The following is a 52,915-nucleotide window of genomic DNA, read 5'->3' on the forward strand; positions in this document are numbered from 1 at the left end:
TCACCAGGACTTTCACCTAACTTCACTCACTAGGGTTTTCCATCTGCCTAGCTTCAATCACCAGGACTTTCACCTAGCTTCACTCACAAGGGTTTTCAATCTGCCTAGCTTCACTCACTAGGACTTTCCTTCTGCCTGGCTTCACTCACCAGGACTTCCATTCTACCTAACATCCCAGTTAGGACTTCCCAGTCAAGTATTCGGTCAACCTTGACCTACTTGACTCTTCTTCAATCAATTTCTTATTGTCAAACATCTAAACTCAAACCAAGACTCAGCTTGGTCAACCATGTCAACCTTGACCTGAGGGATGTTGCACCAACAATCTCCCCCTTTTTGATGTTTGACAATACCACACTACCACGTGCAATACCACATGTAAGTTAGGCTAATCCTATAGCCTCAATCTTCATGCCACTAGGTAATGAACACATAAATTAAGCTCTTCATTCTCCCCCTAAGAGGGCACACTCCCTCTAGGTAATGAAAGCCTAACTTACACCCATTCACAGGTCCTTTCATTCTCCCCCTATTGGCACACATCAACTCATCTTTGGGCACACATCAACCCATGCCCCAATTTTGGGTACACATCAACAAATCCATTTGTTGACGACTCTCCCTCTGAAGAGTTGCTCATCGTTGTTCACAACATCACTTGTTGTGATCAACACGATAATGAAGGTCCCATACCCTTCATTTATCCTTAACTTCTCCCTCAATGTAGACAAATACCCAACCTTGAGTATTTTCTAACCACTTGAGTTCTCACTTGAAATAATGAGGATATCCACTCCCCATTTCAAGTTCAAAAGCTCATACATGAGCATTTTCTTTAAAGAAGGTTAACCACCTTCCAAGGTTCATGAAAAATAATTTTTCATGCCTTTAAAGAGTCCCTCCCCCTAAAGACATGGTGGTAACTTCTGTCATTGCACCAACAATGACTTGGAATCCCTAAACCTTTAGGAAACTCAAATTTAGAAGTTTTGAGGTTCAAATACTCAAAATTTGAAACAAACCTCAACCTAAACTTCAATTAAGTCTTCCTTAACCAATCCATCCTTGTTTTCACATGAAAACACCCTTTGTATGTATACAAATGTATTTTAGGGGTTTGGAATGGTTACCTAGACTCAAAGAGGTTCAAAGATGCTGAAATCAGGCCTTCCCAGCCAAAATCAGCAACTTGGATCGATTGGAGTTGGGTTCCAATCGATTGAGCCTTTCTGAATCGATCCACTGATCGATTCAGACTACCTGGATCGATCGGCTGATCGATCCAGCGAGCTTCTGCTCGCGGGGGACTTGCCTTCTGAATCGATCCATGGATCGATTCAGGAACTCCAATCGATCCATGGATCGATCGGAGCTCTGATAGTTGCTGAAATTCCTTTTCAGTCAACTTCAGAAACCCCTAGAAAATTCTACAAAAATCCAAAAATCATGAAATTTCGTGTAGACATTATTTAGGGCATACTTAATCATGGAAAAATAGTTTTCTATGAAAATACATCATATTTTCAAAGATTGACACAAGCTTGAAAACTTGCTAAAACTTTAGCGTTTTCTTCAAGTTTGTGTCTAACTATTTAATGGTGATTACTATCAAAAGATAGCCTTCACCATGGTTTTCCAAAAGCATTTTAAAAACATTTTCAAAACCAATATCCCATCATGTTCCTTGGGCATAATGCACATGACTTGTACATTAGCTTTCCCAATGATGGGAAAACACATAACTATTGTGTTTTGATGAACCTAAAAACTCAAAAGAATGCACTAAATCAACATCTTGAGCTTTGTTCATCATCCTAACATCTCACTTGTATCTAATGTGCACTAAAGCACATACAAGTCACCTTATAGTCTTTGTGAGATGTAGATTTTGGTTTTGCCCTAATCTAGGGATCATGCATATCTATCTAGGCATTTTAAAGATATTAGACATCCACCTAGGATGTCACTTGTTAATAAGTGTTGTTAAATGCCATTTGTCCTTAATTACAAGGAATTAAACTTAATGCATGATACTGTTATGGTATACATCAAAAAGAAATAATTTTCAAAAGAAAATATCCTATAACTACATGATGTATGAATGTCATGACATGGTATTTTTGGATTTTTCATAATAAAACATGAATGCAAAAATAGACATGATGTCATGGCATATGATGGGCAAACAATCATGGCAAGATTTAGCATAAATAAAATATACCTAGATTAACTATCTAAGTATCCTTAAAACCTTAGCTAAACTTACAACTTAAACCTAGATTGCCCTAAAGTGCTTCAAGAAAATACCAAAGCCTAAATTGGCATTTCTAATTCCCTTGATTAATTTATGCCAGTCGAAATTAAGCATATCCTCAAATGTTGGCATATTTCATTTTTCACAAAAGTAGCACTTTTAAATTAAGGCCTGGATTGCCTTAAATTTCCTAAGAACATACCAAAATCCCAACTTGGTAGTTCTTATGAATTTCCCAATATGTGCCATTTAAGATTAAAATCAATTCTTCCACCATTAGGCACATTTTACTCTTTCAAGGAGTAAATAATAATTCCATTTCATTTTCAAAGGTTAACAAAACCTTGAAAATGCTCCTTGAGTGTCAATTTCCTCAAAGTTGGGTTAACTACCCTTCTAATCGGAGTTGACACTCTCTAACCCATTTATGGGGTAGAGAAAATGCTCCTAGGAACCCAACATCTATTTGTGCTCCTTGGATGCTCTAGGTACTCACTAGGGATAACTTCCCTAGATACCTTCCTAGTGACCTTGTTGAGCTTCTTAGAAGCCTTGGTCACATTTTCTAGGTCAACTCTAGGGATAGCCTCCCTTGTGACCTTGTTAGTGACTTTCTTAGACTTCTTAGAAGTCTTAGTCACTTTGGTTGCAAAGATACTTCTAGGGATATCTTCTCTTATATCTTTGACTTGACCTCTAGACTTAGGGTTTGTTCCATAGCTATATGGAACCCTATGATAACTAGGCACATCCTTTTTTGCTTTGGGTTTGTATCCCAAACCTCTATGGCCATTGGATGACTTTTGTACCCCTAAACCTAGGTTATGCTCATTTTGCCCTTTTAGGATATTTTCCATCCTTTTTAGGGTCTTTTCCATTTTATCAAGTCTTGATATCAAGACTTGATTTTCTATCATTAAATCCTTAGATTTTGATTTTTCATTACACCCATGAGCATTTTTATTTTTGGGCTTGTATCTATTATCCTTAGTGTTCTTTCCCAAGTGTCCATCTACCTTCCTAACCTTAGGTTGGGTAGTTTTGGCATGTAGGGCCACATGCTTTTCCTTAAAGCCCTCATGCTTCCTATTCTTATGGTAAATCGCATTAAAATGATAAAAATTAGAACTATCATGCTTTTTACCATAATGTAAAGGGGTAGGCTCAATAAAAGATACCTTCTTCTTTACCTTGGAGGCTCCCCCTTGACTAATGCCTCCTTGAGCCTTGACCATCTTCTTCCCCTTGGGGCATTGACTTCGGTAATGCCCCTTTTGATTGCAAGAGAAGCATATAATATGCTCCTTGCTTTTCTTTGTGTTTGGGATGTTCTCCTTGGGCTTCACCTTGCCCTTTTGTGCCACTTGGCCCTTCTTCTTGGCCAATTTAGGGCACTTGCTCTTGTAGTGCTCATGTTCCCTACACTCAAAGCATATAATATGATTTTTATTATTAATTGAAATATTTATACCTTTGCTTGTAGGGGTGACATCTTTTCCTTTGGATCCGGAGGTAGAAGCTTCCTCTTGATCGGACCTTGATTCTCCTTCATTTGATTTTTCTTGACTTGTGGAGGTAGAATCTTCTTCCTCCTCTTCGTCTCTTGACCCGGATGTAAAAGCTTCTCCTTCTTCTTGATCCGGCGTCACCAAGGATTGCTCCCCCTCAATCCTAGAAGTGGAGGCTTCATCATCTTGAATATGAAACAAGGAGTATGCTCCCTCCTTGTTCCCTTCGTTGCATTCCCTTGAGGATGAAGCTTCTTGGATTTCCTCTTCTTCGGAGGTTGAGCATCTCTCAACCTCGGAGTCCTCCTCTTGGTCTTGCTCCAAAGAGTCACCCTCTCTGGATTCTTCATGAGCTTGTGCAGTGGAGGGGATCTCTTCATGAAGCTTGGCCAATTTGCTCCATAATTCCTTTGCATCTTCAAATTCTCCAATTTTGCAAAGGATGGTGCTTGGCAATAAATTGACCAAAAGCTTGGTCACTTTGTCATTTGCCTCGCACCTTTGGACTTGCTCCGGGCTCCATTTGCTTTTCTTTAGAACTGTGCCCTTTGAATTTCTTGGAGCCTTGAAGCCTTCCATTAGAGCAAACCATGCTCTATCTCCATCATAAGAAAATTTTCGATTCTTGATTTCCAAGAATCGAAACTTGTGGAAGTGTACGGTGGAGCCACCCTTGTGTCAAATCCAAGTCCATCTTGGAATTGCATCTTGAAGTTGAGCTTGATAAAGTCTTGAACTTGAAGAATTTGCTCCAACTTCTTCACCCTCTAGCTTTTCTTGATATGCTTGACCCTTCCGGCGATGATTCCGGTGAAGAGCGGCCTCGCTCTGATACCACTTGTTAGGACCAAAAGTAGCTAGAGGGGGGGGGGGGGTGAATAGCTCGTCGCGTTCGCTCGTTGCTCGGCGTTGCTTGTTTCTTCAAAGATGTGCAGCGGAAATACAAAGAAACAATCACACAACGCTAACACGGTTGGTTTACTTGGTATCCACCTCACAAGAGGTGACTAATCCAAGGATCCACACCAACACACACACCCTCCACTAAATAAAACCCTCCTTTATGGTAACTACCAAGGGCGGAGAAGCCCTACAAGACTCAATACAAGAAGAGAGGGAAAGGATACAAGAAATATAAGCTTACAAGCTTACAATGAGTATAAACCCTAACCCTAGCTTCTCTTCTTGGCTTTGATCCGCCTCTTGACTTGGAGAACTTCCAAGATCCTTCAAGAACTGGCAATCTGAGCTTTGTGAGTGCTGTGGAGGAGCTGGCGAGAGATCTGGAGTGAATCGGTGAAGAGATACCGAAGGAATCGTGCGCCTGCGGCCTTTATCGACGCCAACGGTTGGATCTCGATCGATTCGAATGTTCCCAATCGATCGGGGAGGCTTTGGATCGATCCACGGATCGATCCAGAGCGCCTCTGTGCTCTGGAAAAACGCCTGGATCGATCCAGCGCTTATCGCGCGAAGCAGCTGCGTCCCAATCGATCCACTGATCGATTGGGACATCTGGATCGATCCACGGATCGATCCAGAAGCTTTCTGTTCGCTAGGAAAGGCTTGGATCGATCCACTGATCGATCCACTGATCGATCCAGTACTTGGTTTTTGCCCAAAACCAAGTCCCAAGCCTACCAAACCAACACCCGGTCAACCTTGACCTGTTGGTACATCATTCCTAGCATCTGGTCACTCCTTTGACCTGCTAGGACTTCCCACCAAGTGTCTGGTCAATCCCTTTGACCCACTTGGACTTTTCTATTCATGCTAAGTATCTGGTCACTCCCTTGACCTACTTGGACTTCCATCAGATGTCTGGTCAATCCCTTTAACCTATCTGTATTTCCTCGTGCCAAGTATCCAGTCAATCATTTGACCTACTTGGACTTCCCAACACCAGATGTCCGATCATCCTTGATCCATCTGGATTTTCCCTTGCCTGGCTTCACTCACCAGGACTTTCACCTAGCTTCACTCACTAGGGTTTTCAATCTGCCTAGCTTTACTCACTAGGACTTTCCTTCTGCCTGGCTTCACTCACCAGGACTTCCATTCTACCTAACATCCCAGTTAGGACTTCCCAGTCAAGTATCCGGTCAACCTTGACCTACTTGACTCTTCTTCAATCAATTTCTTATTGTCAAACATCTAAACTCAAACCAAGACTCAGCTTGGTCAACCAGGTCAACCTTGACCTGAGGGATGTTGCACCAACACCCTAGGTAGCTTCTTAACCTCATTCTTCTTATCTTGGCCGAAACATGAAGGCATGTTTTAAATTTTTCTTTAATCAATTTAAAGCATGAAACCTTTGTAACCTACATAGCATAGCAAGTGAGTCCTTGGGTAACCGTAAGTGAGGTTCTAACTCTAATATTCAACCTTGGCCGAAATCTCAAGGTGGGATTCCTAGGTTTTTCATGCAACATAAACCATGGAAATTTAATCTAACATGTATAAAAAATCATACATGATGAGGAAGCATAAAACAAGTATAGTTTAGGTCTACAACTTTCTCTAAGCCCCTAATTCAACCTTGGCCGAAACCTAAAGGTAAGGTTTCTAGGTTTTTCATGCAACTTAAGACATGGAAATTCAATCTAACATTGTATAGAAAATCATACATCATGAGGAAGCATAAAAATAAGTATAGTTTAGGTCTACAACTTTCTCTAAGCCCCTAATTCAACCTTGGCCGAAACCTAAAGGTAAGGTTTCTAGATTTTTCATGCAATTTAAGACATGGAAATTCAATCTAACATTGTATAGAAAATCATACATCATGAGGAAGCATAAAACAAGTATAGTTTAGGTCTACAACTTTCTCTAAGCCCCTAATTCAACCTTGGCCGAAACCTAAAGGTAAGGTTTCTAGGTTTTTCATGCAACTTAAGACATGGAAATTCAATCTAACATTGTATAGAAAATCATATATCATGAGGAAGCATAAAACAAGTATAGTTTAGGCCTACAACTTTCTCTAAACCCCTTTTCTTTCCTTGGCCGAAACCTAAAGTAAGATTATAGGTTTTGTTTATACATCATGTAGTATGAAAACTTAACTAACAACATATAATAGATCATATATCATGAAGGAGCATAAACAAGCATGTTTAGATTTCAAAACCTTGCTCTAAACCTTATGTTCATCCTTGGCCGAAACCTAAGGTAAGATTCTAGGTTTTGTTTATACAACATGTAGTATAAAAACTTAACTAACAACATATAATAGATCCTGTATCATGAAGGAGCATAACCAAGCATGTTTAGATTTCAAAAACTTATCATAGCCTAACCCTAAATTTCTTTTCAAAACATTTTGAGCATAGAAAACGTAGGAGGCTACTTGTACTACAGGTGAGGGGGAATACTTACATCTCTCGCTTAATTCTCTAAGAGAAGTAACCTTGGTTGTGAAGCTTTTCCTAGAGAGAAAACCTTTTTGCTTGGTTCGGCAATGGTGAGGAAGAAGGAGCTTGGTTTCAATGGAGAGGAGGAGGGAGGAGGAAGAGAAGAAAATGAAATTTTCTCTTTCCTTTTCTCCTTTTATTCCAAATGAAAGGAAGAAAGAAAAATGAACTTTTCCTTCCCTTTTCTTTTACTCATCCTAAATGAAAGGAGAAGTAAAACTCTCTTTTCATTGTAAGAAGAAGAAGAAAACTTGGACTTCTCCTTCTTAGTGAAGAGAGCCTTCACTTTCCTTACCTTTAACCATAATTTCCCTCTTTTCATATCAGCACACCCTTGCTGGGGCTACTGGTTATAATATGGAACCACTTACTAAGAGGTCCGAGGTTTAATCCTTGGTCATGCATCTTTTTTGTTCTTTTTATTTTATTTTTTTTTAAAGAAGAATCCACATGAAACCTATTTAATCATGCATAAATTCATGTAAAATTTCTAGGGATCCTATGGGTGTTACATAAAATACTAAATTTCACCTACGCATTAGATTTGAAACCATTCTCTTATTAGTAATTTTACTCGGAAGTCACTAGTTGCTAACCTTCACCATCAACTAGTTAGATTGGCCATGTTTGCGCTTGTTGCCTTCTATCGTTGACATCCCTTGCTTGTTTAAGGGGGTGTTTAGTTTCCGGAAGGGATGGAGAATGAAAATAGAAATAATAAAAGTGGAGAATAAGAATAAAGAGGGCATTCCCTCTATTTTAATAAATAATGACTTATTCGTATATTTGGGGGATTGAATCCATAAGATCCATCATCAATTTCTCAAATCAGGCATTAATTATTTATTCCTTTTTCATTTCCTACTTTTCATACCATCCAATCAAGTACCCCTAAGTCTTGGTATTTTTACTTTAAAAATAATCTTATTTTTGATATTTTTTAACACATATGAGATCATAACGATTACATAGTTATAATTACTGGTGATCCTGTCCCAAAACGGTAAAGAAGATTAGATGGGGATGTGGCTCCTCGGTTGACTGTGCGAATAACTTATTCTGATATGCAACACAATAAACGTCAGTACCGGGTCAGGGAAGGGGTCTTTAGCGTTGACCATCCGATACTCAAGTCAGTTACTAGAATAGTAGAAAGATGGTAGAGCAATGTACTAACAGTGAAAAGCACAAGCACAAATAAAAGATGTCACATACATCCGTCGGTGCATGGACTCCCCTTAATATAGCGCTTTGGGAGGCGACGTGAGTGCTCCCCAAGGTACATGCAAGTTTTCCTAATCGTCCTATGAAAAGATATGTAAGAAAAATGTCTTTGACATTATACCTTAACACGACATGCAAATCTCTGACAAGACAGTAGAAGCTTCCGTCATATGATTTACCTGTTGACCATGTCATGTTGTTAGCGATATTACCTCCTAGAGGGATATTAAGAGATATGGGAAGAGCTCCACTATTTGGCCGAGCAGGGTGCCCGTTCAGTCGGGACTCCCTGCCTGGTTGACCTCAGCTGCTTTTCCTCGTAGTGACTCGATTCGGTAGACTATTTATGGCTAGACTGGACATGAGCTCTGGTTGGCCTAACACTTGCTTGGTCAGTTGTGAGTATTTGATGGTCTAGCTATACTGATCCCGTCCGAACAAACAATTTACTCTAATTAACCTGTTGGTCGATCAGACATTTCGGGCTTGATTGACAGTTGAAGTCGACCTCCGCTTGACCCATATTTGATGAGTCCGTTGATTCCTTAGTGTTGATCGTCTTTTGACCTCTACATAAGCTTTTATTTTCCTTTTTGACCCTTGCTTGATGGACCCCCTCTATTATCACATCAACTATGATTCTATAGCTGTATCTTTAATCGCTACACAATTATATAACTATAATATCATATTTGACACAATACAATATTGAATGATGGAGCAGTTACAACCTACTATGAGTTATTAGTACAAATCAAAATTAAAATGTCCATATTATAGTAGTAATGAATTATTCTAAAATAAAATGGACTGAGATATAATAACGTATTTATTTTAATAATAAATAAAAAATGGTCATACTTTTCATGATTTCAATAACAAAGGATATATTTTATAGCTCTCCATTTGATCAAACAACTAATCCATAATCTCATCATATTAACTACGAGGATGTCAACAGATGCTATTCAAAAGATGATCGATTGATTTGAGCAGGATTGAGAAGTAACCAGGGCCTATGATTTATTTAGGCATATCAATCTTAAGAAATCATGAGTGTGACGATATTTAAGTCCTACATTCAACCTAATCATATTATTACACTCTAAATGTAAATGTTGATACAGAGATATTGTCTTCCCACATTTCACCTTTTATTGATAAGAATTAGAGATACAGGAATATTTATTTTTTAAATACCGACCAATTACATTATTATAGTAGAGAATTAGAGATTAATTATATAGAGGTTTGATATTGTGCGCGACGTGCACAGTGCGCGACTGTGCGCGTCGCGCACAATATCAGCGTTTTTTGTTTTTTGTTTTTTATTTTTTGAATTTAAAAAATTCAACATTTCCTTATTTAAAATTTAATATATAAATATATCCCCTAAACACATTATAATACTAAATAAATACTTAAATTAATTTTATTTTAAAACCAAACACTATAACCTAATTGAAAAGCCTAAACCCTATAGGTAAAATCTAAAAAAAAAAATAGCTTTAACACTATACCCAAAGTCTGAACCCTATAAATAAAATCGTAAAAAAAAAATTTAATTATTTTTTAATTTACAAATTAAAAAAAAAATTAAAAAAACAAAAAAACGTTGATATTGTGCGCGACGCGCACAGTCGCGCACTGTGCACGTCGCGCACAATATCAAACCTGTAATTATATATATATATATACACACACAAAATTGATATCTTGCGCACCCGCATAGTGCGCGACTGTGCACGCGCAGGATATCACTTGAATTTAGTTTTTTTTTTATTTTTTTTTAATTTTTGAATTAAAAAAATAAATTAAAATATTGTTTAAAAATTTTATTTATAGGGTTCAGGCTTTGGGTTATAGTATCAAAGCTATTTAGGGTTCAGGCTTTGAGTTATAGTATCAAAGCTATTTTTTTTTTGGATTTTACCTCTAGGGTTCAAACTTTGGGTTATAGTATCAAAACTATTTTTTTTTTAGATTTTACCTCTAGGGTTCAGGCTTTGGGTTATAGTATCAAAACTATTTTTATTTTTAGATTTTACCTCTAGGGTTCAGACTTTCCAATTATGTTATAGTGTTTGGTTTAAAAGATAAAATAAAATAAAATTAATTTAAGTATTTATTGAGTATTGAAATATGTTGAGGGGATATATTAATGTATTAAAAATTTATATAAGGAAATGTTAATTTTTTTAATTAAAAAAATTTAAAAAAAAAACCTATTGAATTGATCTATGTGCGATGCGCACAGTCGTGCACTGTGCGTATATATATATATATATATATATATATATTATAGTGTCGTACCTGAGATTTTGATGACCTGAGTCGAATTTCAATAAAAAGGGCCCTCTTATACAATTTTATTACTATATTAACTTAAAAAAAATCATCTACACTTCAAAATATAATCCTCTTTTACATGTGCGATCAAAATTTTTTAGTTAAGCTACAAAATTTACAATAAAATAAAGAGTTGAATAACATGAATATTTCAAAATATAATAAAAAAATAAATATTACCAATAATCATTTGAATACAACGCGTCTTGTTTTAGCTGCAAAAATATCAATTAAGCTTGTATAGTCAAGATGTTCAACTATGTTTTTTTCAATAGACAACATCGCCAATCCATTTAATCTTTCTTGTGACATGGTTGATCGAAGATATGTTTTAATTAACTTTAACTTGGAAAAACTCCTTTCTGCAGATGCCACTGTAACTGGTATGGTCAATAAAATTCTGTATGCAACATGAGTATTTGGATAACAATCATCCATATTTTTCAGATAATTCAAAACATCTATTGCTCTTTTTGCTTCCACCGGTAAAGACTGTTTCAAGATTGATAACTCCATATACAAATCATCTCCATCAATATCTGACTTGCCATTATATCTCAATGTTTCTTCGAGATTTTTACAAGATTTCATTAGATTATCATCATTAGCAAACTTTAATCTTTCTGGATTGAACAAAAACCCAAATGTTTCTTCGTACTTCTGAAATTGTTCAAAACGAGTTTTTAGTGAAGAAATAGCTTGATCCATTAAGAAAATAAAATAATTAACTCTAAAAGATTCTTCAGCTGATTGCATCACATCTTCACTACTACTTTCATCAAATTGTTTCTTTCTTCGGACAATGCGTTTTTCTTTAAATGTAGCTTCAATTTCCATTTCTTCTGCCATTTGCTTTACTTCTATCATGGCCTTATCAAATCCAAACTCTCGATACTCCTCAAAAGTAAGAATAAGTCTTTTTAATTGTTTAATTGCAATATCAATATCCATATTTTCACCTTGAAGAAATTTACTCACAGTATTGATCGCATGCAACAACTTGTACCAAATTACCATGCCAAGCAAGAATTCAAAATTTTCAAGTTCATATGTTGCCAATGATTCAGCTTCACTCTTTGTTTTTGGATCTTTACTCGTTTGTGCCAAATCAAGTAAAGCATCTCTAATTTTTGATGTTTGTTCTTTTATAGCTTTCACGCTTTCAACATGACTTTCCCAACGAGTTTGTGACAATGGCTTAACTGTCAAGCCTTCTACGTGATTTTTAAAAACTTTCCAACGCTTTATAGAAGATGAAAACAATATATAAATACGTTGTATCACTCCAAACATAGACATAGCTTTAGAACAACAATTAGCCATATCACATAATGCCAAATTCAAACTATGACATCCACAAGGTGTATAAAAGGCTCTATGATTTATTTCAAATAATCTTTTTTGCACCCCATTATATTTTCCTTTCATATTGGATCCATTGTCATACCCCTGTCCTCTTATATCATCAATATTAAGCTCGAGATCATTCAACATATTTTTTAGTTCAGTAAAAAGTCTAAATCCAGAAGTGTCATCTACTTTCAAAAAAGATACCCAGTATTCTTCAACCATAACAGAGCTTGTTGAATTATCCACACAACGTATTACAAGAGACATTTGTTCCTCGTGACTTATGTTTGGAGTGCAATCTAGTATAACTGAATAATATTTTGCTTCTTTGATTTTTCTAAGAATTGCAGCTTTTACTTCATTTGCCAACATCTAAATCAGTTCATTTTGAATTTTTGGACCAAGATATGTATAATGTGTCTCATGTGCTTGAATACGTCGTATGTGCTCTTGCATTATTGGATCGAACTCAGCAATCATTTCAATCATTTGTAAAAAATTACCATTATTCTCAACATAAAGTTTTCACAATTTCCTCGATATGCTAGATTATTTTTTTTAAGTCTATAGGCAACAACAATTAACCGCTTTAATACTAATCTCCAATGCTCTTTTTCTTTATTAATTTCTATCTGAATGCTTTCATCAATTGTCTTATTTTTTTTCAGTCTTTTCTCCAAATCATTCCATGTTGTCATACAACCAATATGTTCCTTACTTCCTTCATGCATTGTAAGACATCGAGTCAAATTATGCCAATCCTTGTAGCCTTCAGTAGCTAATTGACTAATTGTATTCTTGTTGTTGTGATTTATGAACAACTTACAACAAAAACAAAATATTCTATCCAAGGAAGATGAATAAACTAGCCATTTTCTATCCTTTTTTTCTCCATTTTGCAGTATTCGGTTATAATGCAATGCATCAAAATGTCTACCAGCTTTATCTTTAGGAAACAAGATGTCATCAATTCTTGTTGGACCCTTTTCCACTAAAAAATCTATTAATTTTTGATTAATTTTTTCCCATTTTCCAGGATCATCAATATTCAAATCTGAAATAATCTCTTGATCTATAGTTTCAGGCTGAATAACAGAAATATTATCATTATCTTCTTCATCCAAGTCATTCACAATTTCTTGTTCAACATCCAACAAGTTATCAATCTTCTGTTCTACAGTTATTTTGTTATTGATATTAAAGTATTTATTAATATCTCATGCCTGACTTTGAATAAGTGCCTCTTCTCTTTGTTTTCTTTTCCTTTTTTGAGATCCAGATAAATATTTTGGAGGCATGATTATATATTATACCTAAACAATATTAAAAATCAATGTGTAAGAAAATAAATAATAAGAAAGGAAAAGAGAAAAAGTTTAAAGAATAAAAAGAAAAAGAAAAGAGAGCTAAAGAAAGATAAGGAAAAAAATTACTTGAGGGCTTTCGTCGTCGTGTGTAGTTTGGGAAGAATGTTGCGATCTCAGCTATGCCAGATTGGTCCACTTCACTTCCACTACAGGTTCCCGACAATATAAGGACAGTAAGCATTTGAACGCATCCAAATAAAAAAAAAGTGCAATTTGAAGTGTGAGATAGACACAACTTTGTGAGGGATATCTATCAAAAGTATATCTAATTAGAAGTAAAGAAACACTCACTAACATCCATTCAATCCATGAGGGAACAAAAGGAAGCCCTAATTAGATATAAAGAAACACTTACTACAATGGCCTATTCTTGTTGCTCTCGAAACTAGCCATGAATTCAAAGACACAGCAAACGACTCTAGTTGCACTCATAACTAGTCATGAAGATTTTATGCTGCTACAATTCAAGTGCAGCACGAGAGATCCTGTTCATTGCTTGTTTTTTGCCAGGGAGGTTAAATCAATTAGGTCCTCTTTTACAATAACAAGTGAGCATAAAAAAAAAATCAAAATGGTAGATTCGAGCCAAAAAGCTACACTCAAACAAATGAATAGGAAGAAAGCAACAACTTACGTCTAAAAAAAACATCTTAGCATATCTCCTGTTTTTTTTTTTTTTTAGTGTAGAAGACACTTGTAGAATTATCCAACTCCAAGCAAGTACGAAGAAAGCCGAGCCACAAAATTTACAATAGATACCCAACTTAATGTAACAAATACACAAATCCCAACTTAATGTAACAAATACACAAATGCGACCAGAAGATCTCACAATTTGAAACAAACTCAAACTTAATCCAAATCCCATGGTTCAACCGACGTAATTGGATGTCTGAACCTGACTTAAATATAAGGCAGTTAACCATGTAACTATAGAGGCTATCCACAATCCAACCAAGAACTTCTATCCAACTCCTAGCCAACATGCAGAAAGCAAAGCCAAAGATAATTTACAAGTATCAAGTAACTATTATAAACAGGTTGAAAGAATTTTTCAGTGGAAAAATGACATTTTCTTTTTTTTTTCCCCTTTTTCTCATATTCAATTGAGACAAGAACTATAGCAGATATGAGCAAAAAAAATGATAGGGCTGTTCACCTTGCTTCCTCCCTAACTCCACTGAGCCTAAAAGACATCAAATACAAGATAGAAAAATTAATAAGAATAGCTCTTACTTAATGATAGAAATTAATTGAATCAAATTGGAAGCTCTGGAGCAGAGCGGTAGAAGAGAAGTAGAGAATAAGAAAAATCAATTTTGCTTTTGTCTCCCTCTCATCTTTTTCCTTGCTTCTTTAACGACACAAAATACACAATAATTCAAAAGCAAGAGAAGTAGAGAACTAATGTCGTTATGTCGCAAGCAAGAATAGGGAAGTTGATTGAAAATAAAACTTGCACACATCAAATAGAAACTTACCAAAATGGAAGATCAATCGAAGAGGCTAGCAGGCTGCTATCGTCGACCGTGTAAAAAACTAGAAACAGCCACCCTTGAAGAGGAGAGCTCACAGTGAAATTAGGGCAAGTCGGCAAGGATTGACCCTTCACGACGGTGAAATTAGGGCGAGGATCGGCACAACGACACTTCGCAATGAAGAAATTAGGGTGAGGATCAGGCGATCACAGCAACGGCACTTCGTGACGGGCCGACGGCGAATTTAGGGCAAGGATTATGTGATCGACAGATATGCTCACGCACTTCACCAGCTACGATGGAGAAATTAGGCAAGGAATCAAGATGTCATTAAAACATAAATATAAATATTAAATTATATAACTAATTATTAATATCTAATATCTGGGCCCCTCTTGAAACTGGGCCTGAGACGAGTGCCTCCTGGGCCTCACCTTAGGTCCGGGCCTATATATATAAAAGAGAGATTGCTTTAAAGTTGGAACGTTTCAATATGGATGATTAGCTTTTGACCCAGCAAGGTATCTAGCTTTGTCTTTCTTGATATATTGTGTACGGCCGATTAGAAATAATAATAATAATATTTTTTAAGGAACCGTTGGACAATTAAAAGAGCATAAATTCATATATATCAGACTGAAAGTCTATTCTCATACATCAATCTAATATAATTATGGTAATTCTGAATTTTTGATATACATTTGAGTTATTCAAAAAAAAAAAGTGAGAAAGTAAAATGGACCATTTAAGCTAATTATATAATTGCTGAGTATAATGTAATTTCCTTTTTTTTTTTTTAAATTATTTAACTTTTGCTCCAATTTCTTTCAGTACTTGTGCTATTGGGCCGGCCTACCTTTAATTGAACTTCACTAAAGCCCAATTAAGATGATACCTCTGATGGATTAATTTTTCGTCACGACTCGCAAATAAAACGCGGAGTGGGAGAGCGAATCCATTTCCACCCATTGATTCGGAGGGATTCCCGACCTCGATCTTCGATTTCCCTCCTCCGGGGGCGTCTCTGCGGAGTGGAGCTAGGGCTGATCCGAACCCCCCAGGTAGTTTGTTCATCACTCTCCTTATTCCTCGCCCCAGATCTGATCTGAGATTTTGAATCCGGTCGAGTCGCTAGAGCTGCCGGCCAATTGGAGAAACGAGAGCGTCCATTGCATATTTTTAACTCTTTTTGTTGCATATTGGGGATCGTAGCTAAAGTATGGCAGTCATTTGGCTGCTTCTTACTTTCAGGTTGTTCTGCGGTAAAACTTGGGTTTTTATAGCGTAGTCCGTTGTTTTGCTTGATTCTTGCTAATTTCTGCAAGCTGAAGATTAGTCCTTTAAGGCTACCAGTAGGAAGATCACTTTGCTCTTATTTCACGATTGCTTCCTTTCTTAGCTGCTATTAGTTGATTTTTCTTTTACATGAAATAATCTATGATGCACAATCGGAGTTATTCACTAATTAATATAGTGAAAGCATTTGATCTCCTTGAAAGTTCCATACTTACACTGGTTAACGTGTTTTACTTGTTAAGTTGCCTCAAAATGAGATTTCCGATGTAGAAAAGATGATGATTTGCTTCGGAGGACAATGTGCATCAGATATAAAGCTTCGAGGAAGCAGCTTTTTCTTTGTTTTAAGAAATGGTTTATAGATGAATAAACAATGTACCAAACTCATGCAAACTTATAGCAGTAAAAATATCAAGTTCAGTTATTATTATAAAAAACTTAAAAAAATATATATTTCATATGCTTTGAGTACAATAAAGGAAACGGGAAAGTTCTTACTTTAAATACTAAAGGAGGTGCTTTCTGCGATAAGGAAACTAGAGATGTCTTGTGTGATAGAGTTTTCTACCTTTGAATATAATCTATAAAATTTCTTTTTAGATGATAAGTACTCTGAAAGATATTTTTAAAGCATCTTATATTTCTTGTGTGCACCTTTTTTAAGGACAAATAGGAAATGTCATAAGCTAATCTTTCCATGAAAAATTTCTTAAGAAAGTATATGAACTAAATTACTTTTGTGTGTGCACAACAATCCATCCTTATGGTTAATTCTTTTTCTTTGCAGCATTAAGGACTTCAATCACAATGGCTATGATTGATGAGCCACTGTATCCAATTGCCATCTTGATAGATGAGTTAAAAAATGAAGACATACAGCTGCGCTTAAATTCCATTCGCAGGTTATCTACCATTGCACGCGCACTTGGGGAAGAAAGAACTAGAAAAGAACTGATACCTTTTCTTAGTGAAAACAATGATGATGATGATGAGGTGCTTCTTGCAATGGCTGAAGAGTTGGGGGTGTTCATTCCATATGTGGGTGGTATAGAATATGCTCATGTTTTGCTCCCTCCTTTGGAAACATTATGCTCTGTGGAGGAAACTTGTGTTAGAGAAAAAGCAGTTGAATCTCTTTGTCGGATTGGGGCTCAGATGAAGGAAAATGATGTGGTGGAGTGGTTCATTCCCTTAGTAAAGGTCAACCAAATTGATTCTTTCTTTGTTCCAATTGCTCAAGTATTATTATCACTGTTGTTTACTTGATCATTGCAGACTTGTATGCATTCATCAAATATACTTCATGCTTTTTGGTAATGTTGTTTGATTGCCTTTTCTTATATATGATTTCATGTTGTATTAAATTTAAAATTTTCATAATTAATGCTTTAGGCATATCGTCATGTTGTTTTATGTTTGGCTATTTTATAGACTATTGCCCAGGCCCTTTGTTTTCTTTTTATTTATTATGATTAGAATTGGACCAAATACTATTATGATCTCAATCTTGCATGCTGTGACCATTTTTGAAGACTCAGCTAGAAAATCGAATCAAGAGGTAACACGTACTGGCTCCACTATTAATTTCTTAGTTCGGTTGATTCGAGTACTATTTCTCTTACATTTAGAAGAGAAGAATAGGAAACTCAGTGGTGTCTGTACTTGATGTTGTGAATTTGAGTCTTTTTTGAGCTTTTCATCTGCTCCAAATGCATAAGATATGGTTTCTTTTCAGTTATGGTAAAATATATTGTCCTAGAATAAGTTTGGCTTGGGTTGGAACTAATTCAAAATATTTTGACTATTATTGCTTGTTTGAGTTATATTTGGCTGAGCTGAAAATTAAGTACCCTTTTGAATAGTCTATATCATTATTGATATTTCTATGAGGTTTTTTATTAAATGCCTGAAATAAAACTAAGAAAACAATGAATACTGTAAGTCTATAAGTAAATTACGTTACTTTCAATCTTTCGAGTCTAAAGTTAGTTGGTTAAAATGAGAGATTTGATTCTCTTTCGCTTCTTTCGCTTACCTTAATTTCTGAATGTAAATGGGGAGTCCAGAGATGGCTAATGATGCTTGGAATCAACATTGTAAAGCCAATTTCCTATGAGTTGGTTTATACCTCAGTGTTGGGATTTAGTATGGGAAAAGCGTGTAGTTTAATCATCATTTCTTGTTGATTCCTTACTTTTGAAATTTACACCTAGCTATTTTTTTTTTTTGACAAATAGTATGAATAACAATATATTGGCATTTCAAATATAAGAAATCATGCAGTGGAATAAATAAAAATGAATGTACTGCTAACACAGATATTTTATGTGATTTGAAACCCCTAGGCTCTTACTCCATGACTTATGACTTGTTTGACAAGTCACTCATCGAAACCACTAATCGAAAAGATCTCTCCTTTCTAGAGGTTAGAGAAACTTTACATATGTAGTTCATTTGAATAAAGTACAAGAGAACTATAACACAAAAATAACTTGATAGACAGAACCTTCATCAGGATCAAATGCAAGACTTCAAAATAGTAATATGGTAGCAACATGCACACAAAAGAGAGTAGTAGATGTGATCAATTATTTTCTATTCAAAGTGGCTTTCCTTGCTATTTATAGAGCATGTTTAATGACTAATAGGCAATTTGAATGTTCCAAATAATCAACTACTACATCGATCTTTGAACCCTATCCACAACGATGATTGTTGTTCCATCAACCAATTCAATTGTCTTCTTGTTGACTCTTTATGATTAACCTTTAAAGACTCAATCTTTTGATTCACTACTGATTCTTCAGGCAACTATGTATTCAGTTGACTGTCTGCATCATCAATCAATATTTAGATAACTGTTAGTACTATTAGTTGACTCATTTGGATAATTCTTCAATTTTTTTTTTCTAAGTGCCTTCATTTGACTCATATCCTTTCTCACGAACGATATCCTACACAAACAAAGTTATACAATTATTTTCGATCGATTTCACAGTTGACTTAGGCAACTTCAGTCGATTCAATCTAGAAACTAAATCCTATATATCGATAGTTGACTATAGTGTCAACTCAACTAATCAGTGGACTCATTTAGTTGACTTTGACCTAGAGCACATGCCCTCTAGTCGAAAACATACCAAAGTAGGAAATTTCTACCCAAAATACATTTCACTCGATTCACTCATGTAACATGTCTTCATGCTTATTATGCTCCTCCCTCTTATTGAGACTTCCTTGACACGCCTCCATCAAACTCTACCTTGGAGTCCTCTATCAAGGTCACTAAGCCAAACCTCTTCAAACATGTAGATACCTGCAACTCCTGTCGAACTTGCCAAGAGTTCCACCTCCAAGACTTTTTATCTGGCTAGGAGTTTAGTCCTCAAGGACTTCTCATCTGTCAGGATCATTCCTCGGGGACTTCCATCTTCTACCTTGTACTTTCACCTACAAGGAATGTACCTCTCCAAGACATCACATCTACCAAGATCTCTTAAACTTTCACCTACAGCTGTTTTATTCCTCTGGGACTTTTCATTTGTCAAGACCTCTTGGTCTTTCACATGCTAGGAATTTACTTCTCTGGGACTTCTTGTGTGCTAAGATCCACTTACTTCTTCTTGGAGTTCACTCCCCCGGGACTTGTCTGCTAGGGTCCCGCATCTTATAGTCATAAGTAAAAGTATCAATTTTATCTAATTTAAACATTCTATCAATAGTGTATCTAATCACATTAAAACTAACCCAACTCAAGTATGACTGTATTAACAGTCTCTTCCTTAAGTCAAGCCTCCTAGAGATCGATTGTACTTGCACCATGGAGTTATGAAGAGTAGTAGAAATGCACTCAACTCTTAGATTTCAGTTAAGTCCTCAATGGTGCTAACATTAGGTCTTTTCTTTGAATCTATGTGGAAGACAATTGTGGAGAACACAATGAAGTAAGAAGATGCAGAATTGAAACAGGAGCAGGAAGAACCTCTACAACAATCACTGAAGTAGATGGTGTGGTAGGAAGCATAGTAAACTCAAAGAAGGTCATTTCTGTAATGTTAGATCCACTTGTCAAATATAAGATCCAATTTATCTCTATCTAGTGACTAGATATGAATGAAGCAAATCCATCCAAACACACAAGGTGGAAGTAGATTACATCACAAGGTAAAAGAATGGTAAAGGGTATTTGATAGGCATGCAATTTTTGAGGGTAGCATGTAGTGTGATTGTCATTATCCCAAAATTTAAGAGGAACTCATATCTATTATATAATAATAAAACAAATGAGTTTCTTGCTTTGAAAGAGCCTTAGAGTTTATTTGGCTGTTATACAAATGACTTTTTATTATTCTTGGGTGTGACTTTCCAGTTCCAACTGTCCCTTCCTTTTCTGCTCCTTGTCTTTTGCTATTCTCATGTCTTTTGCTTTTAAAGTAGTTCTAAATTTATAATTAATTAATGCATTATAAAATTTTATTCAATAATTCATTAAATTAAAATTAGTTTCAAATAGTAAAATTTTCTCATAAATTAATATCATGCTATGAAAAATTGGATATTTGAATCTAATTTTAAAGTTATTAATGCATTATTAAATAAATTTTATAATGCATTAATTAATTCTAGATTTATAATTATTTTTAAAATTAATGTCACTACAATGAACGAAGGGGAGCCTTGGTGCAACGATTGCCATGTGACCAAAAGGTTACGAGTTTGAATCTTGGAAACAACCTCTTGCAAAAAAAAGCAGGATAAGGCTGCGTACAATGGATCCTTCCCTGGGACCCGCATGTCGGGAGCTTTGTGCACCGGGCTGTCCTTTTTTTTTAATGTCACTACAATGAACAAGACTAAGGAAACTTTGGGAAAGAAAGGGACATTAATTGTACCATAAAATTTTCGTAAAGTGTGATAGAAAAAAGACTAAGAAAACTATGATGACCGAAAATCAATTTAGATTCATGCTTGAAAGGTCGACAATATAAGTTATACATCTTCTTAGACAACTAATTGAAAAGTATCGGGAGAAGAAGACTAGGTAAAATTATGTGGCAAAATTTAGAAAAGAAAAGTGTTAGCATAGTGCATATTAAAATAATTAAGGATATGTATGAGAATGTAATAATAAAAATGAAGGCTAGACAAATTAATCAAAGCTTTTCCTATAAAGATAGAGTTACATTAGGAATTAACTCTAAGTCTTTATTTTTTTTATACTAATTATAGATGAACTCATTGGACACATCCAAGACACGTTATCGTGGTGCATGTTATTTGCGGATGATATTGTTTTGGTAGATGAGGATGATTAAATGCTAAGCTTAAATCTTAGACGGAAAATTGGAAGTGAAAGGTTTTAGGCTTAGTAGAGTGAAGATAGAATATATGGAATTTAAGTTTAACAATATTAGATGTAGTAGGACAATTATTAAGATAGAAGATGACGAGTTAACTGGAGCTGAGAATTTCAAGTATTTAGATAAAATACAAGTACGATGGTTGAAATGGAGGAGCATCAGATGTTCTTTGTGATCGTAAAGTGCTTCTAAAACTTAAACGAAAGTTTTATAAAATGATACTTAGATCTGCTATGTTACATGAAGCTGAATGTTGGGCAATAACTTGAGAAATGAGTAGAAGATGAGAGTGATAAAGATGAGGATATTAAAGTGGATGTACAGACATGAAAAATGGATATGATAAAAAATGAGAACATTAGAGAGAAAGTTGAGATTGCGCCTATTGAGGGAAAATTCTGAGAGTTGCATTTAAGGTGGTATGAATATGTATTTAGAGGACCGATAAATGATTCACTTAGGCAATGTGAAACTATAACAAATACACGTTAAATGAGAAAAAGAAGACTAAAGAAGATTTGATTAGCAACGGTAAATCAAGATAAAGTTTATCTAAATATAGATAATGATATAGTGGGAGATAGAGTCCAATGACGTAGGAGGATTCATAAAGCTGACTCCTGGGATTACACTTGGTTGTTGTAGTGAACAATGACAAGAGCTGATCATTAACAAAGCTTTGAAGCATAGTGGTTTTATGTAAAATATAATGACAGATGTATATAGGAATAATAAAATATATGAAAATAGCAAAAGACAATTTATTTGAAAGGGGGGGGCGCATCTCTTCTCAAAGCTTTTATAAACACACCAAACTGAGATTTTATCTCATCAGCAAAAGAGTAGAATACGGAAGATGGAAAAGACTTTAAAACACTCTTTTAGCTAGAATCCTAGGTTAGTCATCTTTGAAGGTAATAAATATTTGGGCAAAAGTCAAAATAATGTCCCTTTTTTATCGAATTGTCAAATGAGTGCCCTATATTAAGTTTTTTTATCTCTAATAAAATGACACAATTGCCCCTCATTATTATCATGTCTCCCGTCTAAATTGAGCGTGCTGTAGTAGCTACGAAACCGTAGCTGCTACAACATAGAATTTTTTTTAAGACACATTATTTGGAGCCTCCGAAGAGGATTTAAACGAAGTATTTTGAGCCTGAAATCGGGACGAGTTCCACCTTGTAATTAGTTGTTTTGTAGTTGTTACAACGTGAATGTTAACCCCTACACTTTGAGAGACCATAACTTTTGACTCGGGTTAAATCATGAGATGCATAATATATCAAATCGTAGCTTGTTCATCGATTTACAATTGATTACACAGGGGAACTTGTAACGGCCAGGTTTCAAGCTAAAAAAAATATTGTTTAAATCCTTTTCAGAGGCTCTGAACAATTTATCTTAATTTTTTTTTCATGTGGTAGCAGCTATGGAACAATAGCTACTGCAATTGTGTGAGCCGTAGCTGCTACAACTGTGTAGCAGCTATAGGTTCGTTGCTGCTATAACATGCTGGAAAAATAGGAGAGAGATAATAATGAGAATAAGCTGCTACTATGTAGTGGAGGGTAGCTGGATAATCGTATAGGGGGTGATGCACTCTTTTGATAAAAAATCAAAATAGGGCGCTATCTTGATAATTCCAAATAAAAAGGGGTGCCCATTTGACTTTTGCCTAAAATATTTTTAAACCAAGTATTGAACAAATCTGAGTTAAATCTCCAATTTCAGAATCAAATAACGAGAAGGGCACAAAGGCTCATTTGTGGAGACAACTACATAATGAAGATGGAACATGTTTACTTAATTGGCAAGACTCAGGAGACTGGGGATTAGACAATCTGTGAATCATTCCATGTAGATTTTGTAGGCCAGGATAGTTCAGATAACTGTATTTGGAGCTGAGAAGAATCGGCTACCAGAGTAGATGAGTGTTTAGCTAATTGATATAATTCTCGAGGCTCATGCCTTACTATTCTTGTTATCAAAGTATGAATACAAATTGCATCAGCAACAAAGGTACTAAACAATTTAGTCAGTTTGCTCACAGATAATAAATTTAATGGAAATTTATGCATATAAAAGGTGGACAAATGCGGTAAAGATGAGGTAGAAGTGTCCTAATAAATACCTTCCATGGATTAGAGTAACTCATCCACTCATATAAGTAGGCTGAGATGGTGGCGTAAGCTCTAAGAAAAGGGAAATGTTTCTGTACATAGGTTCAAATGCCCTTGAATCATCTTTTAGAACTAATGTTGGCATAAATTGGAATAATGCACCATGAGATGTCTATGCCCCCTGTGATGCCTTCCACTTAAGAAAATGTGGATACTCTTCAATTTACAACTTACATGGTAGATCTAGCTATTGGAGGCTTGCCATAAAAAATTCTATGATAGGGAACTCCTTTAGATGGGCAGATAATGGTGAAATCTGGTGGTGCAGTAAGGAATCAGGAAATCTATTAGATTGAAGGAGGAATCATGTAGGAGAACAAAGGACCTGTTGATTCAGCAGCAAATTTGATTAGGTCTGCAAGGGTACATCTCCGGGTGAATGGTGGGAGAGTTTACTGATTGCGTTGTCTACTCTGATCTACCCTGAGGTCATGACGAAGAGGGTTTCTAGCTGTCAAGAGGTGGAGGCTACCACTTGCAAGGGCTATGCAGGGGATGAAAGGTGGAGCTGCTGCTTATTGGAGTTGTGGAGTCAGATTGTATATGTTACTCCATGTGGGTGCATGAACAACTCAGAATAGAGGGAACTAATGGACTAAGAATCCTGTAACGATAAACATGGAATGAGATTACTCAGTGAATGGGGAGGGTAGGGAATTGATTGTAAGCTCTGTTACTATATTGAATGTGATGGGGAAAATGTAATAGCGTTCCTCTTATCCTATTTGTTTCCCTCTGCCTTGATAGAGATTTCTATTATTCTTCCTTCTATATTTACACCCTTAGGTTGGAATTTTTACAATTGAGCCTTATTCTATTTACAATTTAGTCCTAAACATTTATGATTTGTTTTCCATTGCATTTTAAGCTACTTGTCTGACAAAGGTTCCTCTCTTGATTCTTAATCATGTCATTTATTTCTTCCAGAGACTTGCTGCTGGTGAGTGGTTCACTGCCAGGGTTTCTTCTTGTGGATTGTTTCACATTGCGTATCCAAGTGCAACTGAGTTACTAAAGGCAGAATTGCGGTCCATATATGGGCAATTATGTCAAGATGATACGCCTATGGTTAGAAGGTCTGCTGCATCAAATCTTGGGAAATTTGCTGCTACTGTTGAGCCAAACAATCTGAAAACAGATATTATGTCTACATTTGATGACCTAACCCAAGATGGTAAACAACTCTGCTGTTTTGTTTGGCTACTTTTTTGTTACTTGATTCGAGTTTCCTTTTTTGCCAGATGACTGAACAACAAACTGCTCTCTTACTTACATTTATGACACATGTTTAATAATTGGTGTGATACCTTTTCACATGCCAAACGTTTTCTTCTCTTGGTATCCTTCTACACAATTTAATGGACCTATATGCTTCTGGGTTTAATCTCGTTAGGAGTTATGTGCCTTTCAATGCCTGTATATCGTGTATATGAGTTTACTTGACTTTTTAAACCATACTGCTTCATTATCATTGTGGTCCTGCTGTGTTAATCCCAACTGTTTGGGGTTGGCTACTTGGGTCTCATCCCTCCTTTTGATTAATACTTATACTAATAGGGCTTAAACACTTTTTTATGTCGATTGTCAAGGCCTATTTCAATTCTTCTATTTAGGGTTGACCACCAGGCTCTTTTCCCTCTAGTACAGTTAGGATCCATAGTAATAGGCTTTAGACACCTTTGTGTTGGTTATCAAGGCTCAACTCAATTGTCACTGGCATTGACAGTTTGTAAAGCATATTGCTTGTTTTCTATAAATACGCTTGGACCAATTTTGTGCTTCAATATAATTACCCTGACTAAGCGCTATAGCTTGTTTCCAATTCTCAGCAGCTTGATCTGACCAAGCGTCTGCAATTTCAGAATCACCTTGTAGACTGGCCTGTTCTCCCCGGTTGGAATAGGTAGTTCTTTCCCTTCGAACCGTACTTGAGAGTGTCCTACCTCATACGGCTCAACAATCGATTCTTTTTGCTTGTGCCCCCGTCTTAATCTACCTTATGTTAATTGAATTAGATTTGTCATATTGTCATAAAAGTATCATCCAGCCATAAGGTAGATTGGCTGCTACGCCTCCGATGCGGAAATAATTATGCATCATTCGCATAAATCATATATCAATTCCCTCTTTCTAAAAATATAAAAAGGGAGTCTGGGCACTGATATCCGCCACATTGCTCTTTGAAAGTTTGCAATTCAACTCTATTTCATCAAGACATGAATGATTATTTTTCTGATTTAGAAAAAGATTTTCTCACGAACTTAAAGAGTTATCAAGGAAGATAGACCATATATAATTTGATGATAGTAGTGGTGACAATTGTTTGATTATGAGTATGTGACAATATATGCTCCTTGTTCATCACCAATTGATGACATCTAGTGTACAAATTCATGTTTACCGGTCATTGAGAGTGTTCTATGACATGAGATGCTTACTAATTTCCGGATATTGTACTCTGGATTTGTTTTTGATATATACATTCTACTTATCCAAAAATTGATGACATCCAGTATCCACCATTAGAAATTCCATGATGCCAATGTTGTTCTTTATGTGGTAATATCACTGGGCCTTTTCTTTTAGTCTAGCCTATCTTTTGGAAAAATATTGACTGGCCTACTACGGTACAAATGACTGTCTTCAGTCATGATCCATTTCTTAAAAAAATCATGAATTGCAAGTACGGCCACTTCTGTGAAGTCTCTTATTTTCCTAATGCTATACAATGTAAACCTAAGCCGACCCCTCTTAGTAGGATAAATGTTTGGTTGTTGTTGTACAATGTAAACCTAACATCTCTATTTTGCTTATTGTGAAATAACTTCAACTTTGATAGAAAAGGCTTATTTGTGACTCTGTTCGTATGTTTTTAGGCATTGGTTTCTCTTTGTTCCCTGGATTTATCCATCCCTCCTTGTAGTCCCCTTTGTTTGAACTTTGGATTATTTGATGTCTATATTTAGTATTGCCAAGTTACCACTAACTTAAAACATATTAATATTATCTGGCACTTTTTGTTTCCATTTCTTCTTGTATGTGTCATGTTAGTATAATTTATCTTGACTACATTTGTGTCAGATCAAGATTCAGTCCGCTTGTTGGCCGTTGAGGGTTGTGCTGCCCTTGGAAAGCTATTGGAACCACAAGATTGTGTTGCACACATTCTTCCAGTGATTGTTAATTTCTCTCAGGTATATAACTTTTTAGCCAACTAGAAATACTGAACATGTGCTTCTAGCTGCATGCTTGTATATATGTTTTGTTTTGTCTTCTGCAACTTAATTGTTTTGGTGGTTCTCGTTCTTATTGCATGTTCGTTGCATAGTTCTTTGCTAATTTTGTATACATTTCCAGATAGTCCAATAAGCTCGATATTAGGAGTCATCAAACTGACTTTGTACATTTTTTGAATAGGATAAATCATGGCGTGTGCGATATATGGTTGCTAATCAGTTATATGAACTTTGTGAAGCTGTTGGGCCAGAGCCTACAAGGTAAAGTGAAATATTTTCTGCAAAAAATTACTTCATTTTTATACTTAATTTGAGATTATATCTGTTCTGTTGAAGCTCTGATTTGGTGCCTGCTTATGTCCGGCTTCTTCGAGATAATGAGGCTGAAGTGCGTATAGCTGCTGCTGGAAAAGTGACTAAATTTTGCCGGATCTTGAACTCTCAACTTGCTGTCCAGCATATTCTTCCGTGTGTGAAGGTATTCACTAGGCTGGCATGGTGATTGTCATTTGAACCATGTGAGGTTCTACAGCTAACATGTCCAACAAACTCTATTTTGTTTGGCTGGCCACTTTTTTGTAAGCTTTCTATATGTGTGCCTTCTTCAGGAATTATCTTCTGATTCTTCCCAGCATGTACGCTCCGCTTTGGCTTCAGTTATTATGGGAATGGCTCCAGTCTTAGGGAAGGTATTGATACTATTTTTATTAGGTGGAAGAGGACTTGCATATCTTTTAGAAGCTAATTTTTGTTATTTCATGATTGGTATTTTGTCTTCTTAATTACTCCCATGTTACTTTGATGGTATATTTCTACAATTATATGGACTTAATTTATTCAGATTTGCATCATAATATCAATTTTGGCTAGGAAGCTTGTAGCATTCAAGTATCTATAAGGATGGAAGATATGGATTTTGGATTCAACTATTCTTCTTATCTTCAAGTGTTTTGACTTTTCTTTTAGGTTTAAGTTTGTGAAATCAAATGGATTGAAGTATCAACCTATTTAAGTGTTTGGCTTTTCTTTTTACACTCAAGTTTTTGAAATCAAATGGATTGACATGCCAATCTATCTTTTAAGTCATGGGCTTTATTTATGCCTAAGTTTGTGAAATTAAATGGATTGAATCAGTAATATAGACAAGGCTTTTCACATCCGTTAGACTTTATTGTCTTATATTTTAGATGTAGAATTCTGATAGTAGGCTCTATGCATATGGAATTATTATTTCTCTCTTTGGGCCTTTGGCATCTTTAATATGGAAAATATTAATTCACAATTTCATCTCTATTGTAGATAATTCTTTTGTTTGATTAGTTTTTTGTTTAAAGATAACCAAACACATGAAGATTTATTTGCTATCATCTGTGGAATAAATCTTCTGTCTTAACTATTCCTTGGGCAACCTTTTCCCTCCATGTTGCTACTTTTGTTCTGTTTTGCCTTTTGTTTCTTTATGTCTACAAATGTACAATTTGGACACGATGGTTATCATGGAAAACTTGAACCGGCACTGGATGGATGACTTCATGGTTTCCTCATTTTTCTTAGAAAAATTTGATCAAATATATATTAGTTTCACCCATCATGTGTTCTTCTCACAATGTTTGAAGTATCTAACAATTGATGCATTTGTATAGGATGCTACTATCGAACAACTTCTTCCAATCTTTCTTTCTCTTCTTAAAGATGAATTCCCAGATGTTCGACTCAATATCATTAGCAAACTTGATCAAGTAAACCAGGTGGGTAAATATCTTCATTTACATGTTTTATTTTCTTTGTTCTCTGCATTTTCATGGCATGAAGTTCTCATTAGTGTACAAAATCTCTTAGAAGAACAATTAACTGTCATACGTTACCATTTGTATTTTGTTTCTGTTATTCTTTTATCTGGATATATGCTATTGAACTTGGAAATGTAAGTACACACTCTTATTTAACATGGGTACCTCATTGGGACAATATAGGCTGTTATGTACTTCAGTGAGTTTACTTGGTTTGACCCTGCTTTAAATAAATTGGTTTAATGGTCTATAATACAATTTTATTTTTGTTGTTTTACTATTTTAAATGCACAATCTATTTTGTTTGAAAACCTCTTAAGACTATAAAAGAGAGCCTTTTTCATTGCTCTAGGACCTTAAGAAATAATACAAGTTTTCTTATGTTCCTATCTACTTCTCATTGTGAGATTGGTGATTGAGGTGCATGATTTATACCAAAAGTGATATCAGAGCCCAATCTTGTTCCCTTGTCTCCATCATTGCTACCGTCTTCCTTTTTCTAAGATCAACTTCATTGTCTTGGTTGCCACACGAACTACAGTGGCGTAAATGAGCTGAGTTCAATTGTTTTCAAGTTTGTTTATTTTCTTATCGAGCTTGTTCAAGAATCAATATTAAAAATCTAATGGAGCTTGAAGGCTTGAACTTGAGATTTTTATCATCAACTAATAGCATTGTTGTCTTTATAATTTTGGGAAAACATTTTTTTTAATACAACAAACTTATATTGTTTTCTTATTTTGACATATTATGAATTATTTAAGATTGAAAATTTTATAAATTAATATTTAAATAAAAAAATAAGAAATAATTTATAGTTAAATTTTACATAAGATAATAAATAAGTTTGTTCATAAATTGTTCATGAATTTGTTCATAATGAATCGAGCTCACCAGTATTCCTTGTTTGTTTTATGTATTCTTTTATTATTGAACGAACATAAATAAAATACCAAACTTATGCACGAATGTTCGGTTCATTTACAACCCTAACAATTCCAACACACATTGCTACTAGCAGCCACACCAGATATGCTCTTACTGTTGATTTGCCATGTTGCCTTTGACATAACTACCTCCAACCAATTGCCATTGGAGTTAGAGGTAACTACAATATCACCTACTTGCACCATCCTTTGGTTGATCCACTCTATTCACAGTTGCTAACAACCTTGCTCTGTTGTTGGTGTTAATCCACCATGAGCCTCCATTTGTGCACATTATTCCCAAGCCTCGAAGCTCTAAATTTGCCTCTCTTGATTCACTATTAGGGAATACAATTTCCTCCAAACTGGTGGATGATCACCCGATTAGAGGAGAATATGGAGGGATTTTTTATCCCAATTAAATAATCGGGTCGGGTATGAGGATTTTCAGATTCGGGTACGGAGATGGGTATGGTAGAATCCTACCCATACCCGATCCGAATACCTGATTAAATGATATATATATATATATATATATATATATATATATATATATATATATATATATATATTAAAGAAAGATTTTTTTTCCAAATCCCAAACAAAATCTGAAACCCACTAACACCTCTTCAATTTGAATTTTGAAGATTTTTTTCTTTCATTTCACTAGCGGCCCTCCTCTTCATCTTCCACTTTTGCATAATTTGCTCGATTCCTTTCTCCTTCTCTTGTAACTAAGAATCTAAAAAAAAACACTTTTAACTTTTTTTTAGGGGAAAAGATGGGGAATTGCTTTCTTAAGAATTTGGTAAATATCCATATCTTTGTTGAAATAATTCAAATTTGAAAAAAAATGCAATTGTAGGTGGTAATAGGATATTTGGGTAGGGTATTGATATTTGATCCTCTGACGGGTATAGGGATAGGGATAAAAGTTGAATATCCGATGGGGATGAATATAATAAATGGGGACGAGACGGGAACAGAGGATATATGTGCCATCCCTATTCACTATACACACAATCCTCTAGCAAACTAAAACTCTTGCCTCCATTCAACCATCATCATCACCCATTGCATGTATTGTCACTTGATAGTTTGTGTGGTGTGGTCTACAGCTTCAGAGTTATGTTGTTGATTTGTTAACCAGAAAATAGGGGGTTAGTGCTTTGCTTGCACTGCTTGAAGTCTCATGTCTGTTTTTGCCTTGCAATACATTGGTCACTCTTTCTGCCTATATGGATGATTGCTCAAGAAAGATAATAGGCCTCCTTTGCGATCCATTTGAGTTGCTGACATGAGTGCCATTTGAGTGTCGGTTGACACTTGTGCCACTAGATCAGATAGTTACCTCTACAGCCTTGCCATACCTTAATGATTTTTCCCCCCTCATTTTCGTGCTTTAATTGTTTAATTGATCCTGATATTATACTTGCAATCAACATTACTTGTCACTATTATATCACGAAGTGACAAAAAAAATATAATACCACTATGGTGGCAGATGTAGAAAGTAGATAATAGGGGTAATGATCATACAGTCAAATGCTCCAATGCAAAGACTTCTTAGCTCATAAGGGAAAGATTAACAATTGAGAGCATTTTAAAAAATTTAGTAATAATCTACTGTCTGAAATAGTTGAAAAAATTATTTCCTTGCAAATAATTATTGATCAAGAATAAAACTCAACTTTAGGTCCATAAAATGTATTTTGACACAGTTATGCCGTCCTATGTTTAAGAAGATCTAAGTCAATGTTTTTTTTCTCTAAAATCATATTAGTAGTATGGAGTCATCATCAAAGGAATGAAGAAAATGGGCTTATAACTAAGTAGATAAATTGGCATAGAGAAACAAAGACATTAATGCTTTGGTAAACCATTGAAGAAATATAGAAACAAAGAAGTTACAAGACAATATTGTATTCTGTTGACGCTCAAGCTAGATGAGCATTGAAGCACACTGATATCTTCCATAAAACAAAACTAGTGATATTGCCATAGTGAAAATTGTATGAATGTGATTTCTATTATTGCAATCATTAGGATATGCTTGTGAAACTTACTCACCAATAAGAGGTTGCGTAAGTGAGCCGACTTCTTTATCAATAACAAAGAGGGGCTCGGTGCCCATCTAAATAGGGGACTATACGACAAATGTGGCGTGATGTTCTACTCTTAACCTTGTTTGCATCATTCTTGATTGACGTTCTATGACCTTTTTGTCATACAATTACATGGAGAATACCATATGTTATTAAACACAAGAGAAAAAGGAAAAAAAACTGTTAAGATTAATCCTGTCAAAACCTAGTTGAACCAACACAAAACCTCGGCCATAAATATCTGCATTACCACCAGAACAAGCCCCATGTCTCATCCAGATTCAATTTGAGAAGAAAATAGAAGACTCAAGTGTGATGCCCATGTTAGTTCACCAAGTATTTGCATCTGTTGCTCTTTTTTCTCATTTAGTATCTCTTCTTGTGAAATTGAAGAAACTTTAAATGAATCTAAACTCTTAAAACTTAGCTTTCGAAGAGATGCAGAGTAACTTGCCTCCTTAAGGAATTAACTAGATACTAATCTCATTCTAGCACAATTTGCCCAACCCAAGAGAGTCACTTGATGAATTGACCGTTTGGGAAATGTTTAGTATGCTATTCATCTTCCTAGTTCATGATTGTTAAATCACTATCACATGGACTAAGAATAGCATATTTAATTGAAGAAGCAGAATTAGCAATCACAAATGTGAGACTCCTTTTCGCCAATTATAACTATTGCTGTTTTATTTTTTTGATAAACTCCTTCAAACTAATTCATTAAACCATCAAGAGAAGAGCTCATCCATTAGTTACTTCTTAATAACAACACCCATGTGCTCCTGAAAAATCACCTTTAGTTACTCAACCAAGTATCACATTACAGCTTCTCTAATATGGCATAATTTAACCACTAATCCCTTGCAAAGATTTAAAATTTCAACTAAAAAATTTAACAAACCAGGGAACCTCAATTTCACCATTCAGACATCCAATACTATTTTAAAATCAGAAAAATTGAGAAATAATGGATTTTTAGACAGATGATGGTCCAGAGCCTCCTTAATAGCCATCCTCTCTCCTTGTAAGAGGAGATTTCAGTTCTTAATTCCATGCAGCATCACAAAAGAAGTTTAACTGGCCAGCATCATAATCGAATATAGAAATCCCTTACCACAGAAATCCCTCATCCGCTGCTACAAACTTAGTGGTAGTTACTCCTTTAAACTGTATCAACTATTTTCCTAATTTCAGCCTCAGTTAAAATGTTTTTAACAAATGCTGTAGGAGAAAGCTAGAGCCCTTCAATATAATTCTTTTTATTTCTATTCTTCCATATCTGTCACATACCAATAGAAATTACAAGCCTCCCTCCAACCAGATAACCATTTCCCCTTTTATTGAAACTCCCATCCCCTTTCATCAATGAACAAAGCCCACACCTTGTTGGCAAACATATTGTCCTCTATAAGATGCTGCAAGCCATCGAATTCCTGACCACCATTAAAACAAGTCTCAACAGGACAATTCAGAGTTGGACCTATATATCCAGAAGTTGGATCCTTCCTCCCAAGCTACCTACTAGACGAAGTTCCTCATCTCTCAACTTTTTATGCTTTTTTCTAAGCATAAAAAATGAGGAGTTTAAAATAAAGGTGAAACGTGTGATACGAAATTCCTCAATGAAGATGGATCTAATCTTCTTATGTGTAAAACCTCTTCTCTTTGGTTTGGACAACAACTAGTCATTTTAATAGAAAGTATGTATTTCCATAATCTAATTATATTAATGATCTTTCTGTTCTATTTAAACAGTAAAAAAGAAGAGGGTAAACAAATGCAAATAAAGAAAAAATAATGAAACCCCTCTATACCCATTACAGTTTTGATTATGCATACTGAATCTGAGTAACATAGACTTCAACATGATGCTATAATTATCATTATAATGATGCATCCCTCTCTCTCTCTTTGGAAATCATCAGGAATGTCAATGCAAAATATCCTTGTGACAAACATAGGAGAGAATAAACTCAAATGTGAGGTTAACCTTCAAAGATTTATTACCCATGAGATCAGAAACCTCACCAAATTTTTCCATACTTTCAATATTGACAAAAGTAGGCAACTAAGAGAGCGATTCATCAATCTGTAGCTCAAGAATATCATGGAGGTTTTGTGTAGGTGAATTGGGGTGTCTAGGGTAGGGGGAAAGAGGCAATAGTTGGCACGGCAACTATGGGTTTGTGGGTGGAGGCACGCAGTGGGTCACAAGTGGAGGCTCTGTTCATGGATGGAGGTTGGTTGTGGAAGGGGATGGTTAGGAAAGGAAATTGTCCGCGCTTAAAGTGAAGGAACACTGTTAGTGAATGGATTGCACATTGGATGAAGGAATGAAATGGAAGCATTGAACCAAATAATTGAACAAAGATTGGACTATGGATGAAGAATGGAATGAAGTACCGAATCAGACATGAATTCCGCTCTGGTATCACTCCATAAAACAAAATTGAAAGCTTTGATACCGAATTGGCATTGCAAAGGGATGATTATCTTGGACAAAGAATAAAACTCAGTGAAATTTGACTAAGAGAAAAAGTATCAAAATTGAATCTTTGGATGGTCGTCTTAATTACTTTCCCTAAAAGCAAACTCTATTTTCCCTGTTAAATATAGTAAGCCTTTTTTTTAAAGCAAACAAACAATTTTTAGAAACTTAAAAGTCGAAAATTAAATTAACTCTAAAATTAAGCCCTAAGTTTCAAACCACACCATGAAACTCTCTTCTTTGTTTCTTGCTGGTTCAAGTTGCAAAATTGGTTGCATAGTTATCTTGATATCCTGTGAATTTGTTTCTTCATTTCTTCTAAGAACAAAGTTTGGAAAAAGGTGGTTCAACACTTGAATAATTAGAATTTGTTATTCTAGCTTAGGCAGTCCTGACTTACAAAAGCTTCGGATTAGCCATCCACCCATTCTATCAAAATTTGTCCAATTGCTGTTTGGGTTGGATAAAATTTGAGACTCAACTTATTAGTTAGTAGATATTTTACCTCAGCAAGTCAAATGGCAAGATCATCTTAGATATATCTCCTTTATGCTCTATCCCTATTGTCGTCTGACCTTCTACAACACTTGTTGATCCTTCAATGCATATCACTGTACTTGATGCACTAATAGAAAATGTTGTAGCTGTTAAATTAGCTATTTTTTCTCTCTCTGTCTCTTATTTTATTTATTTATATTTTTTTGTATGGAGTCATATGGCAATGAGTTATGGTTGGCACAGGGTCTACTATTCTGTGTATTTAAGATAAAACCATGGGTTGATAATTACATTTGAATTTTGAACTTCTAAAATGATTGTTAAGATACTTTGGTACTTTCCACTTATTTTTGAAATGTTGGTTCTATAGCTTGGTTTCTTCATGCTAAACATTTGTTTCTGAGAGCATCTATTTGACCACTGGGTAGATATGTTATGCAGGTTATTGGAATTGATCTGCTTTCCCAGTCTTTGCTGCCAGCTATTGTTGAGCTTGCAGAAGATAGACACTGGCGAGTTCGGCTTGCCATAATAGAGTATATTCCTCTGCTGTCCAGTCAGTTGGGAGTTGGTTTTTTCAATGATAAACTTGGTGCCCTTTGCATGCAGTGGCTTGAGGATAAGGTATTATATTGTGTCACTGGAAACTAAATTAGTTATGATTAGACTAAAATTCCGTTGTGCCTTTTTCTCTTTGCTGATGTTTCTGGCTCTAGGTAGTATAATGTCTGACTGCAGGAATGATTCTATTTTTATTTTGATTAAATACCCCTGTTTGGAATTTATCTTAGTTTCACATTGTTTCATCTTCACTGCTTTTGAGTGCATATGCATGTGATTTGTTACTAGTGATATCATTGTATAGAGTTCAATGGAGGACTAAGATTCCTAGCTGACCTCAAATCACTAAAACAAACATGATTTGTTGTGATGATGATTGCTTGTGATCTTTTTACTAATTTGATTTTAATAAAAGATTTTTGGTTATCAGTTACTGATATGATATTTGCTAAAATGAGTCTTGCTTGTGGTTTTACTGTCTTGTTTTATTAATTTCAAAATGATCACAAAGCTGAAGTGCACATGGACTATAAAATTAATTTTGAATCCATATCTCCTTTTACTTTTATAGGGTTTAAACTTTTGTGCATACATCTGAATTTGATTTGCAAGTCTGTGCCCCTTCAACATCCCGAATAGTGTGATTTATTTTGGTCCTCATAACCTCTGCTTCCGCTATTTTATGGATGCCTTTAAGTCACTAAAGACAAAATAAGCAATCTTTTTTCTCATAAAACAAAGTTGATTGCCTACTTGCTTAATGACGGACATGGATTGCTGTGGCATTTAACCTGTAAATTGTAGAATAAAATGAGCAATGCTAAGGAGGCCATTCTCCAATTCCTCATTTTTGTATCACATGAGTCATCAAGTACTCTAAATAACTGTTTAATCTCTTTGTAACTTTATATTCCCATAGGTCTTCTCTATTCGAGAAGCAGCTGCTAATAACTTAAAGCGTCTTGCTGAGGAATTTGGCCCAGAATGGGCAATGCAGCACATAGTGCCCCAGGTATTTATTTTCAGACTCCATTTCTTCCCTCCTTCCATGTTTCTGTTGGTCTTTGCTTATGTCAGTGTATCACAGGTGTAGCTATTTGAATTGAATTAATCTGTGAACGTAGCCATTCTAGCTGTGCAATTATACAGTTACTGGTTGTCTGGTCTGACAACTGTTGAGGAGTTGACCAGTTCAAATATGGGCAGCATGGTAAAATACCATAACATGGACTAAGTTTCTGCATCACTGAACAGATTGTGTTTGGTATGCTGCTTTTGCATGTTTCTAAAGTGTAAACTCATAGGTTTCAAAAGATGTCACCCCATAGTTTCAATGCACACAATGATAATCAATCTGATATTCAGCATATTTTATTTAAATGTGGTACAAATTCAGTAAAGGTGTTAGGTTTAGTTAGTAACTATGTCAGTGACCTGAGATGATCTAAACATTGAAGTTTTATATCCCACTGGTTTTGTGGAGGTTTGGTGGTTGTACTGGGGGGATATTTAGCAAGGGAATAGCTATTTGTTCTGGTGGCAATCCATGGAACAACACAGCAAGATGGGTGCAAATTGTATTAATGCCACAAGTTACCAGGCTTTTGTTGTCCTCACACCTTGCACAGTGCAAAATATCCTTTTCTAATCACATCTGTAGTGTTGGTTCCAGCTCCTGTTGAATCTGAGTTAAAGAAGAAAAAAAGCAGTCACCTATCATTAGTGCTGCGGGTAACAAGAGGATCACTACAGTCGAAGCTTCACCAGCTGTTCTTTGTCCATGTCTGGCATTTAGTTGAATATGTTGCTCCTAGCAGAAGTTTTATTAGCTGTTCCTTCTCCATGTTCAGCATTAGTCCAGTGTCTTACTCCATGTCAATTCTGATATCAAGAGGTAGTTTTTAATGACGGAAAAAAAAGTGGACTACACTTAACCTATCATGTTTACTTGGATGGAACCTATTAGATGCAACTTATGGTGTGTTTATTAGATGCTCACTTTCTTTTCCTCCACTTTCACTTGATTTGGGAAATCATGGATGTAAAAGGGATTAAGTTGCTTTATCTTCTTCTCTTTAAAAGATGGATCTCATATGGTCTTTTCCGATATGTCCAATTCCTTTGGACAATTAAACACCGCATTAGATATCATAAGTAGCTTTACAGTGCCCTATTATTAATCTGAATCTATTTCCTTTTCTCATGAACCACGTAAAACTTTGTTCTAGATTTGCATGCTATTCTTATGATATTATTTCTTCACAAGGGATTACCAGCTTGGTTCTGCAAATTGACAAGATAATATGGAATGGTTATCCACAATATGCTCCTGCTATTGCTTCCCTTTGTCAGTTTAGAATTAGTTTACCTATATGCTTGTGGTATCATTTTTTTTATGTTACTTTGATGTAAAACGACTAGATAGTATCAAAATTTAAAACTATTGCATGTAGATCAACTTGTCCTCCAAAAGGGTTGATATCTTTTCTCTTCAGCCTTCCCTCTACCAAAAACATATAGATCTCTGTTATGTGAATCAGTTTCACAATTACTAATAACTCAACAGTTTCATATTACATTCAGGGTTGGTTGCACTCGATTAATTTTTATATTCAAGAATTTTATATGCTCTTTGGCTTTTATTAGTTGCTGGAGAAAATAAGCAATCAGCATTATCTGCATCGCATGACCATTCTGCAAGCAATCTCTCTTCTAGCTCCTGTCTTGGGTTCTGATATAACTTGCCAAAGATTATTGCCTGTGATCATTACCGCTTCAAAGGACAGGTAAGCTAACAAATAAAGTAGAAGAGTTCTTATTTTTGAAATTTACTAATTAATACAGACTTGCGCGGTTTATCGGCATTTCCAGGGTTCCAAACATCAAATTCAATGTGGCAAAGGTCCTGCAGTCGCTCATACCTATATTTGATCACTCCGTAAGCATTAGTAAAACGCCTGCTAAGCTTCCTTATCATTTACTTCCAGTCTGTTTTGATCAGTCAGTTCTGGTAACCAATTACAGGTAGTCGAGCAGACAGTTCGGCCATGCCTTGTGGAACTTAGCGAGGACCCAGATGTCGATGTAAGGTATTTTGCCAACCAAGCACTTCACGCTTGTGATGCGGTCATGATGTCAAGCTAGAGGATGCTCTAGCACCCAGGTTTCTCTGTGCTTGTTACCTGATGTTTCATTTCAGAGTTCGTATGGAGATTTAATGTTTCGCATTGTGTTACTAATCACTATATGTTGTAATGTTAACTACGTGCGACCTCTCGCCTGTCTTGCATATTGAGTGGATAATTTGGAAACAGGATGATTTTGTTCTTTTACGATTTAGAAATGGCGCACTCGAACTATTTGTGGTGTAGTTGTAAGATTGTTGTTTGATAGTTGGGTTAGCTTCCACTAACTGAACTCTACTCAAAACAGTCTCTTGTTTGTGATTTATAAATGAGTAGGTATAGCCTCCAATTTGATTTTTTTTTTACAGTTTGATCCTCCATAATCATTATTTATATTTAAATACTTTTTATTTTATTATTACTAATTATTTTTTTAGTCGTTTTTCTTTCATGATTAATGTATAAATTTAATAAATAAATTTAATAAAGAACAACCGATGACTTCAAGTTTTAATGGAAAAAAAATACAAATGCTATAAGGGAAACAAAAGGAGTTGATTGGTTATTTAAATCTCTATTATCTTAGGCAATGGCGTAGTGGTATGATCTATATATATATTTTTAACATTTTAGACATTTAATGATCAAGTTTTAGTTTTAATAAATTAATAGATAAATTTTATTTAATGTATGGTTAATCTAATAAGGTTGATTGGTTGATTGATTAATCGTTCAACGTTTTTTTGATTTACATTGATTGTTAGTAAAAACATTTTTGGGGTCGGATTTGCCGTTTGTAGGATTTGTTAGTTGATTGGTTATTTAAATCTCTATTATTTTAGGAAATGGTGTAGTGGTATAATATATTTCTTTTTATCTGAAAGCTCAAGTTTTAGTTTTAATAAATTAATAGATAAATTTAATTTAATGTACGGTTGATCTAATAACTAATCGTTCAACGGTTTTTTGATTTACATTGATTGTTAGTAAAAAAATTTTTTTGGGGTCGGATTCGTCGTTCGTAGGGTTTGTTAGTTGATACCTAGTGTGAATAAAAAAAAAGGTTAATTGATTACTTAAATCCCCATTATAACATTTAAAAATTATTTTAAATTTAGTACAACGAGTTTTCAAGTGCCAGGCTTATTTAAGTTTCTATTTTTTAATTGTTAAAATATTGATATGTTACTAAAGTGGTAATGCCATTTTAGATTGTATGTTAAAAAAATAAATTTAGATTTTTAAAAGAATTTTTTCACATACAATTTTTGGCAATTCATCAAAACGCTTAGGCGATTTTGTGTTTTCCCGTTTTAATATTTGGTTTTTGAATTGTCCAAACGCCCTGAGTTCATTTTCTATATTACCCTTTCTTTTGATGTGTACAATCTATAACTACATGATTATCATCAAGTAATAAAAAGATATCAAGGATTAGATATAAATGTTGTGTAATTTGCACTAATGATTTAACTCATATTTTGATGAATGACAAGTAAGTTAAGTTAGGTTTTGTCGTGATCTAACCACTCGATTAAGTGTGCAGGAGAAGTCCAGATAAGTCGACAGACTGACCGGATATCTAGCAGGAAATCTAACTAGGTCAACGGGTTAACCGGATAGTTGGTATAAAGTCCAGATAGGTCGACCGGCTGACCGAGTATCTGACGAGAAGTCCAGTTAGGTCAACGGGCCGACCGGATAGTTGGCATGAAGTCCAGACAAGTCGATGCGCTGACCGGATGTCTGACAAGTTGGTAAGTTAAAGTAAGTCATTGGAGGATAGTGACCTTGTGAGGACGCATCCCGATTGATGGACAGTAGGCGTCGGTCCAGTTTAGGTCTATTTGGGATCCCTAAAATGAGACCTTGATTAGTTCCTGGTCCTGGGAGGACTGGAACTAATTACTACTCTTTATTAATCATTATTGTCCTAATACGTGTGTTGCAGGTTATTTCGACTAATATTATTTTGCAGGACAAAGGAGAAAATTTACCTTTGGATAAATAGTGTCCAAAGGCGCCTTCGTACTGTTCATAGAAGGCACCTTCCATGGCTATGGAAGGAGCCTTCCCCAGGGTAAAATTTGACCTGTTCGGCGATAAGCTCCAGCGATGTTCGGGATAGATTTTGACTCATTGGAGGCGCCTTCTACGCCTATGGAAGGCGCCTTCCACAACCTATATAAGGCAGGCTCGATCAAGCAACCTTCAACAACACTTATACGAGCTACTACGCGTCCATTTGAGGTTCCGACTGCTTCGGGCTCCTGCTACAACTCTACTGAGAAGCTGCTGCACCCAACGACTATTCCGAGGATGTATGATCGTGATCGACAAACCGATATCGATACACGAACAAGCCACTTCAATCCTAAGTGTCGGTAATATTTTTATTGTACTTAAATTCTGCAAACGGGAAGTGTTGTTTCGCTCTGAATTGGTGCAACCACCAATCAAGCTGGAGGAATTATTTTTTTATTTTTCGCATTCTATTTGAATTGGTAAAACTTTACCTATTCATATAATTTTTCGTTCGACTTTAACTTGAAGTTGGTGCAACACCTCTCAAGTTCTTTTATATTTCTTTATCTCAAACTCTGATAATCCAAGACCAAGTCTTGACACCTCTTTTAGTTTTCTATCTACAGTTGTGAAATGACCCAAAATGAAGGATACAACACCGTCCGTCCTCCTCTCTTCAACGGTGATGACTTCCCATACTGGAAGAAACGGATGGAGGTGTACTTGAAAACGAACTTCGACTAATAGTTTAGCGTCACTAAAAGGTATAAAGCACCAATGGACAATGCCAGAATTCTAATGGACCCAGAAAATTGGAATCCGAAGATGAAGAAAAAAGCACAAATTGATTTCAAGGCCCTCAACACAATCCAATGTGGGCTAACAAAAGAAGAGCTGAACCACATCGACCCTTACGAAAACGCTAAAGAGCTATGGGACAAACTCATAGAACTACACGAGGAGACCAACGACGCAAAAGTAATAAAAAGAGACTTATATCTAAATAAATTATTTAATATAAAAATGCAAGAAGGTGAGACTACCAGTCAGTTGCACACGAGAATAAAAGATATCCTCAACGGACTTCACACCATCGACCACCAGATGGAGAACCGGGATCTAATCAGGTATGCTCTAAACGCATTTCCTCGAAATACACTGTCAGCATCCATTGTGGATGCCTATAAGATTTCGAGGATTTTGCCAAAATTAAAATTAGACGAACTATTTTGTGAATTAAAGCTACATGAACAGACTAACGTCAAAATTGAGAAAGATATTGTTTTTATCGCAGGGGCATCAAAAGAAAAGTCTAGAACCAAACCTGAATATGAAATTGAGTCTGACCAAAACTTAGAGGATGAAGAACACCTGGTGAACCCGGTAAGAAAGATGTTCACCAGGAGAAAGAAGAAGTTCAGCAAAAAGAATCCGTAAAAGATCAACTCCACCTCCAATTCTAACAGCAAGAATGTGACATATTTCGAATGCAACAAGAAGGGGCACTACAAGACCGACTGCACGAATCAGAAGAAAAAGAAGGCCCTCAAAGCGACGTGGGACGAATCGTCCGGAGATGAATCAGATGGTGGAGAACCGCAACATACCAATTACCTCGCACTGATGGCTTACAAATCAGAATCGGAGAATGAATCAGAAGACGAGTCCGAACCCGAATCGAGCCACGGGTTTGCACTCATTTCCGAAGGTTCCGATGAGGTATACTTTACTTTAAGTAAAAGATTTTTCAAAATTATTACATGTTTAAATAAGAAATTAACCAACTCTGAAAATTGCATAAATCAACTAACAAAAGAAAATAACAAACTTAATGAACAATTAAAATCAAGTTCAACAACTGAACCAATTCAGGCTGAAATCCTAACTCAAGTTATAAAACTTGAGGAGGATAATCTCAAACTAAAAAATGAAATAATTGAATTAAAAGAATTGCTACAAAAATTTACAACTAGATTCAAGTATCTCGACATGATACTTAGGTCACAAAGAGTTGTGTACAACAAGTCCAGCCTCGGATTCAAGTCCAGCTCAACCAACAAATCCTTTATATCATGGGTTCCAAAAGTGTGCCTAACCACACAAGTAGGAATCAACCAATATTATGTACCTAAAAATGAGATCCATTAAATAAAATCAAATCCAACTAAAACCTTAAAATCAAACAAATCAAATTACCATCAAGTCCACTATAATTATAAAAGTAATCGACACAAACACAAAACTTAAAAATCAAACTCAACAATTCAGGAGGAGGCTCCAAATTAGTTGACACATCAAAGATAATAACTTACCCGACTGGGTAATTAGGACTAGCCAAAATAGGGACAATAATTTAACTTGACAAATGTACTGGTGAAGTTTTGGATGATAGTGGGTTAGGGAAACTCTGTCTATGTATGTCTAGGAAGATATGACTTCGACTTAGTGCATTTGATTTAGTGGAACTAATTGAAGCTGTCCCTTACGAATCCTAACTAGTTAGATCAAAGTTTTGTACTATGTTCAGTGGATAGGACTATTTGGAAAACTTCGAAGGCATAGTTACTCTAATGATATCCAGGTGACTCACCATAGCACAGAAGTTTATCCAAAGAATGCCTGTTTGTTGAACCCAAAGCTAAACCTGAATCTAACACAAAGTTAAACCAAACCCTAAAATTAAAATTAACACATCTCATAAAATTATAAGATTCCCTGATTGAAAACGTAGATCGAGTGAGATGACTAAGGACTGTAAAATTAAAAATTAAACTTAAAACTTAAAATTTAAAATTTAACTTAAAATTTAAAGATTAAAGATTAAAAATTAAAAATTAAAAATTAAAAATTAAAAATTAAAAATTAAAAATTAAAAATTTTAAACTTAAAGTTAAACCTAACTTATTCACCCTAATCGAAATTCCAAATCAAGTTTAATCTAAATTGATTTTTAACTCCTACCTGTTGTAGGAAACCAAGTGGATATTGGACAGTGGTTATTCCAAACACATATCCAGGGTTCACACTAAATTCACTCAATTAACATACAAAAGCTTAGGAACAGTTGCCTTTGGAAACAACGACAAATTCAAGGTAATTGGGATAGGTAACATTAAACTCAAAACTAATTTTACTATTAAGAAAATATTACTTGTTGAAAATCTCAAATATAATCTTCTTAGCATTAGTCAATTGTGTAATTCTAGATATAAGGTTAGGTTTTTATCCTTTGAATGCTTGATTCAACACATAGACAACCCTACCATAAAACTAAAAGGGTTAGGAAGGACAATATGTATGCAATCGACCTAACTTCTTCCTCACTTGAGTGTCACTTGACGCAAAAAGAAGAAATCTGGTTATGACATAAAAGAATGTCATACACAAACTTTAGAAATCTAAGTAAATTAAATGAATTAATTAGAGGCTTACCTAAGTTACCTAACTTAGACTCAACAATTTATAATGTCTGTTAACAAGGAAAACAAACAAAGTCAACTCACAAATCAACTAGTCAACTTAAAACAAATTCTATACTAGAAATATTGCACTTGGACCTATTTGACTCCCAAGGAATCAAATCAATAAATGGAAGTCTTTACTACCTGGTAATAATAGATGATTACTCTAGATTCACCTGGGTAAAATTCTTAAAAAATAAAGATGACACATTTGAAGTCATTAATAATTTTTACAAACAAATTGAAAAGGAAAAAGATAGAAAAATTAAAAGAATCAGAAGTGATAACGGAAGTGAATTTAGAAATCACAACTTTAATCAATTCTGCCTTGAAAGTGGGTATCATCATAATTTTTCATGTCCTAAAATATCCCAAAAAATGGAATAGTAGAAAGAAAGAACAGAACTCTACTTGAAGCCTCTAGGATAATGCTAAATGAGTATAAACTACTAAAATATTTTCGAGCAGAAGCTATTAGCATAGCCTGCTATGTACAAAACAGAACCATAATAAGTAAAACTTATAATAAAACCTCATTTGAACTCTATTATAATAAACAACCTAATATTAAATACTTCAAAGTATTTGGATGCTCAGCCTACATACTGAACACAAGAGAACACTTAGGAAAGTTTACCTCAAAAGTAGAAAATGGAATCTTTGTAGGCTACTCATCAAACAGTTGAGGTTACAGAGTATATAACAAAGTCACACTAAGAATTGAAGAAATCTCAAATGTAAAATTTGAAGAGACCAACCAAAACTTAGAACAAACCCAGATTCAAACAATTGATTTTGTTCGAGGTCAAGGGGGAGCCAGTGAAAACCTAAGTCACGAATATGAAGAAGAAGAACAGCCTTAAGTAAATGAACCTACTAGAACGTTAAGAGCTAACCCAAACCATCCAATTGACCAAATAATTGGTGACCCAGACCTAAGAGTTCACACTAGATCATCCTTTAGAAATTTAAGTCAAATATCTTTGATTTCAAAAATTAAAACCAAAATGATAGAAGAATCCTTACTTGACCCAGATTGGATCATAGCCATGCAGGAAGAACTAGCCCAGTTTGAAAGAAATGAAGTTTATGACTTAGTACCACCACTTAACAATAAAAAGGTAATAAAAACAAAATGGGTATTCAGAAATAAACTAAGTGAAAATGGAAAAATTATTAGAAACAAGGCTAGACTAGTGGCTAAAGGGTTTAGTCAAGTAGAAGAACTTGACTATGATGAAATATATGCCCCAGTAGCTAGACTTGAGTCTATTAGAATGCTACTTAGCTATGTAGCCCATAAAGGATTAAAGCTTTATCAAATGAATGTTAAATCCACCTTTTTAAATGAGCTAATAAAATAAGAAGTTTATGTAGGTCAATCATCTGAGTTTGAAAGTCTAGATCATCTTGACCATGTCTTTAAACTTAAGAAAGCCTTGTATGGTCTTAAATAAGCACCTAGAGCCTGGTATGAAAGGTTGACCTCCTACCTAATTTCCAAAGGATTCAACCAAGGATAAATTGATCTAACTTTATTTGTAAAATCAATCAACCAAGATATCTTTATAGCCCAAGTATATGTTGACGACACAATCTTTGGTTCAACCAATTCAGAATTTTTATAAGAATTTATAACCTTAATTGAACAAGAATTTGAAATGAGCTCTGTCGTTAAAGATTGAGAGCCGCGTCGACCGACCATAAATATCCGCGCCGACGAGCTCCGTCGTTAAAGATCGAGAGCCGCGCCGACTGGCTATAAATATCCGCGCCGACGAGCTCCGTCGTTAAAGATCGAGAGCCGCGCCGACCGGCTATAAATATCCGCGCCGACGAGCTCCGTCGTTAAAGATCGAGAGCCTCGCCGACCGGCTATAAATATCCGCGCCGACGAGCTCCGTCGTTAAAGATCGAGAGCCGCACCGACCGGCTATAAATATCCGCGCCGTCGAGCTCCGACGTTAAAAATCGAGAGACGAGCCGGCGTCTATAAACGTCCGAGCGGAAGGCCGACGAGCTCCGTCGTTAAAGATCGAGAGCCGCGCCGTCCGGCTATAAATATCCGCGCCGACGAGCCCCGTCGTTAAAGATCGAGAGTCGAACCCGCGACTGTGAACTTACTGGATGGAACTAAGGACGCCAAATAACGAGCGTTCGCAAGTACTAAATTGATTAAGTCCGATCGGCCATCAGTTTGCCAATACTTCGCATTCACTGAATGCAAACAGTATAGCCAAGCGCTAAACGATTTCGAGGAAAACGAGTCAATTGATTAACCTGATCGGTCGTCTAGTGGGAAACACGTGGAGCTTAACTGACTCTACGAATAAGCACCAAACAGACAAAAAAGGGCAATGAAGGGCAAACAAAAATACAAGCAAAGGAACATAATTATGCCGAACGGCGCGTACAAAAATTTTACATCCGCAGAGCGGATGAAATACAGAAAGTACTTGGAAGAACTCGCCTCACTCCGGGTCCTCAAAATTAAAAAAGGCGTCCGGGATATCGTCAATCATAGCCGCCAGATCTGAAGAGGGAATGCTCAGGTCAGCAGGAAGGTGCCCCCCTTCTTCAAGTACGCCATGGTGACCTTGACCGCCTCGGCGAAAGTTGAGGAGACGTTGCCACCGAATTTTGCACCGAACCGCTCCGAGCGGAGGTATTCTTGGCGCGTTGCTGCTAGGCGACTCGGCTCTCCCTCCTTATATTTTCTGAGCGCCGCCCGGGAGGCAATTAGTGAGTCTTGGAGAACTTTCTGGTCCACGTCTGCTTTAGTGCGTTCAGCTGAGTGCTCATCCCGTTCGGCAGTTAGTTGGGCTTCCAGCTCCTTAGATCGCTGATCTAGGGCTCGGACTTCAACTTTCATCTTGTCCAGATCAGCGATCGCCCGCTTCTTCCGGCTACTGGCGCGCTTCACGTCTTCGTCGCGCTTCTTCACCAAGCCTTCAAGTCGAGCCACCTCTGTAGCCAGGTCGGCGGACTTCTTCTGTTCGGCCTCGCGGGCTTGTTTCTCCCGCTCGGCCGATGGACCCCCCGAGACTTGGAGTTTTTCCATGAGACCCTCCAGCTCGGCCAGCCGATGGCTAGTGGCGATTTGCTCAGCCCAATGCTGTAAGGGAAATAATAAAATCAGGAACCGAACAGTAGCATGGCACAGGAAGAAAAATGAACCTACCTGAGTGGCCTGCTGCATGTGGTTATCGCCGAGCTGCTTGGGCGTCATGAGGGCCACCCGAATCTGGGCGTCCTCGAAAAGTTTGGCGAGCGGACCCGTCAAGGTTATTTCATGAACGGGGCTTGATGGCCGATCGGCAGACAATAAATATTCCTCCGATGGGAATCGAAGGGTAGTCTTGATGGTCGGGTGGCCGGCCGGCACTTCCCCAGCCGCAGTCGCCTGGCCCGAGGACTCCCCTATGGTTGAAGTTTCGCCCAACCGTCGTAAGCGACGACGAGTCCGTGGAGGAGAGCCAGAGGGCTGTGCGGTGGGCGAGGCCACGGGGGTCCTGATCTGCGACGGCGTGCGATTTGGAGAAGCGATCTCGTTCGGCGCCTGCGGTTCGCCCTCTGAGGTCGGCGGAAGGCTGGAGTCTCTTCGACGTTTCCGCCGAACTTCCCGTGGTGAATCCCCGGCCTGGGGGACTCCCAGCTCGGCTGGAGCAGAGGAAACAGGATCCGCCTCAACCTCCGTTGAAGCGGGTTGGGTAACTTCTGTTTCAGGGGCGGACTGCGTCCCCCCCTCTCCTGCATCTGCCGGGCGGCTGGGGATAAGACCCCGCTCGGCGAGTTCTTTTTTGGTAGCCGCCTCAATTTCCACGGCCTTCAATTTCAGATGATCGGTAGCCTTGGAGCGCCACATGACTTCAGCTGCAGGGGAAGAAATTAAAATTAGTTAGACAAAAAAGGCGAAGGGAGTAAAGAGTCCTTACCCATGCGGTAGGGAAGATTGGCCCGAACGGGAGATAATCCAAAAATGTACAACACCCCCTTGAGAAGCAACTGGTCGATTTTGTACCGCTGACCGGACAAGCAATTTGCCGCATGAATTTGCCGAGCTCCGGCTGGGTCGGCACAGCTGTCTGCCATTTGGTTCGGAATGCTGGCCGCTCGGGAAGTCGTATATAGAAGAAGAACTCCCTCCAGTGCTTGTTGGAGGTCGGCATGTTCTCAAAAAATTTGAAGCCTATTCTACTTTGGAAAATAAAAGTACCCAACTCGGATTGTTTGGGGTAGAAGAAGTAGTGGAATATTTTGGGGTCAAGTGGGATACTGTGCAGCCTAAAGAGGACGACCACCCCACTCAGTAGCCTAAAGGAATTCGGCACAAGTTGGCCGAGCGGGATGCGGAAATAATTACAAACTTCTAAAATAAATGGATGGGTAGGAAATCTAAGGCCACCCTGGAATTGGTCCAGAAAAAAACAAATAGTACCGATCGGCGGGTTATGGGTCCGGTCGGTCGGGTCGGCTACAACTATTTCATGGTCGTTCGGGATCCCGTAGGTCCTAACAACGCGCCGGGCGCGCTCCTCATCGAACCTACTCTCCATACTCATATACCACGGACCGTGAACCTCGGTAGCGGGTGCAGAAGTACTCGCCATGACTAAAGAAGGGAAGGAAGCCTAGCAATACTCGGAAACAAGGGGACGAGAGAAGAGAAGAAGCTTACTGACGGAAGATCAAAGGAAAGAATCCCCAGGAACTCGAAAACCGCCGGAAAGCAAGCACTGGGAGTCGCCGGAGTAAGCTAGCAGCAGGCAGCTTCGACAGAGGACGCGCGATGAAACAGAGAGTGTGGCGTGAAGGCTGGAACGAGGGCTTTATACAAGCGAGACCGCTCAGCCTCGTCCGTCGGATGCAGGGCACAAGAGACGAGGTCATCATCTGGCCGTTCATTTCAAAACAAAGGGCGTCCCATCGTACGGAGCGTCACCGCCACTAGAGACGAGCCACGTGGCGCTCTGTCACCAAGCGCAATTAATGCGCCCATACCGCGCATGTTTCGGCTTAATGAAAAAGACTTGCGCGATTTTCAAGAGGATTTAGACAAACAAACATCCACGTTGGGCGCCAAGGCATACAAAGCGAAGAGCCGAGCGGCTAAACTTGGTATGAGGGCCGAACGGCTCAAGGGATATCAGCAGCAGCGATAAGGCGACGACCGCCCATTCGGACACACAGTCCAGTCAGTCGGACTCACTGCCTCCTTCGATTAGACTTGAAGGGGAGGCAAGTGATCCGGCGGTAAGAATGGGGGACCCACAGATTGGGTCCCGTCCAAGCGGAACCAGAGATTACCCAGCCAAAGGTTTGGGTTTCCGACGCCAAAGCAGGAGAACCGGAGCCGAGTGGCCGAGCGGAGGTGTCCGCTCGGCCGAGGACAGAATGGCCGAGCGGAAGTGTCCGCTCGGTCGGAATCGTGGCGAGGGAACAGTGGTTAGCCGAGCGGCCTATTCGCTCGGCTCGGGATATGGTATGTCAGCAAAGGCATGATGATTAGACTGTACGCAAGATGACACTATTAAAGGCCCCACCATCACGTCACGGAAAGGTTGATACAGTAGCAGTATGGTCTTATGGATGCCCTTCTGACAGGCCCACACCTAGGCATGGTCGAAAGCAGGTAATCGCTTCGATTGGTGTGCCCAGGCTCCTTCGAGAGGTCTATATAAGGCCTCCACTTCTTCAAGCGGAGGTACGCAAGTCTACATTTTCTAAGCCATTTTCTTATTCCTTCGCCTAACTTGAGCGTCGGAGGGCCGTCGCCGGGATACCCCCCCCGACTCGGTTTTGTTGCAGGTTCGCCGGAGCACTCGAGGATCCAGCAGGGAGCGCCACATCCCCAGCGTCCGTTGACTCCTGGTTCGGACAGGATCAGATGCACTAAATCAACATCTTGAGTCTAATTCATCATCTTAACATCTCATTTGTATCTAATATGCACTAAAACACAGACAAGTCATCTTATAGTCTTGTGAGATGTAGACTTTGGTTTTGCCCTAATCTAAGGGATCATGCATGTCTATCTAGGCATTTTAAAGATTATGATTATCCACCTAGGATGCCACTTGTTGATAAGTTCCCTTATCACACTTGTTGGTAAATGTCATTGTCCTTAATTATAAAGAATTTAAAATAAGGCATGATGACTTATGATATACATCAAAATGAGTACTTTTTGAAAGAAAAATATACTATAGCTACATGATGTAGGTATGACATGACATGATATTTTTATTATTTTTCATAATAAATGTGAATACAAAATATGATGTCATGACATATGATGGAAAAATAGTCATGGTAATTTAGCATAAATAAATATACCTAGATTATCCATCTAACTATCTCTAGATCTTGGCAAACTTAAAATTAATCCTAAATTATCCTCATTTTCTTAAGAAAATATCAAAAATCCCAACTTGGCATTTATTGACTCTTTCTTATTTGTGCCAATGTAAATTAACTCTAATTCCTCAAGTTTTGACACATTTTACTATTCAAAATAGTAAACATTTAATCCTTCTCATTTTCAAGGAGTACAACTATCTTGAAAATGTCCTCCAAGTGTCAATTTCTTCAAGGTTGGGTTAACTACCTTTCCAATTGGAGTTGACACTCTCTAAACCCATCTAGGGTGTAGAGAACACACTCTTAGGAACCCAAAACCGATTGGTGCTCCTTAGGTGTGCCAGGTATTTAATAGGGATAACTTCCCTAGTTACCTTTCTCATGACCTTCCTAGGCTTCTTAAAAGCCTTGGTCATGCTAGACTCCTCTAGGTCAACTCTAGGGATAATAACTTCCCTTGTGACCTTCTTAGTGACTTTGTTGGACTTCTTTGAAGCCTTAGTCATATTGGTCTTCTTAAAGATACTGCTAGGAATAACTTCTCTTTTATCTTTGACTTGACCCCTAGACTTAGGGTTAGTTCCATAACTATATGGAACCCTATGGTATGAGGTCACATCCTTCTTAGCCTTAGGTTTTTATCCCAAACCTCTATGGCCATAGGATGATTCTTGCATTCCTAAACCTAAGTTTTTGTTCTTGGACCCTTATTTTTCATTTGTGATTTTCCTAAGAGTCCTCTCTAATTTTTCAAGTCTTGATCTCAAGACTTGAATTTCTTTTCATAATTCCTCAACCTTAGATTTTTCATTACAACCTTGATTTTTCTTTTTCTTAGGCATGTATCTAAAATCCTTCGAGTTATTGCCTAAGTTGTTATCTACCTTTCTAGCCTTAGGTGAGGTGGTCCTAGCATGAAATGCTATATATTTTTTCTTAATCCTATCATGCTTCCTATTTTCATGATAAATAGCATTGAAATGATAAAAGTTAGAACTAGAATGCTTTTTATCATGATTTAGAGGAATAGGTTCAATAAATGATACATTAGATTTGCTTTTGAGAGCTCTCCCTTGACTTGTGCTTCCTCCTTTGATCTTGGTTGATTTCCTCCCCTTAGGACATTGACTTCAATAATGTCCTTTTTGATTGCATAAGAAGCATACAATGTGTTCCTTCCCTTTGCGTACCACGGGGTCAACCTTTTTAGGATTATCCTTGCCCTTCGGTGCTAGTTGACTCTTCTTCTTTGTCAACTTAGGGCACTTACTCTTGTAATGCCCTTTCTCCCTACACTCAAAGCAAATAATGTGATCTTTATTTTTACAAATTGAAATCTCTATACCTTTGCTTGTAGGGGTGCCACTTTCTCCATTTGATCCTGATGAAGATACTTCTTCTTGATCCGACATTGATGCTCCACGCTCCGCCTCAATTCTTGAGGTGGATGCTTCTCCATATTCATCCTCTTGTTTATGAAACAAAGAGTATGCTCCCTCTTTGCCTTTTTCATTGCACTCCTTTGAAGGTGAAACTTCTTGGACTTCTTCTTCTTCTGATGTTGAGCACCTCTCAACCTCAGAGTTTTCTTCTTGTTGATCCAATGAGTTGCCCTCTTTGGATTTTTCTTGACTTGGTGTAGTGGAGGGTTCTTCATGGATCTTTGCCAACTTGCTCCAAAGCTCCTTGGCGTCTTTCTATTCCCCTATCTTGCCCAAGATGTCTCTAGGCAATAAATTGACCAATAGCTTGGTCACTTTGTCATTGGCCTCACATCTTTGAACTTACTTCTTGCTCCATTTGTTCTTCTTGATGATTTTGCCTTTGCTATCCTATGGAGCTTCAAAACCTTCCATTAGAGCAAACCATTACTCTATCTCCATCATGAAGAAGTTTTCGATTCTTGATTTCCAAGAATCAAAGTTTGTCATTGTGAATGGTGGAGGCACCCTTGTGTCAAAACCGAGTCCATATCGGAATTCCATCTTGAAGTTGAGCCTTTGATGAAGTCTTTGACTTAATGAAATTTGGGCTTCAACTTCTTCTTCCTCTAGCTCGTTGCCCTTTCGACGATGAGTCTGGTAAAGAACGGGCTCACTTTGATACCATTTGTTGGGTCACTTCGGGAGCTAGAGGGGGGGGGGGTGAATAGCTTGTCTCACTCGTTCGCTTGCTTCGTAGATGTTGGTTTGTAGCGAATAGAATTGAAGTCAAGCTCTCCAATGCTAACACGTAGATTTACTTGGTATCCACCTTAAGAAGAGATGACTAATCCAAGGATTCACACACCGAGCACACCCTCCACTAAGAAAATACCTCCTTCTTGGAACAACCGGAGGTGGAAAAATCTTGTACACCACTCACACAACAAGATACAACTCGAAGCAAGAAATAAATATAGAAATATAAAAAAAACCTCTTCTTGCTTGATCTTGTGTAGTTTGAGGATGCATCTTGACTCTTGGAAGTGCAACAACACTTATCCCAAGAATGCTTCAAGAACTGGTGGTGATGAGTGTGAAGAAGTGGAGAAGAACTTGTGTAAGCGTTTTTTT

The 52,915-nt window shown here is 36.8% G+C and overlaps 2 protein-coding genes across 2 annotated transcripts; one reads left to right on the plus strand and one right to left on the minus strand.

Moving 5' to 3' along the window:
- Window positions 1-10,937: 10,937 nt before the first annotated feature.
- Window positions 10,938-12,473, minus strand: LOC122033819 (zinc finger MYM-type protein 1-like). The gene has a single exon (XM_042592983.1). The coding sequence runs from the start codon at window positions 12,471-12,473 to the stop codon at window positions 10,938-10,940; it is 1,536 nt and encodes a 511-aa protein (XP_042448917.1).
- Window positions 12,474-15,849: 3,376 nt separating this feature from the next.
- On the plus strand, window positions 15,850-38,759 carry LOC122033721 (serine/threonine-protein phosphatase 2A 65 kDa regulatory subunit A beta isoform). Its single transcript, XM_042592875.1, has 13 exons — window positions 15,850-16,007; window positions 17,030-17,442; window positions 24,713-24,959; window positions 26,867-26,979; window positions 27,203-27,282; window positions 27,358-27,499; window positions 27,630-27,710; window positions 28,665-28,769; window positions 35,270-35,452; window positions 36,309-36,401; window positions 38,036-38,175; window positions 38,261-38,327; window positions 38,414-38,759. Exons 2-13 carry the CDS (start codon window positions 17,050-17,052, stop codon window positions 38,531-38,533), a joined length of 1,764 nt encoding a protein of 587 aa, XP_042448809.1. The 5' UTR covers window positions 15,850-16,007; window positions 17,030-17,049; the 3' UTR covers window positions 38,534-38,759.
- The last annotated feature ends 14,156 nt before the right edge of the window (window positions 38,760-52,915 follow it).

Source organism: Zingiber officinale, chromosome 11B, assembly GCF_018446385.1.
Source record: "Zingiber officinale cultivar Zhangliang chromosome 11B, Zo_v1.1, whole genome shotgun sequence".
NCBI lineage: Eukaryota > Viridiplantae > Streptophyta > Magnoliopsida > Zingiberales > Zingiberaceae > Zingiber > Zingiber officinale.

Coding starts and splice junctions, on each gene's coding strand:
- LOC122033819 (XM_042592983.1), bottom strand. CDS start 12,473: ATGTTGGCAAATGAAGTAAAAGCTGCAATTCTTAGAAAAATCAAAGAA.
- LOC122033721 (XM_042592875.1), top strand. CDS start 17,050: ATGGCTATGATTGATGAGCCACTGTATCCAATTGCCATCTTGATAGAT. Junction 17,443..24,712: donor GGTTCATTCCCTTAGTAAAG/GTCAACCAAATT, acceptor TATTTCTTCCAG/AGACTTGCTGCTGGTGAGTG. Junction 28,770..35,269: donor AACTTGATCAAGTAAACCAG/GTGGGTAAATAT, acceptor TATGTTATGCAG/GTTATTGGAATTGATCTGCT.